This window comes from Anneissia japonica, unplaced genomic scaffold, assembly GCF_011630105.1.
Source record: "Anneissia japonica isolate Jap-2015-1 unplaced genomic scaffold, ASM1163010v1 scaffold643_len365518_cov145, whole genome shotgun sequence".
Taxonomy (NCBI): domain Eukaryota; kingdom Metazoa; phylum Echinodermata; class Crinoidea; order Comatulida; family Comatulidae; genus Anneissia; species Anneissia japonica.
Window position 1 is genome coordinate 291512 of NW_022720534.1, and position 72089 is coordinate 363600.

The 72089-nt window shown below is 33.7% G+C and overlaps 2 protein-coding genes across 2 annotated transcripts; one reads left to right on the top strand and one right to left on the bottom strand.

Moving 5' to 3' along the window:
- Positions 1 to 39608: 39608 nt before the first annotated feature.
- LOC117111376 lies at positions 39609 to 40268 on the bottom strand. The gene is made up of 2 exons (XM_033254288.1): positions 40138 to 40268; positions 39609 to 40050 (listed from the first exon to the last, which is right to left on the bottom strand). Exons 1-2 carry the CDS (start codon positions 40266 to 40268, stop codon positions 39609 to 39611), a joined length of 573 nt encoding a protein of 190 aa, XP_033110179.1.
- A 24912-nt stretch (positions 40269 to 65180) lies between these two features.
- On the top strand, positions 65181 to 65561 carry LOC117111377. Its single transcript, XM_033254290.1, has one exon. The coding sequence runs from the start codon at positions 65181 to 65183 to the stop codon at positions 65559 to 65561; it is 381 nt and encodes a 126-aa protein (XP_033110181.1).
- Positions 65562 to 72089: the final 6528 nt, after the last annotated feature.

Here is a 72089-nt window from a genome sequence, read left to right on the forward strand (position 1 = left end):
GTTAATGGACCTGTATTTTTATTTTCTGAAGTGATGGATATTTTCACTTTTATGCATTCGTATTAGTATGTGTAATTTGTACGAATTAAGTGTTGTGTTTGGGAATTATGCTCGAATCCCTTTTAGAAGTGGTGGCTCTGAAAAGAGCGGTTTGGTTTGAAAATTGGAATAAAACCTAATAGCCAGATGCTCGCCCTTCTCTTTCAATCACTACTGGTATCACCTTGTCTAAATGCCGTATGTAACGGAAACATAACTCAGGCGTTACTGTTTCTCTCCACCAAATTAAAATGCCGTCTACCAGTTCTTGTTGGAGCCTGGGTTTCACATGTCTTCTAAGATGGTGTTTAAGTTGATGCCAAACATTCTCAATCGGGTTTAGATCCGGGGATTCGGGTGGTGTTTTCCACCAGTTGATGTAGTTTTCCATCATGTAGTTAGTTGCTAATCGACTGGTATGTTTCGGATCGTTGTCCTGTTGAAATCTGTGCGAATCTGGAAATACACGGCGCACAAATGGGAGTAGTGTGCCTTCAAGAATTTTCTACGTACAAGTTTGCATCCATGTTTCTGCCGAAAATGCAAACACGCGTCGCACCCCTTTAGGCTAATACCTCCCCAAACATGGACTTTTACCGGGTGTTTAGCTTTTGGCTTTAACTTTGGCTCTTGACCCACCTTATGAAAAGAGACTTTGCCATGTTGTTCGAGGTGAATAATTGTCTCATCCATCCAAATTACATTTTCAAATTTGTCATTTTCTGCTTTAACTTGAATGCAAAACTCCATTCGTTTTACCTTGTTAACATCTCAAATCATTTGGCAATATCTTGGCCCGGTTTTCTTCCACCCAAACTTTTTTCGGGCTTTCCTTATTGCAGCTGTAGAAATAGTGAAGTTCAGAGTAGTCGAAAATATTATAACAACTGACTAACACTCTAAATAAATCGACTTAGTGATTGATATGTTTCCTTAATCATGAATGACTGCGAAATTATTTTCATTCCCATGGCGGCCATAACAAACGTGTAGTGCAAATACCACAGCAAACAAAATACTCCATTCACAAACGGTTTTTACCGCGCGCCGTAACAAACTCTTGATAAATATAAAATGTTAAAATATTCTATTTAACGGATTTGATTGCTTCTTACAAATGTTGTATGTACCGCTTGGTGCCTTATTCAATAACAAACAATGATAGGCATATCCATCCTATATATACTTTTTTATAGGAATATCTATAATGACTGCATTCATGTAAAGCCTATAGTTTTATATATTATTTTTATTCAAATTTCTACCAAATACATTCTTACAAAATATTTCAAAACAATAAAAAAAAAAACAAGGCAAGGAAAAACCAAACAGGTGATAGACATTTATACCAAGTTGGCCAGCTCATAACAGTACAGATATAAACAGAACAATTACCAGTAACAGTAAGAAAGCGACCAACTACAAACATGTTCAATTCAGTGGAAGTTATTTAAAATTACTTATTGAAATACAGTAATTTAAAAGTTTGATTTCAAAAGAACTGACAGACAAAAACTTACGAATTTAACCAGCTAATATATTCCAAGGTTTCCCTTAATGGAATAAAAGTTATCTTATAGACCCTATTGAATTTACTAAACACTCACTTTAGTAGGCCTACAGTACACTTCTATAAGAGGTTTTCTTCATTTTTTTTTGTTTGTTTCTTTGTCTATGTTGTTATTAAAGTATTTGGTCAAGTGTCATTTCTGTTTGATAATGTTAAATGTGTTCTTTCTCGTCATTCAAAACAAAAATACAGTTCTGTACCATACTAGCATAATACTAGGCCTATACATAAAAACCTGTTTGGCCAATGCTTAGTTTAAGTAGGCCGACTGTATATCAGCATAACTACAGTATGTTGATACCCGACCTTTTATTTGAACTTTGTAACGCTTAAAAAAACAGATCATGGTAGTTCGCACAGTTAATAAAAACACGTTTTACATAATGCCTTAATGCCTGACTGGGTATCGAATCTCGTTTTCTTGCTAAATGTTATTGTATTACCAATCGATGATAGCTCATTAACCGCGAGTTACTCGAGTTTCAATCGCGGTTCACTCGCGTGTAGATGGTAAAGGATTTCAGAGCACTACTGTACTTTAGTTTGAATATCCTTGTTTGCTCCTGATTGAATAAGAAGTCTACAAATATCACTATTACCGTTTTCAGCACTCATGAACAATGCTGTTGACCCAGCCTAAATATAAAACCAACATTTATTGATTGAATGTACAGGTACATACGTTTTCGTACCAATTAAATCGGTGGGGATTCCTAACAATGGGCGTGGCCCGCCCATCGGCTGAGTGCCACGCCCACCGGCTGAGTGCCACGCCCACTGGCTTCCATTTTGAACGGCCTATTTTGTTTTTCTGGCGAAACTCCTGCATGGCATCAATGATGGCTGTTGTGTTGATCCAACAACAAACCAAGTATGATCCAGTTTAATGTCCAGCAAACACAAACTTAAACACAATTTTAAAGCATGGAATATTCACATGCTGGTACAGTGACATAATGTTTCCAAACAGCTGGTCCAACTAGATGTCAAAGTGTTTCTCGGCATAAACATAGCACATGATACTAGTCAAACTCATTAACAGTATTCACTATTGAGTACAGTAGTATCACTACATGTACATACTCTCTAGTATAGTTGTTGAATAAACAATTCACAAATATTAACTCATGAGCTCTGTAGGCCCACCAATTGTACAAAATGCCAGTTACATTACGTTTCTGTTTATGAATGGACAATAAAGTATTATATGACTATGGCATACTTCAATCTTCTTATTTTGCTTTTGTTATTTTATTTTTAATTTCACATCCAACAGCAATTACACTTGAATGCTTTATAAACCTATTATTGATATCATCAGTTCTGTAAACATTTACAGTGTTGCATGTTTTAAAACTTCATATATAGGGATTTCAATATGAATGTTATTCATGGCAAAGTTTATCTGCTTGCTATAGATGAATTACATGGTTTCTTGTATCCAATTTTGGCCTCTGTTGTTTTCCTCTTCTTTGTATTGCTAATTTTCCTTCCGACGCTGGTTTTTCATGTTCGACAAGAAAAAAAAAACAAAAAAAAATCTCCCTCTCTACCATGAAATTTGATACCAAAAGGATGCTAACCAATTATTTTTTTTACGTGGCCTTACTATGTAAATTGTCTACAGTTATATACAATTGCATACATGGTACAGCTCCTGATCGTCTTGCAAATGATGTAGAATTGTTATGTGATAGGCATTACTATGGCACGCGCGGAGCATTACAATAGAGCTCTCTAAACAGGTACTACCAAAAACTAATATTGTAAAAATGAATCAATCATTCAAGATCTCTGGAGCATGATGCTGGAATAAGTTACCCCAAATTTTGTAAGAGGCTGAAACAATAAATATGTTTAAAAAAGTGTATAAAAAAAATACTTTGACTTACTAGCACATACATCAAATACACAATTTTATTACTACCTGCGTGGAGGCGTTATTAAATTTTTTGCTTGCTTTTATATTTCTTTCATTCTTTTAATACATTTTAAACTTTTAATCAAACTTCAAAAAACATTTTTAGACATTTTTTAAATGAATTACTATCCATGTTGGTATTTTAGTGTAATATTAACTTAGTATTGACTTCATTATCTTGTTTTAATAATTTAAAAAAAAAATTGCAAATTGGTGTTTTAATCAGGAACATATGGTAGATCAATTTTATATTTACTTTTATTGAATATGTATCCTGAATAAATATGTTGAATAATAATATACACCATATGTCAACATGATGTTAATCATACTTCCATTTAAATTCACAGGAGTAGAATATTCATAGAATGTGTAGGAAATTATGTTGTTTGCATTAGATTTGTCATTTAGAGGGATAGGGATTAATCAAGGAAAAATAAACGCCCCATGGCTTTTATTTGAAGGAGGCGTTTATTCAAAATGAGGATCTAGAGGGAGAGTTTATTGTAGGGGCTTATTCGAATAAATACAGTAGTTGTATTTTTGTGAAAAATGGGTACCTATGTACTCAAATAAACACCAATTATTACTAAAACCCATAATTACTGCCAAAATGTGTCATTTTGTGATCATAAATACTTATAGATTCCAACCATGTTAGAAAATATTTAATCCTACTGGGGTAGAACAATAATAGAATATATTAGAAAAAATTGTTGCTTCCATTGGATTTGTTCACACTCATTTAAGGGGGAGTTTATTCAAAGAGAAAATAAATGACTTGGGTCGTTTTCAAAAGAGGCATTATAATTCCAAGTGAGGCTCTAGAACTTAAATGGGCACAGTATGTTATTCGTCTGCTCCCCAATCCACTCATCATGTTTTCTAATTAGTAATGATGGTTGCTTCCATTGGATTTGTTTACACTCATTTGAGGGGGCGTTTATTCAAAAAAAAAATAAACGAATCGAGCGTTTCGAAAGAACCCGGTTTCGGCAAACTGGAATTCGACAAACTGCTCGAATATCTGTTGTAACGATAAAAAGGCTTCACAGCAAAAAAAAATAAGAATACATTCCGATCGCAATCAAGACATTCCAGAATCACAGCACAAATCAAAGATTACATCAAAACTCACTTAAAAGATGCAAAATCTGACAGGGTATAGTGATGAAAATGATGATAGCCATAGCACTTTAGTTGAGCAGTAGACATCATCTAGCTTTTTGTCTTCCATGCCACTTTCTGATATCATCTATTTATGCTGTTATATGCCTTCCTCTCTTGCACTTTCCCTGCGCTTCACCCTCAATAGTAGAAAGTAATAATACTATGCTCTCCTCTCAGCATTTCCAATTGTAAAATTTAGCAGCTTTTCTTCTTTATATTTATTTCAGCAAGCCATCCTCATCTCTTTCCCCCATTAATTGTCTAACACTTTCATTTGTAACCCGATAATGCCAGGTAATGCCTAATTATTTTCTCAATATCCACATTTCTAGTGCATTTATCCTTCCTCTGTCTCTGTCTTTCATTGCCCAGCTTTCGCAACCATTATTGCCACAGACCACATTTGCTAGATGTTTTTCACGGTCAGCATTAGGTTGGGTGATTTCCGTACATTGTGCTAAGATGAAGAACTGCTGTGTGCCATTGAGGTTCGTACCTTGTTATTCCTACATGATCTACTCTATAGTATTTATCATTTTTCTCATAATACTTCCTCCAACTGCATTGAAAAGAAGTGGGAATAAGAGACAACATTGTCTCGCCCCTTTTCAAAATTCAAACTCCTCCGTGTAATCATCATCGACTCCTACTCCTTTTGTTTTCTCATATCCTATAAAGCCAGACCAGATGCTGAGGAAGACCAAACCCAATCAATACTTTCCACAAGAAGCTGTGGTATACTCTATTGAATGCTTTGGGGTTAAATCAATAAATAAAATGTGAAGCTCAGGATCTTATTTTTGATCACCTTTTCAATGAGTAGCCTTAATGTTAGTATTGCATCAGCAGTTCCTTTTCCTGATGTAAAGCAAAATTGTTCTTCAGCAATCTGGGGTCCGATGTAATATTGGAGCTGTTGTCTCACAATTTCCAGATGGATTTTTGAGGCATGGCTAATCAGACAGATTGTTCTGTATTTGGTGCAATCCTGCTTGCCAGGTACCTTTGGTATTATGACGATTTCTGATTCTTTCAGCCATTCTCCTGTTTCCCATATGTTACCAATGATATCCTTCAATATACCTTTACAGTGTCACCACCTGCTTTCAGTGCCCCAGCTGGTATGCCATCACACCCTGGTGATTTTATATTCTCCAGCTTCTGGATTGCTGCATTTACCACAGATTCAAGAACATCAGGTTCTTTTTCTTCATGTCTAATCAAGTGTTGTAGCTCTGAGCTCTATATTTCTCCATCTTAAGTTAGTTTATTTTAGTGTATGTAAGTGTGGTATAAGTTTTATGTAGTCTTGGGTACGACGTTATAAACTGCATCCGGTCGAGTCATCGGCGACTAATTCTGGCAAACCCTTTTAGTGGTCTTAACGGCTGTCGGTGGGAGGGTGGATGGACACCCAGCAGCAAGAAAAAAAAACAGCTGAACAAAGGGCGAATGAACTCCTCGGAGTCAACGGCCAACCATGTTTTAGTTTCTTAGGGCTACATCAACTTTTTTTTTCTTCCAATTGCAATACCAAAAAGAGCTCAATCACCAAACGCATAGAGGTTTTTTTGTATAATGCACTATACAAATCCAACTATTTAATATTATTATTATTATTATTATTATCAGTTATCTCCTCCTCCTTATATAACTTTTTGCAATAATTGGGCCATCTTAGTTTTACTTGTATTTAACATATAAATAATCACTACAATACACATATCAATTTGCCTATCAATATCTCACATAAAAATAAATACTCACATAAAATTTAAAAATTAAAATACTTTTTGCCACCAATTGTAGGACGTAGGATAAAAAAACAACATATTAGAGAAATCACTCATAATATAAATTAAAAAAAAAAAATTGTTTATAATCACATACCGTAAACCTGGAATTGAAGCCCAATGTGCTTAATCTCGAGGTTTTAAAGTAGCATTTTTATGGTATCTGGTATAAATACATTTAATGAAGATCAAGTATAAATAATCAACATATAGAAATTATAATATAGCACTGCTAAAAAAAGGTGTGAACTCGTTTCTTACGTGTACGCACAAATCAACAAGCATTTTTTATTTAACTAAACTAAGAGATGATATTGGAGGCTTCAGGTACATATTCTAATACATATATAAAAATGTTATAGCCCTATTCCAAATTGTTGAAATATGGATAAAAATGGTTGAAAAATGAGCACTTTAGCTTTATAATCACCCATCACTCTTACTATACTGTATTTGGTATATGTACTAAGAGATCGTATGTCAACGTATAAAGTTGATAGAAAAAATATATGGAACGCACCATCCTGCAAATTCATTCCAGACGTACCATAAATAATCAACATACTATAGTAATTATCACTACAATAAATTAACTCTTTTTAACATATAATATTATAAAAACGTACCTAATTTGATTTAGACATTTCAATTGAAATTTACAAATTAAGTTTTTATATATTAAATAAGGATGAAAAAATTGGAAGAACACCACGAATGAATACATTTATAATAATAATAATAATAATAATAATAATAATAATAATAATAATAATAATAATAATAATAATTATAATAATTATAATAATAATGGGTATTTTATGTAAATTTGTATGTTTTTAAACCTTCATTTGCCCTTATGTATAGTCATCATACAAAAGAAAATGCAAGGGAAGCCACCAGAGGTCAAAGTGGCCAAAATCGAAATTGCTTATTATTTTCAAACTATAAAATACATAGCCAAAATTAATTACAAGCTTAATTCTTTTTTTGGAAGCTTGGGACAGATTTTTTGAACTTATTTGTTTAATTTGCTTTTATGTCCTTTTTTTGTTACTGTATATGTCGGTTTTTGAATAAAGTAGAGGAAAAAGAAAAAAAAATGTATGTTTTTTTAATATTATTTGTACTTGTATATTATGTGTTTCAGCTAGGCCTATTGCCTTAATTGGTTGCACCATTGTTATTCTATTATATGTAGAGTAATAAAAATATAAATACATTCAATGCAGACATAGGATAAACATTCAACATATAGAAACTTGCATACATATAAATGCTGAAAGTAATAAAATGATGATTATATTAATAAAATTAAAACAATTATTATTATTATTATTAATATTATTATTAAATAATCACTACTAAGCAAATATCAATTTGTCTATCAATATCCATATACACACATACAGATAATTGAATTTAGCTATATTATACATATTAATGTATAAATAATAACTACTGAACAAATATCAATTTTGTCTATTAATATCTATATACACACATACAAATAATTCACAAATTAAATTATTTTTGTCGCAAATATAAATACATTCAATGGGGACGTAGGATAAATAATTAACATATTATAGAATTACACAGAAATTAATTATTTCAAAAATATAATTATTAATACTACAATACTAATTCTATTTACACATTTCAATTAAAATTTACAAATTTAATTATTGTTATTATATTAAAAGAGAATGAAAGGATTGGAAGTAATAACAGAATGAATACATTAATAAAAAGATAATCTGAGCTTACAAACCCTCGCCTGTTGTGCCATATCTTTGTATATAGTCGATGCGCTCCATCCACTTGTTGTATTATAGGCGTGTACTATTGCCAGTTATACATGTGAATGTAGCCGAGAGCAGTAAAGTTGCACGTCTAAAGTGTAAAGTTAATTTGAATGTATGGGGTCCAAATCTTCCTCTTCTTCGTTTTTCTTTTTTTACTATTATTTGTTATCTTTATTATTTGTGCATCTATAGAAAACTTATTTCATATTTTATTATTTTTCATATTTTTCACAATTATTATTTTTTATTGGAACAAATAAAAAGTAATACAAGCATTAAAAAAATCAATGCAGACGTAGAACTATAAAACCGCGAATTGATATCCAATGGACTTAATCTCGAGAAAAAGCCCAATTGGAATTGAAGCCAACATCTTCAGTTTGCAAAATTAAAATCGAAAAGAAGCCCATTTTGAAAAGAAGATCATGGGCCCCTTTTTAAGATAGATAAGCTTCTTTCCGACATAGTACAGTATACCGTACTTGCATGAATAAGCGCCCCATTTGAATAAGCGCACTTCCTACAGTGAAAATTGTCTTAAGCACCCCGTTTGAATAAGCGCCCCCTTTTCAAGAAAATCAACCATACAGTAAAGTACATCACCGACTTAATTTTCATCAACAATTGGCATTTTACTCAGCACTGTCGGTTGGTCTGTCCATCTATCTGCCGGTCGGTCAGTCTCCATTAAATTCAAGATATTGTTTTTGTGCATCATTATAATCCCGTTCTTGTTTTATTGCTGCCTTGTACATCATCTTGAATTTAGAATAACATTTAAAATCCAAAAATCAAAATACTGTACGGCCATATAAGTTTTTTGTTTGTTTGTTATTTTTTTTTAATTCAACAAAAATAAACTGACCTCAAAACTTTTGCATGTAAAAATCTTGAATATTTTTATTCATTTTTTAAAGCAATGTTGTGTGATTTTATTAGCAAGGCAATAATCCATTAATCTTGGGAATGTTGTTGGCATGATTTTAGCTGCGGAGTGGATTCTCATTTTCTTCTTACGTCCAGTTCAAATTGAGGATATTTCTCCTGGATAGATGAAAGCTCCCTGGACAATATCTTTCCAACTTTTCTCTGCTTACATTTGGCAATGAATCGGCCGGGAATGACTAGTCCTACTTCTCCTTTTCTTTTCCCAACAATTTGCACCTTTAGCACGTTCTCATCTGAGTTTGCAAGAAACCCTGCAATTATCCTGCTAATCTCAATCGGCAGACGACCAACAAGCTTGCTACTACCACTAATTTCATCTGGTGTTGTGTAAATACCCACTGCATTCTTGTCATGAGCCATGCTCTCTGGACGATTGCCTTTTCTGCACCATAACCATTCATTTATCTTTGGTTTCCATATGTCCATATATATGTGGTATCCTCATTGTTGGTTAAAAACTCGTTCTCGTACAATAATTCAAAACTGAAATTGAAGGTTGTCCAAGCCATTTTTATATTTAATGAAAAATGTACAGTACAACAGGCTAGCCCTAGGCTCAATGAATTGAATGAATTTTATCCAGGGGCCTTCTATAATATTATTAATAACATGCGTAACGCGTAATATTACTAATAGTATTTATACGCTTTTGTGTCAAGAGCATAACTTTCATATAACAGTCGGCTTTTTTTGCAAGCTTGTTTTGTCATTGACAAGATGTCAGCACCACATAACGCTTCTTCCCGCAAGGGGAAAACCCACAGATCTTACAAGTCTGTCGTCGAGTATTCTATCAAGACTAGCATAACTGCTGCTCATAGGCAATATGACATTGATAGGAAGAGAATAACAGAATGGAGGAAAAAGTAAGCTGAGATAAGTCAGGCAGCATCAGGAAAGAAGCGTAAGGGATTATCCAGTGGTGGTAGGAATCCAATGAGTGTTGAGTTAGAGAATGTTCTTCTCGACTGGATCCTTTGTAGGCGAGCAAGGGGACTCCGTGTATCTCGAAAGTTAGTAAAGAGAAAGTCGAAATAAACATATGCCAACATGCGAAAAAGACGGTGAACAGGAAGATGATGTGGTTAGTCCACAGTTTGCATTCGAGGCGTCAGACGGATGGGTTACTAACTTTTTGCGGCGAAACCGTTTGTCACTGAGGCGGAAAACATCTATTTCTCAGAAGGATCCAGAAAGATTTCTCTATAAACTGATATCGTATGTTTACGAAGTACGTCGTCTTCAAAAAGAACACCATTATACACCAGACAAGATTATAGTGATGGACGAAACCGCCATATGGATGGATATGGTTGCATCAACTACAATTGATAAGTTGGCAAAAAAAACTATAAAAATTAAGTCAACTGGCCACGAAAAAGACAGAGTATTGGTTTGTTTGGCTGCCAAAGCTGATGGCACCAAACTTCACCCGTTTGTTGTTTTTAAGGGTGGAAAACGCGATGTCAAATATCTTAATGAAAAATACAAACACAAGGCCGTCGTTAAAACAAGCATAAATGGATGGATGAACATGTTAGAAATTCTTCAAGTGTTAAAATATTTAAAACACTTTTGTAAAATATTTGGTCTTTGCTTCATTTTTTGTATCTCGTATTTGTATATAATTTTATCTTTTTTTTGTGATTATGTGTTAGTTTTATTTTATACTGTTATTTTGCAACTTCAATGACAACACGGCCTTGTAGAATAACACCCTCTGGGTGAAACAAGCTTTCCGTGTAAAAATAAAGTTTTAATAATAATAAAAATAATAATAATACAGAGTTGACAAGCAAATGGGCAGATACAGTAGTAGGGTCCTTTAACTTCAGTCTCTTGAGTTGGGACTCATTCGAATGTCACTTGGAGAACACTGTGACTGCTGGACTAAAATCGAAGATACTGTGATTGTTCCTAATGGATGCACTAAATACATCCAGGCCCCAGACGTGTCATGGAATAAGCCATTCAGGCAACATTGTTCAGAAAGTTAAGAGAAATGGCTTGAAGTTGAAGGTATTGGTTTACATAATCAGACACAAGGAGGAAACCCGAAACAACCTTCAAGAGAAGTTGTCTTAAACTTGATAATTGAAGGATGGGCACTCGTTTCAGCGGAAGTAATTAAGAATTCATTCAAGATTTGTGGACTGAATCTCTCGGTTGACGGTCAGAAGACCATTTGATCCACTGCTTCAAGGAAAATCAACCGTGTTGTGATGGACGAGCATTGCTCAAAAGACATCTCGAGCTAATGGAAAGCGAGGCCAATGGATTAAACCCATTTGAAAATATTTCAGATGAGGAGGAGGAGGTACATCTTGATCCTGACATCGATGAAGATGACCATGAGGAAATTGACATTGATTAAACTACGGTACTCTCTATTAGTGGCTTCATAATTTAATACTCCACAATGTGTTTATCTGATTGGACATTTAACACATACTGTTAAATTATAAGTACTTTACCGGTTATCATTTTCCAAAACAAACTCGTAAAGAGCGATAGTTCAATAAATCAACGTTTTGATTGTTTCATTATTAGGCTAGGCAATCTAGCATTTAAAGTCAAACAAATTGCAAACAAAGGTTTTTCTTTTTTAATCAAATACATATAATGAGCGGATAAAATTCCACAAATCAAACATTGGTCACACCTCGGAAACATATGCAAATTAGCTTAAATATGCAAATTAGGTTGAAATATAGGGGTCTCATATCTTGACAACCGCTGGTCGCAGGGAGTTGGTTTCTTTTTCAAACTATTCAGAACATGCATGTTTCTATTTGCTCTAATTTAACATTTGTCTCAAAAATGAACGGAAATGCTGCAATTGACCTCTGACCTTATATTCACTGAATTTGCTATCTCTGTGGCTAATGTACATAGAAACTTACTTTAGGTCTCAAATCATTCAAATTCATGTTTCTTTGCATTATATTAATAGAAGGGATGGAACTCCATAATCACACCATGGTCACGTATACTTTCATATGCAAATTAGCTCTTAATTATGCAAATTAATAATGAAAACATAGGAATCCCATATCTTTAAAAACCGCTGGTCGCATAGAGTTGCTTTCTGTTTTAAGTTAATCAGAACATGCATGTTTCTATTTGCTTTAATGGAACATTTGCCTAAAAAATGAACGGAAATGCTACAATTGACCTCTGACCTTATATTCCCTGAATTTGCATATCTCTGTAGGTAATGTACATAGAAACTTAATTTAGGTCTCAAATTACTCAAATGCATGTTTCTTTGCATTATATTAATAGAAGGGATGAAAATCTATAATCACACCATGGTTACATATACTCTTCATATTCAAATTAGCTCTTAATTATGCAAATTAGGAACGAGAATATAGGGTCCCATATCTATGCAACCACTGGTCGCAGGAAGTTTTTCTTTTCTTTCTTTTTTAGATAATTCGGAACATGTATGTTCGCTCTAATAGAAAATTTTCCTTAAAAATGACGGAAATGCTACAACTCACCTTTAACCTTATATTCACTGAATTTGCATATTTCTGTAAATAATACCAGTAGAAACGTGATAATGTCTTAAATTATTAAAATGCAGTGTTTTTCTTTTTAAAATTCTTCAAAACATGCACCGGTATAATTCAGGTTTTGATTCACCGTACAGTATATGTGATGACATTCTAGAAAAATCACACCCTGGCCACTTGCATTCTCTATATGCAGTTTACCTAAATATTCAATTCAATTAAAATTCAAAGTAAAATTTATTTAATTCCTTTTCAGTTCGTACAAAAATATAATTACAAGATCATAACAAATTTATCAATGCAAATTAGAAGCAGAAATAGTTGCTTTCCTTTTGTTTGTTCAGAGCATGCAGAAATGGAATATTTGATCATTTTGGAATATATTTATTATCCTCAAAATAATTATCAAATAATTATTTTGCCCTCCTTTATTACCAGCTTCCCGCTCTACATTTTCGTGTAACTCTATGACTACTGGTCAAGAGACTTGAAGCAGGCAAGAGAACCAGAGAAGGTAAACATTCTACAATCCTTTCTTCATCTATGATCAGCAATAACGCCACCATTGAAGCATCTTCGGAGCATGATAACAAACTTAAGCTTGTACACAGTTTTCTGATTATGCCACTGATCAGGCTCTTGACATTGTTTCAATAACAGAATTATTCTGTTATTGCATTATGTAAACCTGAAGGTTATACTTTTAATAGTTTTCTGCGTGAGGGTAGGCGTGGCGGTGGTGTTGGAATCTTATCAAGGTTACCAATGAGAAGTAGTAAAATTGGTGGCTTTATTTCATTTGAGGCCCGTGAGACCGTGATAAGACGTCCTTTTAAATCGTTTTGTATCATTACCATATATAGGCCCCCTACAGGCAGTGGAATCAGTACCACATCACAGTTTTTTGATGAGTTTAGTACACTTCTTGAACAGTATTCATTAATAGATAACCTTCTTATAACAGGTGATTTCAATCTCCATATTGACAAATCTGATAATCCTCAAACTATTCAGTTTTTGGATATTCTAGACTCTACTAATTTTGTCCAACTCATTAATAGTCCCACACACAGACTTGGTCACATTCTGGATCTTATTGTGACAAATAATCCCAGTGTCATTCTCAGTACGTCTGTACATCAAAATAATATGTCGGATCATTTCATCTTACAGGTTGATGTTGATGTTTCCAAATCATCTGTCTTAAAAAAGGAAATAGTTTTTCGTAGCTTCAAGGACATCATACTTTTTCGTAGCTTCAAGGACATCAAATTGGATGTTCTTAAGACCTCTTTATTATCTGCATTCAGTACATTCTTTAACAATGGGTCTACTGCTGCCAATGTCAATTCTGTGGTATGCAATTACAACCTTCGTCTTCGTATGTTGAGAGACAAGTTAGCTCCTGAGAAAAAGAAGACTATTACAATCAGGTCTAAATCTCAGTGGTGCAGAGATGCAAAAAGGAGGAGACGCAGACTTGAACGTATATGGCTCAAGTCTGGTAAAAACGCAGACCACAGGAATTACAAACAGCAGTGCTCAGTATATTATGATATATTAGTCACAGCTAGGACATCTTACATCCACAGTCAAATTAAAGAGTGTGGCTCAGACCAGAGGCATCTCTTCAAGTTGACCAATAAGCTTCTCGGTAGATGTTATGATGAGGAACTTCCATCTGCAGTAAGTGATAAGGAACTTGCACAGGATTTTAATACCCTTTTCTGTGAGAAAGTTCAGAATTTAAGACAACCACTTCTGCATTCACCGTCCTCCCTGGCTACTTCACTTCAAATTGTTGTTTCTCAACATGAATATTAAACATTATTAAATATGAACTTAGTAAATTCACGGTTGTGTGTAACGAGAATATCAGTGAGATGATTCAAAGGATGCCAAGAAAAACTTGCATCTTGGACCCTTTCCCTACTAATATTCTTACTTCTTTTCATGAAATCATGACTCCCATTTTCACTGAGATAATCAACGCATCTTTATCGTCTGGAATCTTTCCGGACGATTTAAAGATAGGTGTGGTCAGACCACTTTTGAAAAAACCGTCCTTAGATCCAAATATCATGTCTAATTTTCGTCCTGTGTCGAACACTGCATTTCTTTCTAAACTTTTTGAAAAATGTGTTTCTTCTGATGTAGTTAACTATCTCGAGGACAATAGTTTATTCGATCCTCTTCAATCCACATATAGGAAGCATCATAGCACGGAGTCCGCAATCCTGAAAGTGCACAATGACATCATGCTCGCACTTGATAAAGCAACTGTGTCTTGTCAATATTTCTCGACCTGTCTGCAGCGTTCGATACTATTGACCATTCCATTCTTCTCCAGAGGCTTGCATCCTTAGGAATTTGTGATACAGTGTTGATATGGTTTGAGTCATATCTAAGATCAAGGAAACAACTGGTTCACATAAGGAACACTACCTCGGGCTATATTGATCTTACAAGCGGAATCCCCCAAGGTTCCATTCTTGGTCCCATTCTGTTCCTTATATATATTTCTCCTTTAGGTAACATAATTCAACAACATTGTCTTGAATATCATGCCTACGCTGATGACACACAGCTTTATATTAGTTTCAAACCAAGTGCAGGAAGATATGACGAGGCTAAGCTAACTATTGAAGCTTGCGTCAGAGATGTCCAAGTCTGGTTAGCGAAAAATATGCTGATAAAACGGAGATACTGTTTATTTACCCGAAGTATCTTTAAGAAATGTGCCTATCATTCAAAACATCAACATTGGAAACACCTCAGTCATTCCATCTAATGAGGTTCGTAATATTGGGGTGGTATTTGATTCCTCAATGACAATGGATAGGTACATTAAGAACATCAGTAAAGCAGTATCTTATCATATACGCAACATCAAAACCATTAGAAGATTCTTAACTGGTGATGCAGCTATCAAGATTGTCCATGCCTTAATTACATCTCGGTTGGACTATTGCAATGCTATACTTTATGGTCTTCCTCAAAGGCATATAAGGAAGCATATTCAAAAGAAGTTGCGCAACTTCTTTTGAATATGGCTGCATGTCTTGTGTCAGGAGTTTCTAGATTTGAGCATATAACACCTACTCTTCGTCGCCTGCACTGGTTACCTGTTAAGCAATGCATCTCATTTAAATTGTTACTTTTCACATATAAATCATTAAATAATAAATCACCCTCATACATATCCAACCTGATTAAACTTCACTCCACCACTTGTTCTAGAGCTTTAAGATCTACATCTAGTTTATCTACATTATTCATCCCTTTATGTCGTTCAAGAACGTATGGTGAAAGAGCATTTTCCGTTGCTGCTCCCAAGGTGTGGAATAGCTTGCCTATCTTTGTTCATGAGTCTCCTTCTGTTGAAATATTTAAAAATCGTCTCAAGACTCATCTCTTTAGTTTATTTTAATTTGCAAATTTCTAGCGCATAGAGACCTATGTATTTTGCGCTTTACAAATCCAAATTATTATTATTATTATTATTATTATTGATTGACATTGGTGTCTCAAATTATTTAGAAAGTATGCCTGTATGTTATATAATATATTTCTCATCTAGAGAAGTTATGACAAAAATGATCATAACTCAAACATATTATGACCCATGTTGCCCATAATTACCGATCATCGGAATCATCTTCTATAGTTAAGTTTAAACATCATCTGTTGAATCTTAAAATCTGCGAAAATGTTAACTTTATATTTATGTAACATTCTTTGGTCCTATATGGAACAAATATCATAAGCATAAATATGTGGCTCAATGTGAAACAATATTTATAAGTATATATGATAAGTATTGTGTTAATTAAATTATCTTTTCAAACTTAGTCTCGGAATGCTACCTTATTAATAATTTCTTAATGTTGTTATAAGAAGGCGGCAAAATATATAATTTAGGGTATCCCAATTTTAGCCCCACCTCAACATCTTATTTTCATTCCTAATTTGCATATTTTAGAGCTAATTTGCATATGAACAGTACATGTGAACATGGTGTGTTAGATTTCCATAATTTCTATTAATATATTTTAAAAAAAACAAAGAAACATGTATTTAAATAATTTAGATCTAAATCAAGATTCTACGGAAAGTAGTCAGAGATATGTAAATTCGGTGATTATAAGGTCAAAGGTCAATTTTAGCATTTCCTGTCATTTTTGTGGACAAATGTTCCATTACAGCAAATAGAAACATGCATATTCCGAAAACAACTCTCTGTGACTAGCCATTGCCAAGATATGGGAACCCTTTACTTTCTTTTCTAATTTGCATATTTTAGAGTAATTTGCATATGAACAGTACATTTGACCATGGTGTGATTATAGATTTTTATCCCTTTGATTAATATTTTGGAAATAATCGTGTATTTGAATAATTTAAAACCTAAATTAAGATTCTATATACATTAGTTGCAGAGATATGCAAATTCAGTGAATATATGGTCAGAGGTCAATTGTAGTATTTCAGTTCATTTTGTGGGCAAATGTTCCATTAGAGCAAATAGAAACATGTATGTTCTGAAATAATTTGAAAAAGAAACCAACTCCCTGCGACCAGCGGTTGCCAAGATATGAGACCCCTATATATATATATTCAACCTAATTTGCATATTTTAGCTAATTTGCATATGTTCCCAAGGTGTGACCAAGGTGTGATTTGTGGAATTTCATCCCCTCATCATATGTACTTGATTAAAAAAGAAAAAACCTTTGTTTGCAATTTGTTTGACTTTTGGCTCTTTTTTGAGCTAGATTGCCTTGTGTCTTTTTCTATGTTTGAAATATAATAATTTATTTTATTTCACATACAATAGGCATGGTTATTTAAAAAGTTAGAATTGAACTTCCACAGGCCAGGGCCTCATTTTGGTATCCTAAATTTTTGTTGTAGATCTCAAAAAATAATTTCTGGATTTAATAAAATATGATGCATCATTAACAAAAACACATGGAAAGCAGGTTAATTGGACTGGATTGGATTTATTCGGTGTAAACACCAAGGATAGCCCACGAAAGTCTAGAAGAAGACTTATTTGCAGTGGGGTCCTTCTGGTGGTGATTGGGCAGTACACTGGGAGACAATCCCCTACTCTTTTCCGAAGAGTGTACTGCGTTCTTTAACGAGCACATGGGCAGTAATGCACACTGGACCAACGGCTTAAATGTCTCATCCGAAAGACGGTGCACTATTATAACTTGTATTTCAGCCATCTAGCTGAAACACAAGGAGAGGCAGCGAACTTTGAACTTTTTGTTCCAAAAAGCTGTATAACCTTAGCTTTTATGGTTATGAGTTGAGTGTTGCTTACACTTGAAAGCAAAGAAAAGTTTTGGGTTGATAAATTCCTAAATTTGGAATGGTATCTCTTCCAACTGCTTTATTTTAACTTTTGAGTTTATAAGAATATTGGTACCGAAATCGCTCAGCTTCACTACTCTTTGGTTTTTAATAGTGGTTTGTAATTGCATTTTGAAGTACTGATTTGTGTTTGTTTTTTTAACTGGATATACATTATGAATGTAGGCTTGCCATGTTTTTTTTTTTTTAATTTTTTCATATTTTTCAGTTCATTAACCTGAAATAATAAAGTATAAAATGCAAAATTAATTATTGATGGTGTAAAATTAGTGAAATATGAAAATGACTATAGATTTTTTTTAATGAAGATTTACATACCTTAAGGGCACCCTTGCAGTATTATTGGTTTACAATTTTGCTGCCTGTTTCATAATGCAAATGAATTTAATATATATTATATATTCTAATGTTTAAATATGTTAAGTTATTGTAATATATATATCTTTTTTAATATATTTATATTGTTGCGATATATTTCTTATTTCTCTATATGTATGTATATAAGTATTTGTCTATATTTTATTTATATTATTTATTATTTTAATTTGTATAGAATGCTTTAATATTATTTAATATGGTTAATGGAATAAAAATTACATATATAAAAATTTAATAATTTATTCATATATATTTTGTTATATACTTATATTGTTGCCGTATATTTATTATATATTTATATTTATTATTACCGATATTAACAATAATAATTTTTAACATGTATAACGACTCACAAAAAATGCATATTTATTACACTAGACCTCATCAAAAGTCCAGCTGCAGGCCAATTCAAGAGTCCCCACTTGCTAGACATTTTATTAACTGAACTGTAAAATGTAGTAGTAGTAGTAGCGGTACACTAGGCCTAGTCCAAGCAAAGGCCCGAGTCGACGACGTATGAGTAAAATTGTCGCTCCACCGGGGGGCCAATGATAAATCAGCATACTAGGCCTAGCTATAAAACGGAAACTCACGGAAAAGGACTTGAAATGAAACGTCAAAACAAATTTTCATTTAGCGTAACAATAACAATAATTAATAATACTATCTATATAGTAACACATGGAAATCAGTATCTCACCTAGGCCTTAAATTTTCAAATTTCGAGAAATCAAACATGATCTAAATACACAGAACTTACTTTGTTTGGCATCGCACATAAAAAACGTGGAGGCAGGTACCTAAAATAACATAAAACTAAAAGGATCCACTGAGTGTCGAGAAATTTGCGTAAAATTCGGTACCTCCCGCATTTTATCGGAAATATTCGCCACACTAATTATGAGCCTTGATTGGTATTCAGCTTGTGATCAAAGGTGTCGACGTATACCGAGATTCTCTGTCACTTACCTCGGAAAACCATTCAATGCCATAGTAGCTACTTTCAGTAGTCACAAAAACACAGACATTACAAAAACTTCATATAGAAAAATTATAACACAACCATATCAAAAATATTAAAAAGCTATAAGTGCAAAATACAAAAGTTACGATTATTATGACTTTTAAATTTTTACATTGAGATAAATATTTAAATTGGTAATAATTAATTTTTTTACACATTTTAATTCCATTATTTAAAAAAAATTAAAAATGTCATTTATTGAGTAATATACAGATCGATGGGAAAGAGGATTTTTTAAATCATTCTGTATGGCAAAAATATTCGTCAATCTTCCCCCTATTTCTCAGGGTTTTTTAACTTATTTCACCTCTCCGTTTTCTAATAGCATTAAGAACAATATTATTAATAGACCTTTACCAAATTTCATTAAAAGTTTATCTCTTCTCTCATCTAATTGTGTTAAGTTTAAGGCTTGTAATGTAATAGGATATGAAACATGATCTTGGACAAAAATTATTTTTAAAGCTCTTTTTTGTATCATCTCATTGGTTTGTAGTCAAAGATGTGTGCCACACTGGGCTAGCATATTCTGTGATAGGCCTAATAAACAATAAATAAATTTGTCTGAGTTGGTTGATATGCATACCAAACTTTTTTAAGCACTTTTTTTTCATGTATAAACGCCTGAGTGACTTACACAACACTTCATTTATGTGGGCATCCCACTTTAGATTATTACCCAAAAACTCCTAATAATTTTATTTTATTTATCAGGTACAATTTTAGTAAAAGAAATATTCATACATTATTCACTTTATTCTGGATGGAGTGTCATTTTGTTTTCAGTTGACCAACGCGAGAGTTCATTTAACTGTTCTTGTAAAGTAGACAACTAATTTTTTTCTATACCTCACACAAAGTTAAATCGTCTATGTACTTCCAGCGGTTATCATAATTACTAAGAGAATCATTAACTAAAACTTGAAAAAACATTGGTCTCAGTTTCGTACCTTGTGGAACACCACAAGTTAATCCTTGCCATTCAGAGAAACCACCGTCATATGAAACACGTTGTTTCCTTTCCGAAAAAATCACATATCCATGGGATTAATTCATGTTGTGCTCTGATGTCAATCAGTTTGTTTACAGCAATTGTGTGGTTTATTAGATCGAACGCTTTCCTGCAATCAATTGCAACAAGGGTAGCAATGTTATTTGGCAAATCCAAACCACTGTGAATGAAATGCATTAGCTAGTAACGTAATGGCTAGTAGAAGATTTTTTGCGATTACCAAATTGTCTTTCATCAAGATATGGGGCTATCTGTGGACGTAACCATTCATAATAAAGTCTTCAAGTACCAGAACATAAATGGGTGTAATGGAAATAGGACGAATTTGATTAAGACCTATGGTACCATTCTTATTGGGAATGGGTGTGATAGTGGCCTCTTTCCATATTATTAAAAATATTCACTAATATACAGTCAATTGGAACGCGAAAGTTTTTATTAATCGTGTTAGAAGATCGCCGGGAGATGTGGCTTTATTGCGATTGTGTTTCTTTAAACGGTTGTACACATCCCAAAATGTTAACGTAGGTGGGGGGGGGGGGGATTTATTTGGTAGGTACGTCGCTAACTTGTTTTTTTATAATGGCTCAAACTGTTGACAGATCTCAGATAATTTATCATTTTGCGAATTTCCTCAGGATGTATGTTTATATTTAATGTATTTTACATTTACCCTGTAGCAAAACATAAACATTCTATCTTATGTCGGACTTCATTGAAATCACCGCAAATAATAAAACCAGCTCTTGGTGATCTAGATCTTTAATATCAACTGATTCGCATAGGTATTGCATAAGGACAAAATGGAAATTTAGAGCACCATAAACAGATGATAATAAACGTTCATCATTACATTACAGACTCTCCAACACGTTTGAACGCACTCATCAAAGGATGGGACAAAAGTAGATCCTACTTTTCAATTCAAAAGAAAGCAGGGAAATATGCATCCGAATTAACCTTAATGTAAACGATCTTATAATACCCAGATATCAAATTATTCATGTAAGACTAATATAAAACAAGCCGTTTTCACTCTCAACAAACAAAAAGTTCTCCAGATGCCGCTTCATGGACAATTCATCAGACATCTTAATGAACCTTTCGTCAATAGGAAATCTTCAATGCAGTAGTTCGAACATTCAAAACTCAAGGGACCAACTGAAGGCACCATCCTATCAATCCAAGAACAGGCAATGAAAAAAAGAGCAATTGAAAAATCAATCTACAAGACCACTCAAAATGATTCCTGTCGCCTATGTAACGTCCACCAAGGACACGATACACCACATAATTTCTGGATGTCCTAAGTTATCACCATCACAATACCTGACACACCAAAATAATTTAGCTAGATTCATACACTATAAAATAGGACGAAGGATTCAATATCTGTGCACAACACTACCAACATCATCCTAGCCCTGTGAAAGAAAACGCTAACGCAAAGTTATTATGGGACTTCACTATCCACACAGACAACACAGTCCGGCACAATCACCCTGACATTGTATATTTGGACAAGTCAAATAGTAGAGCGGTTTTAATAGACGTAGCATTTCCATCATCTGAATACAACATAACCACAAGAAGAGCAGAAAAAATGGACAAGTACATCGACCTAATTATCAAAATGAAGAGACTATGGAAATTAAAACAAATCAAAATTGTGCCAGTGATAATAGGAGCTGCAGGATCAGTAAAATAACAAAAGAGACTTAAATAATTTACCCACAACCATCAATAGCTTTGAGCTTCAAAAAATCATGTTACTGGGAACTGCATATACACCAAGAAGAAGGCCTAAGTGGTGAAAGACTGAAACGGACTGCATTCTTTTTTTTCCCTTTTCTCTCAAGTTGAGAGATGAAATCAAATGATGTTGAAAATGAAATTCTTATAATAATAATAATAATAATAATAATAATAATAATAATAATAATAATAATACTTTATTCCAACACGGTAAACCTTGGTTCACCCAAGGGTGTTTATCATCAAAGCTGTGCAAAGCCGTATAAATATAAGTAGTATAAAAACTAAAAAATAAATGCAAACACAGTGTAATAATAAATTTCAGATAAGAAAGTACAATACACACTCCAAGTAAAGAAATGCACACCAGCACGCCGGGACCCAACATAAACAAATAGTTAATCTTTGTAGCTACAATACCATCTTTAACTAGTACTGCTATTCTGCCACCATTTTTAGCTGCCTTCATAAAATAATGTAAAGCCGTCAAAACATACTGTATGCTCATTTTCCTCAATTATCCAAGACTTGCTGAAAATGCCAATATCCATTTTTTTTTCTTTAGGAAAACACCGATTTCATCCACCTTAATATTTAAAGTAGACCAAGGGTTAGTAAGCATGATAATAGGAAGTTGCGACGCTGATTGTTGTTCGGATTCCCGATTAGTCCTAGTAAGCCTGGATGATGTAGACTTACTTTTGTAAATTACTCATATTGATTAAACATCTTTGTCTAAATGTTAGATCCATGGGATTTTTAAATATGATTTTGTTTCGACTAAAAATTAAAACAGGAATTCTACACTTTGTTCCACCTCCATTTACCCTCTTTCTCCAATGTTTTTTGTTTCAAGTTTTAGTTGTAGTGAAACACCACCTGTATGCGACCGCACTGCTGTGTAAAAATTGTATGCCAATGGCACAATGCGTCTTAGGATCTTTAAGAAATGATGCTGATTCACATATCTACTTGTAATAGAAGAAGATCCGAAATAGACTACAGACATCCAAAGATGCCTTAGCCACCTTGATGGTATAATTCTAGTTAATGTGGATGAGTTAACACAAGATTTGTGTAAACACTCTATAATTTATTTAGAAATAAGTGATGATTAGTACTCCTTAAGCCTTGTCACATAGGATTAATTTTGACCAGGATAAATGCTAGCTTTGTACTTAAATTTAAATGTACAATAGATATTTCTGAGCAGCTACAGATAGTAGGCTAGATTACGCTGATGGTGGGCACACTGTGCTGCGCACAGAAATATCTATGCTGTTTGCATTGTACTTTCCTGCTCGGAATACAGCCATTACATAGCCAGTATTAATTATAAGCTTAATTTTTTTGCAGACTTGGACAGATTTTTTTTATCTTATTTAATTTGCTTTATGTGCTTTGTATACTTTTTTTGTTAATGTATATGTCGGTTTTTTTTAATAAAGTGGAGGAAAAATAAAAAAACAAAATTGTATGTTTTATTATTTGTACTTGTATCTTATGTGTTTCAGCTAGGCCCATTGCCTTAATTGGTTCCATTACTGTTATCCTATCCTAGGTAGAATAATCAAAATACAAATACATTCAATCCGGACATAGGACAAACGTTCAACATATAGAAACTTACATATGATAAAAGTAATAAAATAACGATTATATTGAAAAAATTTAAAATAATACAATTATTATTATATTATTATACTAATATATCGTATGTCAACATCATAGATTAGATATAATTATGGAATGCACCACTTGCATATTCCTTGAAGACGTAGGATAAATAAACAATATTATAGTAATTTAATATATTAATACAATAAATCAACTATTTCAAAAATATAATTATTAATACCGTACTACATTACTAGTTCTATTTACACATTTCAATAAAAATTTACAAATTTAATTATTGATATTACATATTAAAACAATGAAAGGATTGGAAGTAATAAAAGAATGAATACATTAATAACAAGATAATGTGAGCTTACAAACCCTCGCCCTATTGCGCCATATCTTTGTAAATAATTGATGCGCTCCATCCGCTGTTTGTTGTATAATAGGTGTGTATTATTGCCAGTTATACATATCAGGTGAAATGTAGCCGGGAGCAGTAAAGGTGCACGTCTTAAGTGTAAACTTAATCAAATGTATGGGGTTCTCATCTCCCTCTTTTTTATATTTTTTAATTTTAATTATTTGTTATTTTTATTATTTGTTCATCTAAATAATACTTTTTTTATATTTTATTATTTTTCACAATTATTTTTTATTAGGAAAGATGAGAAATAATACAAGTATTAAAAAAAAAAATGCCTATTCTAAACAACAGAGCTGTGGTGTTGTCTGGGCCTCTTGAGACAAACTAAAACCATGTGCGCTGCACTGGGCGAGCCAACTAATTAGTGTTCTTGTACGTGAAAAAGCAACCATGCAATGCACTGGGCGAGCCAACCAATTAGCGTTCGTGTACGAAAAAATGTCTACTCAGCTTCGTCTAGAAGATTCGAGGAAAGCAATTATTTTGAGCACCATCAGTTGTTCATCTCACTAAGTTTACATGGTTTTAGATTATAACAACCCGATATTAGACTCAATCAACATTGCTGTTTAATAAAAAATATGTTGCATTATGGTCTGTTTATTGTTATAGTCTTTTTACTTATGGTTTGCTCTGAAAAGGGCCGTTTGTTTTCAGAGTTTTTGATGACGTCATTGTCGAAATGAGGCTTATGTAAAACCGAGGGTTCGTATAACTGGGGTACTTAAAACGAGGTTCTACTGCATATATATATATATACAATGTCATTGCCCCACACTACAAGTTATACTAATACTGTATAGATTAAATGAGCACTTCTTATAGAAGTATACATAAAACAATCACCTTTGCTTCATAATCACACAATACCAAGTAGCTCATTTATCAATAGTATATAGGTGATTAGCCTGGGTTCCAGGCCCTAATTTTGGGTTATTCACTTTATATTGCACTTAATGCGGGCCATAAAAAATTTAATTGGCGACATTTTTTGTGAACATGTTATGGATGGATGTGCCACCAGGTGGAATATTTAGATGATTAATTTTCATGGCCTAAAGTTTCACCGACAGACATTTGGCCTATAGTCTATCGACCGAAATAGCATTCGCCGACACGAGATTTTGCCTACACCACATTTCGCCGAATGCCAGTTTGCCGACAGGGTGGTTCACCGACAGCGAATTTGCTGACAGACCATTTTCCGACAGCGAATTTGCCAATATTTTTTTTAACATGTTAATGGATGGATGTGTCACATAGTGGCATATTTAGATGATTCTTTACTGACAGGAGGATTCGCCGACATTTTTGAGAATATATTAATAGATGGATGTGTCACAAGTGGCATATTTAGATGATTTATTTTCGGTTACGTGTCCAAAACCTTTCTAGTACCGAATATTGTGCACAGCTTACAGATATTAAATGTTAAATTATGTTTTGAGCATTGAATTTGAAACTTCCATACTGTGATAGAGCTAAAAGTTCATAAGAAGAATTAGTAGACCACTGTTTAAATCGTGAAAGAATTATTCTATTCTGGTATCGTATTACTATTCTTTATAATAATGGAAGGGCCCTAATCATCTGGGGCGGATGCAGGGGCTGCAACGATGCGATCGTACCCCCCTTCACTCTAATTGTGTTAAGAAACATTTTTTCTATTGTATTGTTGATATGTAGATAGTACCTGTACAATTTTTAAGGTATGAGATTGCAATTTCCGGGCACATAGAGGTCAATATTCTCAAAATGTTCACACCTCAGCCCCCATCCATGGTGGGCCTAAGGTCGTGTGGACTCTCGCGCACCCCTACCACCAAATCCTGCATTTGCCCAAGCTGATAAAGTTCTACCTGTTAAAGCAATGTTTAATATTACTTGTAGGCCTACGTACGATACGTTAATACTGTAAAACCTTGAATTGAAGTTCTGGCTTCTATTTTTTGCGAACTTGGATGGGCTTCTTTTTTCGATAGGGACCTCTTCTCGAGGCTACTTTTGCACAGTAACGAGGTGGGTTTCTTTTCAAAATGAATGCTGTAAATTTTGTGAATTCGTACTATGAAACAATAAATAAGGTCATTGTAACATCAATCTGTATCATGGAGTGTATTAAGTAGCATTAAATCACCAAAACTACTTTATAAACCAAGCTCGTTTTCAATTTATTTTGTTTTTTGAAATTCATGTACAGTGTATATACTGTGTCGAAAAAAGCCTATGCTATCTTGAAAAGAAGCCCATGGGTTTTTTCGAGGCTAGTTTTACAAACTAAAGAGGGGGCTTTAATTCAAGATGGGCTTCATCTCATGATTAAGTCCATTTAAATTCAAATCGAGGTTTTACGGTATTCATGAAATCCCATGGTGACAAATTATAGTAATGATAAAGCATGAATGGTTAATTGATATTTAGTACAAGTATGACCAGGGAACAGTTAAATTACAAGTAATTTAACTGTACTCTGGTATGACTGAGTGGTATAATAGAATAGTGTGTGTTTCGAACTGCAAACACAAAACTGTGATAAACAGAATTGAGGCAGTGAAAAGTGAAAAATTTGTGGTTAAATTATAGATATACTCTCGATATATTTTGTACTTGAACCAATGAAACATGACACACTTTTTTTATAGGAAATTTTTTTTAATTATATGCATAGTCTTTTCAGAAATAAATCGCTAAATGGTTTGATAATTTGTTGTATTGTGATCTATTGTGTCTCTTGTAAATGATCTTCCGACACTGTCAAACAGCCTCTCTGAAGCTATCTGACAGGATGTTCGTAGACGGACAGCTTGCTGACAGGTTTCATCGGCAGTGTCCGTTTTTAATTGAAATATGTTCGTCAACAGCTGAATTCACATATTATATCTTCTCTGGACAAATTCAACAATAAAATTAATTCTTCCGACAAACTAAATTTGCCTACCTTGGAAGTGTTGATCAAGACATTTAATTAGTTAATGTGACATGGATGATTGCGAATGGTATCGGTGGTATAATATAAATACATTAATATTTCGTCTACACCTATCTAATGCATCCCTGGTTGATATAACTCAGCCCAAAGTTGGCCTACCTAAACAGAAACAGTATCCACAAAATGAATAAGCAAACTATTATGTTAAACCAGAACTTAATAACTTTAGTTTCTTTCGCAAGGCTTTGTTGTATACATTAAAGATTAATTTCAGTGAATTTGGTATTGTATTAAATCATTAAAGCAGGCCTAACTAGGCTTTAAAACTTATGAGCACTTTAAAATATCTATTCCTCGCACAAATAGGCTTGTATAATCCAATTTAAACACTATCATCAATTGAAGTATTTCAAACCATTACTGCTTCTATGATATGATTGTGAACTAATCAGATTTATGTAGATAACGACAAACAAAATTAGCATAATTATAAACTATGAAATCATATCATATCATGACTGGTATTAAGATATAGGCCCAATTATTATTAGCCGAATATTATTTGGGAAAATCATTTACAGATTATAGGCAACGGCACCCAAAAACACAATATTGTCATACAAGGCCGGATTTCGGACACAGTCCTTGCGACGTGAATTCGTATTGCACCTCGTGGGTGACTATGTTCAGAAGGCTGATTTTTCAGATGGTCATACTCTGTTGTTAAACTAGCCTTACATTCACATCTGCATTCCCTCCAGTGGCCCCTAGGCAGCTGGTCCCCCAGCCAAGTGAGGCTCACTTCGCTCGCCTAGCACCCCCCCCCCCTCGTCGGGGCTTTTAGCCACATCCCACTGAGAACAAATAGAATTAGGTATTTCTGTTACTAAATTTCTATGAATAAAGAAAGATCGTTAATAAATAAAACCTACTTGTAAAATAATAAGTCATGTTATAGACTGATACACTATATTTAGCAGTTTATATTGTTCGTCAAATAAGTAGTAGTAATCCCTTGCTGAACAAGAAATATAAGAAGAATAGGGAGAAGATGGAAAATGAGACGAAGGAGAAGAAAAACTTTATGATAATTTATTTATGTTTGCAGATACTTTCGTTATCTAGCTTCAATGCTCAGTCACTATTAAAAAAAAAAAAAAAAAAACTCTTCATCAAAATATTTGAAATCCTGTTCTGTCGTTTATTAGGGAATGCTTTTGTCAGTATACTTGTCGCTTTATTTTTGTTTTATTTTACATAATAAATGCTTTTAACTACAACCTCCCAAATCCTAGACAGTTCATTACTTAAAGTCAGAATACCCACCCCCGCCAAGTAATAACGTTTCAGACAGTATTTATATGACGTATATGGTTTCGCGTACTGTCCATATTTTATTTTGACTTATTAAATAGTTATTGTATTACGATATTGTGCAATTTTGTTACATAATTATTATTTGTTAATGAATATTTATTTTTTTATTGTATGATTATCTATTTTTATGTACAGATAATTGAATGTAGCTATACTACTAAACAAATATCAATTTTGTCTATTAACATCTATACACACATACAAATAATTTACAAATTAAATTAAATTATTTTTGTCAAAAATATAAATACATTCAATGTAGACGTAGAATAAATAATTAATATATTATAGAATTAAATAGAAATAACTACCATATAATAACCATTTAAAATGTTTTACTAACTACATAACTAAGTGAGCATTTTTGCTTTGCTTATGGTATGGTACAGATAGGGTATATATACTAATATATCGTATGTCAACATATAAAGATCATAGAATAGATATAATTATGGAATGCGCCACCTGCATATTTCTTGCAGACGTAGAATAAATAAACAACATATTATAGTAATTATCAATACAATAAATTAACTATTTCAAAAATATAATTATTAATACTACATTACTAGTTCTATTTACACATTTCAATAAAAATTTACAAATTTAATTATTGATATTATATATTAAAACAGAATGAAAGGATTGGAAGTAATAAAAGAATGAATACATTAATAACAAGATAATGTGAGCTTACAAACCCTCGCCATATTGTGCTATATCATTGTATATAGTCGATGCGCTCGATCTGCTGGTTGTTGTATAATAGGTGAGTATTATTGCCAGTTATACATATCAGGTGAAATGACGCCAAAAGCAGTAAAGGTGCACGTCTTAAGTGTAAAGTTAATCAAATGTATGGGGTCCAAATCTCCATCTTTTTTGTTTTTATATTATTTTATTATTTGTTATTTTTATTATTTGTTCATCTATAGAATACTTTTTTCATATTTTATTATTTTTCACAATTATATTTTTATTAGGACAGATGGGAAGTAATACAAATATTTAAAAGAAAATCAAAAGGACGTAGGACTATAAAACCTCAAATTGAAATCCAATGGACTTAAACTAAAAAATATGCCCAATTTCGAAATCAAGCCCACCTCTTCAGTTTGCAAAATTACAATCGAAAAGCTACCGGGATCGTATCGACGGTGGTACTCATAGTTCCATTGCCTTGCGATAAGTGTCCAGTACAGTAATTGGTTTCTTTCCACGAAACCCAAAATAATGGAATAGTCCAAGTAATTAATCCTATCGCGCCGGCAACGCGATAGTTCAAAGCGATAATACCATCGTGTTGTCTTCGCGATTTTGCGTTGTTTTGTTTTGAGATGCTCCCTAATACTGTATAGATTAAAATGTTGGATAAGTGAGCACTTTTGTTTTATATACCATGGGGTGTATATATAAAAATATATTGTATGTCAACATATAAAGTAAATTAGAATATGGATACTAAAAATATATGACTTAATCAATTAGCATATAAGATACATCATACAAAACTCACTTTAGAAGATGCACAAAATCAAACAGGGTATAGTATAATGTATTAAACTGCAAGGCGGGTGGCTTTTGATATGGAACCGCATCTAATGGTGGGAAGATTGAAAGATACTTCTCAGCACACCTTCACGATAAAACCCTGGGCTTAGTAGGAGGGTTAGTAAAACACGTCTGTTCTCGACGACAGCAACAGACAGAATGCCTGTGAATATGGCTTCTGCATATGAAAGTCTGTATGTATGAATGTGTGTATGTATATGTGTATGCATATATGGGTGTACGTGTGTATGTGTGTCGCTGCGCCATTCTCCATATTATACTAATAATAGATAAAAATGTTGAATAGGTGAGCACTTTTGTTTTATAATCACATATCACTCTTATGGTATCTGGTACAGATGGGGTGGTTATATAAAAATATATTGTGTCAACTTATTACATTACTGACTACCGAACATTCGACATTACTCGCGTGTATTGTGCGTGTGTTTCACGAGTGAAAAGCGAGTGTCATTATTCTGCGAGTGCTCCAATGAACGTGTGAATGATTTAATACCCAGCATACACTTTCTGGTAAAAATCTGAACTTGCGGTCTACGAACGGTCATGTGGGCTTGTAAAGTTGTTTATTCACGATGTTTTACTAGAGTTCTGCTACGACTTTTCCTTGAGCACTGTCACGTAATCTAATACACTCTTTTGTCTCTATTGTTAATAGGATGGAGGGTGTTTCAGGCGTGGTTGACTAGTAGAGTTTTGAATAGAAGTGCAGTACAGTAATTCAATACATAGTTAATTTTTAGGAAATGAAAATCGTCTAAACTCATCTTAAGTTCAGTTAAGACGATTGCCAAATAATACAATCGTTTCATTATTATTTATGTAACTGTTTGTGTTTCAGACGTAGCAGGCCGACACATTCATGTTTAGAATATTTAAAATATGTCACTCTCCGATATTCTAAATAATATTATTCATTATTCATATAAATAATATTTGTATGTAAATAAAACGACCGTCTCATTATTATTTTCATGTTTCATCCATGCGTGGTAGGGTACCAGATTTTTAAAAATACATCTACATATACAGGTACTGTAATTGTAACGATGTTTTAAATATAATTTTCGTAAATAACATTCCGTAAGGTTCAAAATTATAACGACCGTCTTATCATTATCTTAATCATAAATGAACGCTTTTTGTAATTTTTTAGTGTTTTGAGTCCTGGTACTGTACTACCAGAGTCGGTTTGGGATATTTGATAGGCCTATGTCCAAATAGAAGTAATTTTGATAGTATTAAGGGATAATATAATGATTAAAATAACTAAAGTCAGTTAAAACGACCGTCTCATCATTATTTAAGTAATATGAATAATCGTTTTTTTTTTCCTTGTGTTTCAGACGCGGTATTTTAAGTACGTCTCAAATATAATTTCCTTAATAATGTATTTAAATTAATTGTTTTCTTTTTTTTTCTCTACAGAAACAATCTACAGTGCTCATGACATCAGTGATTATGATTCTAAATATGCCCATGAAGCAATTTGCATTTTTTGATAATGAATAAATGTATTTTATTGAGCAATAATTATTTTTTATGCGTCAGCATTTTTTGTTTAAACAATAAGTAAACCATATTAGATAAGCCTATTATCTGAATGAAGTAGAATTTAAATGAATTTGATTTCAGACTGATATAAGTATTAAAAAATACAAATGACCATCAAAATATAAAATTAAACTATACAAAAATATACAACCTAATCAATTAGCATATAAAATACATCAGATTTAATTCATAAAATTTAATAGACCAGGAACAAAAATGTAACATCACACTTACTTCCTTCTGAATATCCTTGTTGGCTCCTGATTCAATGAGAAGCCTACAAATATCGGTATGACCATTTTGAGCACTTGCGTACAATGCTGTTGCCCCATTCTACATATTATAGAAATATGAATAAAAATGTTTAAGAAGTGAGCAATTTTTCTTTGTAATAACATATCACTCTTATGGTATCTGGTACAGGTTGGGTATATCATTTATTTTCTAATTATCGTGCATTCCAAAGACCAATCGTTCATCATAGGCTAAGTATCCTTAGAACTGTGTATAAATGACATAAACTAAGAGAGATGATCTTTTATCCTCTCTTCATCCTATTCTATATAAAACATGTCGTTGCCCTATTCTACAAATCTTATGGTTAATTGGTACAAGTGGGGTACATACATAATAATAAAAAGTATGTCAACATATAAAGTTTATTAGAATAGAACAATTTTTAAAAATATACGACTTCATCAATTAGCATTAATGATACTGAAATGATCGAATAAACGCAGCGGCGCTTATTATTTTTTCGAGGTTTCAGCAGAGCCGCTGTTAGTGGCCATTAGCCGGTGCAGCTTTACTGTCCAGGCCCATTGGTTCAGGGTGGCGCGCCGCCCTTTAATCTGCCAATAGTTTAATAATTAATTTAGTATTTATTTTGACAATCAAATCTCCATCAAGTCTATTCGTATTTTTTAACCTACATGTATTGACGATGTCCAGGGTCCAAGCCTTTGATACTTATTAATTAAAATGATCCAAAGAATAATACTGTACTGTTATATATACAGTAAACATAAACTCTAGAGTAGTAGAATTTTATAAGTCATAAAAATATTCATGAAAATAAAATTAATAACGAGCATTCATCAGTAAATGATCAGCTTTATTTACAAGTCTTGTGGGGGAAAACACATGAATGATACTTGTATACGTTTAATGGTTTTCATTTATTTATTTTATTTTATTAAGTAGCATCCCTATGGGCCAAGGGATATTTTCCTCGTAAGCATCAGCCTCTCGTCGCTACTTGGCTTCAGTGTGGTGCTTATTCGAGAGCAGCGCTTATATCTCAATGTGTTGTTGAATATATTTTATTAAAATAGCATGTTGTTTGGAGTCTGTCCATTGTATTCTCAGTCCACAAGATCGTAAAATACACTGGGTGGAGAGAAAGGAGGGGTTTACACTGTTTGAACATATGCTCTTTTTGCTAAGGGACAATACCATTATTTAATTACATGTTCTTTCTGGGGAGGGGTAAGGTAATCATTGATATGAGTGTGTTTTGCATTTATTACAGATCTTAATTAAAACAATGGATGGCCACAAAGGTTCTTGGTTTAATTGTTGTTGTTTGCTTCTCTTTTTTTTTTTTTTTTTACTTTTGTACATGGATAACAGATTTCTCTGTGGGAACGGCGTGGGGGTGGGAGGAGTGCTGTTTGAGCCACGTATCGTACGCTTCTATCATAGATGTTTATGAGCTGCATTCTTGTTATATGTTGCAATCAGGTATGTGGCTGATAGGTATCTCTGGGACAGGTTTGGGTATTCTGAGTGGGTGTTCCTGATAGTAGTTTCAGGAGGGAGAGAGAGAGAGTGAGAGAGGGATAATACAGTAGTTACCAACCGTCTCACATTGTGCAGGATGGTCCCGCATTTCAAAGCCATGTTTTGTTTGAAACACGCATTTTGCAGAACTCATGCGTGAGCATAAATTTGTCATGCATTTGACAACCACAGATTTTTTTCAAACAGCTGGTGGGGAGGGGGGGTGGGGTAGCAAAACAGTTTCAGAATAGGTAAGTGAGTTAAATTTAGTGACAAAACGGCCCCTACTAGATCCTCTGATTATTTCAAATGAGGAGCACAGTGTTTCAAATGGGTAGTGTTTCAAATGGTGGGTAGTGCACTGTCTTAAATTAGTAGCACACTTTTCAAATAGTAGCATACTCTTTCAGATGGATAGCACTCTGTTTTGAATGGGTAGCACAACGTTTCAGATGGATAGCACACATCGTTTCAAATGGGTAGCACAATGTTCCAAATGGTTAGCACACAGCGTTTTAAATGGATAACATTCGTTTCAAATGGTTAGCACAATGCTTTAAAAAGGATAGCACAATGATTCAAATGGATAGCACACTGTTTAAATGGAGAGCACAATGTTTCAAATGTATAGCATAGTGTTTTAAATAGATAACACTATGTTTCAAATGGGTAGCTTGTTATTTTAAATGGGTAGCACTGTGTTTCGAATGGGTAACACAAAAATAGGTAACAAATTTTTCAAATGGGTAGCACAGTGTTTCAATTTGATTGCACAGTGTTTTAATTGTAGCATAACTACTTCATTACTTCAACTTGAGATCACACTCTTTCTATTGGGACGTTATTTCAATTAAAGAGCATGCAGTACTGTATTTGAATTGCAGCATGCTACAGGTCTCCCTCTAATGAAAGATCACTTTTTGAAGAAAGAATTTAGTGGTATTTAGCAGCTTTGGTCTCTTATTAGAATCCCTCTAATTAAAGACCGGCACTAAAAGTGGTCTTTAAATACTCTATTTAGCGGGAAATTTGTATTTAACACATTTAATATAAGATTGTTTTATTCCAAATAAGAAAGTATAATACATACTCTAAGTATTGAAATACACGCTATCGTGTTGGGATTCAATATTTCGACATTAATTATGAACACGATGGCGTGTATTTCAATACGTGTAGTGTGTATTATACTTTCTTATCGGAGATTAATCAGTGGACCTTTTGGTTTTATTCCAAATGATTTAGAATGAATTTACAGTTACTGTAAGCTCCTGTTCATTCTTAATAAAACATTTTAAATATTTCTCACACATGAATTATTCAAAATAAAATCAAATAAACAACTGTTTTAAAGGTTCATTAACTTTTAATTAATAGACAAATTATCTACTAAACAATACTAAACTTCAAAAAGACTTATTAACTCATTAACCATAAGTTGAAGGTACAGAGCTACTCAGCATAATCTGTTGTAAAAAAAAAGGTTATATTAGGTTAAAGATTTCCCACCCAAATAAAATAGATGAGCAATTTTGGGTAAAGACAACTTAATTTCTTGCTTCAAACAATGCATCCATTCGTAGAAGCCTTATGAAGATAAGCCTATACAAGTGAACATAAAAGGGTCGGGGACCAAGACATACCTTCGACTTTAAATTTAACAAAGATAGAAAAATGTTAAATTACAGACACAATAAATACATAATTAGGCATTAAAACATAAAAAAGTAAATTAATCTTAATGAATGTACTATGAATAGTAATCTCTTATTTATGAACAAGGGTGGCGCCAGCGGGAGTGCCAGGGGTGGCCAGGGCACTCCCCTCAGGGAGAGCTTCTCCTTCCCCGTTGGGGAGAAAAAGCATAATTTGTCAGGGAGAAAAAAATTATCCTACATATTAGTAAACTATAAAATTGATTAAATATGCCTTTGAAACCCCTAAATTGTCAAACTTTTGGGGGGCTTCGCTCCCTTGACCACTTTTGAAACCTTTTAATCGAAGACCAATTTGCTTTCGTTAGGAAAATTTGATCACATAAGTTAGCCACCCATAAGTGACCTCACACCCCCTCACCCCGTCTCGCAAATCCTGGTGCCACCCCTGCTTATGAATAAACATAAGGTAAAATATAAAAGAAAGGAAGAATAGGAAAGAAACTCGGAAAGGCTGAAATATTTACCAAAAATAAACACTTCATCATTTTGTCATTATTGCTTCATACTTTTGTAGCAATTTTGAACACTAATTATCAGAGGTCAAAGTGTCAAGATTACATGTTTCGTAATTCAATATTATTATGTTATTGTTAATTTTTGGTAAATATTTCAGCTGCTCCCATTTTCTTTCCTATCCTCCTTCGTTAATTCTTTTATATTTACGTTATTTTTAATTAACAAATTACTTACATCATACATTCATATTTATTAAATTATTTTAAAATTGCACTTTTTTTATGTTTTAAGGATTATTATAAATACATTTTGTCAGTATTTAACATTTTCCAATCTCTATCAACTTAAAAGCGAATGTTAAGTTCCCACCCATGCCAAAGGAGTTATGAGTTACCGAGAGCGCCCCCATGATATGGATGAAACAACTTGTGGTAACTATCTCACATACCTGTGGTTAGATAAGAAGGATCAGAGAGATGAATAAATTAGAGAAAAGAGTGTCTTTTGCTGCTTAGAGGTAGTAGTATTGTATGTTACAATTACTGGTAGCCATATTTAGGAAGATTAAAAAGGCATTATTTTTTTTTGGATCGAGATAGGTCTGAAGCTATGTAGTCTATGGAGTGAGGGAGCAAAAATTCATGTTAGAAAACATACCTCACTTACAACAGTAGTTATTAGTAGATAATTTATAAAGTATTAGGTATAGGGCTAAAGTATATGGCTATATGTTAACGTACTGATGTTATGCTATGCACACATGTAACCATGTAGGAATACTACAAATCGTTAGTTATATTACACTATATTGCGGTAGTGGTTGATTGTAGGTTGTGGCCTACAATGCTTGTTAATTCGTAATGTCTACCGTTTAATGCATATAGGAATGCATAAGAATGATTAACTTATATATTAATACAAAGAAAGTATAGGATACAATACATCAAAAGACTGTACCTCTTTTGCTATACCTCTTGATTAGGGTGCATGATTTTAGGCAGCATATCGAGTGCTGACGTAAACATTATAACCTAGCACTGTGTTTATTACTAATAGTAACGTATTTCGTATAAAGGCAAAGTATCATAATATACTGTGGAATATTGGAATTAGATTCAATTATTCAAAACTCTGTAATACAACTATGTACTAATCTTTTTAGTATAATTCATCACAATATATACGTTTTAAGTCTACGTATGGATATAGGCGTGATTGTTTAACTTACAAGCAATACAAGCTTGGCTTACATTGATAATAAGCCTGGATTAGACTGGATAGAAGTTGCATTGCTATGTTATGTTTGCATCTTTGAATTATAGCAACAACATTCAATAAATGTTTATGGAAATTTGAACTTGTTTTTGTGACTCGTATCTCCGTCCACTACAGCGAAGGTTGTCCTGGTCCTCAACCCTTTTATGTTCACTTGGATATGTTTATCTTCATTAAACCTACGAATGGATACCTTGTGTGAAGCAAGAAAACAAGTTGTATTTACCCACTACCGCTCGTATATTTTATTCGTGTGGGAAAATTTTAACCTGTGTGAGAGGATACCAGGTGTATAAGGATATGACCTCATGGACTCCTGCAGAAAGTTAGGAATTATTACTAGGAAGGGAGCCAGGCAACATTGAAGATGCTAGTGCAGCTGTGAGGAGCAAACTACAAGCTATGCCTAGGCCAGATGAAATGCATCCTAGTACTTTTTGCTAAAAAACAGGAGAAGTTCTAGGACACATTTTAAAACAAATCTGCAAATAATAATGTCGGATTGTTTCTAAAGCAATGTTCAAACGGAGGTATAGCTGTCATCACTGGGAAGCCAATAAATAGAAGAGCAGGATATGGGATGGAAGTGCCATGTACTTTTATCTTCAGTGGAGACAGAGAATCACTGATAAAAACTAGAAAATTTCTAGCAGGGATTGCAGAATTGAAATGGAAGTACGATTAATAATCAACCGAATAGAGCACTTCTATACATTTAAAATGGAGCAAGTATACACAAAATATCATCTTAGTTGAGCATAAATGCATGGTATTATGATGTATGTAGAAATGTACACATTCAATCGGGACCAGTGGTCTTCATTGGTGGTCTCTGATTGGAGAGGTCTTTAATTGGAGGTAGACCTGTATTTTCAAAAAAAAAATGATCAATTACCTCAGTGTTTTTGAGAGGTTTAGTGTATTTTGTGTTGATAAGATGAATATGTCAAATTAAGAAGAAATACGCCCATTGTCTTTTATAAATAGAAACTGAGCCTGCCTACCACATTAATGATAGAATCCATTACAAAATTTATTTACGTGTGGCTTTATTTATGCAAATTTTGTGTTTAAAATTGTATAGGCCTGTCAACGTTAGCTAGCATACTGTATTTCTGTTTTCTGGCCCATATCCCGAGAAACTGAAAAGATCTTTTCGAGTTATATATTGTATTCTCTTTCAATACACGGTATCGTGTACTGGCTATCAATGTTGACCCAAGTGTCATACTTCAATAGCATTACAGTATTTTTGTTTAGATTATTGGTAAAATCATAGAAAAACTTGAATAAAAGTAAAGCCTCATATCAATATTATTGTCATTTCCTAGCAGTAGCAATAAAAAAAAACCCCCATTGTTTGTGTTTTTTCACGTCCATACAGTTTTTCCTATCTTTTTTCATTGTTTTGTCGCCCGACACTGTCACTTTCCAAGGTTGAATCTGTTTGAAATTTTGTCCATTTGTAACTATTTCGGAATGGGCTGTGGATATACGACTATGGGAAACACCCCACACTAAATGTCGCAAGAACGAATTAACTGATCTGAATGAAACTTTCTGATAAGTTAACCAAGTTACAAGGACGAAGTTATTTAACTTTGGTGATGATCCAGATTGGGGCATGGATTTGTGGGTCATTTAAAATGCTAACATCCCAGACCTAAATATCTCAAAAAATAACAAAGGTTTGAAACGAAACTTTCAAGAATAGTTTGTCATTGGTTCAGTGAAGAATTTATTGAATTTTGGTGACGATCCAGGTTAGGATGGGGACTATTGAAAGGAAAATGGCCACTGACGAGATATGCCAAAACTAGTAAGCAACTCTAGTAACAGGAATGTATCCAGGGGATGTCATGGGAGCCGCGGCTCTCCACCTTTGTAAACAGTGTTAGAATTTAAAAGCTTGTAGTTGCTATCCAATAGGCCTGTAAATAAGGCACTATTAAACATGTCTTGTTCAACACATGTGGTACCTTTATTAATTACAATCCCAGCGCCATGTCTTCTGGCTCGAGCGCCCTCTATATGTTCTAGTATACATTTACATCCTCCCCTTCATAATTGAAATAGTATGTTTGGGGTTTTATAAATTATTAATACTTTATATTATTTTGACTCTATAGTAGAACTTTTCCTTTCTGTTATTGTGATTATCTTTACATTACTTATAGTCTTGATGATTATATTTATGGAGTATCTCATAGATAATTAGGCAACTTTAAACATGAATAACTTCAACATAAAACTAAACAATTCAATAATAACTTTAAACTTCAAATATTTCCGTTAACTGGTTATCCAACAATCATTAAGCACTTGAACTTACTTCTTTTTGTTGTATCATTTGAATTATTAAATTTGGATTATCAATTACCATAACTGTGTCAATTGAGTCAGTTATTTCCAAAATGTTACTGATTAAGAGCAATGTCTTTGTATTGTATAATCACTGATTAAGTCTCTTGATTCACAACAGTTCACTGCTTAATAACAGTCTCTGTATCGTCGTGGTGGCACAACTACTCTACCTCCTCTTGTTCGTGTCTGAACTGTAGTATCTGCTGAATGTGTATGTTATATTCCTCTTTCTGTGTTACCAATCCTTGTATCTGTTAACTGTATTGGTTTTGATGTCTGTGATTTGTTCTGCATATTTGGCCTGTTCCTGGAATTTGGTACTTTCAGTAGATATCGACGGTTTCTATGATATTCATAGCCATCCTCTGACGTTTTCACAAAATAAGATCTAGGTTCTTTGGCTAATTTAACTACTACCGCTGACCTGTCATAACCTTTCTTTGTCTGCATACGAACCATGTCACCAGGTGATAGTGTTGGAAGTCGTTTACATGATTTATCCACACTATTTTTCTGTGACTGCCTCAACTCTCTAAGACGACGTTGAACCAATATAGGATCTAGCACTTTAGGCTTGAGAAGTGCTTCTGTTGTAGGTATTGCATTTTTGGTGCGACGAGAAAGGTTTCTCTGTTCTTGAGATCCAAGTACTGTATCTCTTGGAATATTTCTCCAATTTAGCAAATTATGATGGAAATCTGAACCATCTCTAAATGATTTCTCCAACAGCCTCTTTGCTGACTACACAGCTTTCTCAGCAAGTCCATTACTGCTATGAAAATATGGGCTGCTTGTTATATGATTGAATCCCCAATTCCGAGTAAACTCTCTGAACTCTGCTGATCGATACTGAGGTCCTGTATCTGATATGAGCATGCCTGGCACACCAAATCTGGCAAATCACTTAATCACTGTTGTCGATGACAATTCCGATAATTTGTCAACTTCAAACCAACCTGAGTATGAGTCAACTGTCACCAAATATGTCTCTGAATGCCACTCAAACATGTCAGTTCCTAGTATTGCCCAAGGTCTACTTGGTACTGGGTATGGCAAATCGTTTGATTTCTTCCAGTCTAGTACTTGATATTGGAAAAACTGATAACACATTATAGTCAATATCCTCATCACCTATATCTTTCACATCTTTAGATGGAAGATATGCTTGAGATAATGTATCTGCAACATATAACTCCTTTCCTCTCTTGTATTTCAGAATGTACTGATATTTCTGTATTCTCAGTAAGAACCGCTGGAGCCTTGCTGGTGCTGTTGATAATGGTTTCTTTACTATTGAGATTAGCGGTTGATGATCCGTTTCAATTGCATTGTTACTTCCTTTCCATATATATAGTCATGGAATTTAGTACATCTGAAAACAACTGAAAGCAACTCTTTCTCAATTTGAGCGTAGTTTATTTCAGCTTCAGTTAATGCACAAGATGCAAAAGCCACCGGTTTGCCTTGTTGTAAGCATGCTACTCCAAGTCCACTCTTGGATGCATCACATGTCAATGTAACTTCTTTTTGCACATCAAAATATGCTAATGTTGTTGCAGTGCTATGCTGTTCTTTATTTCTTCAAATGCAGTCTGTTGGTGTTTGTACCAATGCCATTCATGATTTTTCCTCAACAAATTGAGAGGTTTTGCTTTCTCACTCAAGTTTGGGACAAACTTTGTCAGGTACTTTACCATCCCCAAAAATCTAAGCAGGTCAATTGTATTGGATGGTGTCTGCATTTCAGTGATTGCCTCCACTTTTGCAGGGTCTGGTTGCAATCCACCATTTGATAGTATGTGTCCTGAGTACACAACACTTGATCTCTTATACTGCAATTTGTGTAATGCTAGTTTCAGGTTTATCTCTCTAATTCTTTCAAGAACTTTCTTAAGATTTACATCGTGCAATTCCTCTGTACTACCAGCTACTAGGATATCATCCATGAATACTTCACGAGGTGCTTGTGAAAGTAAATGCTTGATAGCTTGTTGATAAACCTCGGGAGCTGAGCTTATTCCCATCAGCATAGGCAAATATCTGTACCTGCCAAACGGTGTTCCGAAAGTGGTAAGGTAAGATGATTCATCATCCAACTGGATATGATAAAAAGCACTCTTGGCATCCAATACTGTAAAATATCTTGCTTCAGGCATATTCTGTACAATTTGTTCAATTGTATGCATTGGGTAATGTGGTCGCTTTATCGCAGTGTTTAGGTCTCCAGGATCCAAACATATTCTCAGTTCTCTGGTACTTTTCTTTGTAGTAATAACCATAGCTGAGACAAAATCTGTTGGCTCGGAGCAATTATTTCTTCTGATACCATTTCATCTAACTTTGATCTACAGTAAGTTTTTCTTTGATTGCTACTGGTACCGTTCTAATACTGGTCTGACTACAGGTTGTATTTCCGGATCAATTGTTATTTTATATTTTTTGTTTTATTTTATATTGGCAATTTGCCAATCTTGTCGTCAAATAAGTCGTCATATTCTTTCAGGATACCATCAGGCACCTTTTCAGTAGATGCTAGTTCAAATACCTCTGTGTTGAATGAAATCAAGTCTAAACGCAGACTATCTTTCAAGCCCATTAACGTCGATACTTCCTTGTCTACAACTTGGAATTCCATATCAAATTTTCTATCTGACTGCTCATAAATTAATATTGCACTTCCCAAAAAACTAATAGCTTGGCCTCCAAATCCAACAAGCTTAACTTGTTTTGATGAATCAAGGTATTCTTCTTTATTCAGGTATTCCAATGTTGTTTTGCTCATCACATTGCACTTAGCACCTGTGTCAACTTTTAATCTTAATTTTTTCTTATCAATCATCATATTAGTGTGGATGTCTTCTTTCCCTTCTGTATGTACCGATTCAATGTAGAATGTTTCTAATTCTTCCTCCACCTTGTCAATTTCATTCACTGATTTTGAACATGGACGATGTACACAAGGGATGCCAACACCTTTATGTTTGTAACCACACTTCTTACACTTTTGATCAGTTTCTTGCTTTTTAGCCATGTAAGCATTTGGTTTTCTACTGACAGCATTTTTGTGGCCTTGTTTTATAATTTCCTTTTTTGAAGTTTGGTTTTCTTGCTACATAATCTATTGTTTCTTCCTTTTCTGGCTTAATTACCTTAGCATCAACCTCAGACAGCTCATGAATTTGACAAATCTGTATTGCCTTGGCCATGTTAATTCACTTTCTCTTAACATTATTTTGCGTACATTTTCTTTCCTGATCCCTATTACTAGCCTGTCTCTGAGTAATTGATCTTCTAAATCTCGATACTCACAAAGTTTTACCTTGTTTCTGAGATCTGACAAGAATGTCTGGAATGGCTCTCCCTCTAGTTGTACCCTTGAGTTAAATCTGTATCTTTCCAGAATAACGTTTGTGCGAGGATTACACAACTCTCTAATTTTCCGCTTCAAGCATTCTGGGTCGTTTCTGCTCGGAGCTCACCTTATCCATCAGGGTTTGGTCTCGCAGCTAGGTATGAGAATGATCGTTCCCGTTCAATAGCCTCTGATCCTGCTAAATTAAGAAGCACTGCTGCCTTAGTTTGCTTGCTTTTATTATTATATGCTGCTTCAACAAATATATCATATTCTCTCTCGAAGACACGCCAATATTCGGCTACATTCCCGTCAAACCGCAATGGTGCGGGCTTTCGCAATCCAGTGTCGGTCATCTTACATGCGACATTCGGCCTAGATTTGTAATGTTTATTCCTCGTAAAATATTTATGTTTATGAATTCAGGTATGTTTCTTTACTTTACCTGGCTCTTCCTCTATTATCGACAGCTGAAGACTACTTCTGACACCATGTAAATAAGGCACTATTAAACATGTCTTGTTCAACACATGCGGTAACTTTATTCATTACAATCCCAGTGCCATGTCTTCTGGCTCGAGCGCCCTCTATATGTTCTAGTATACATTTACAAGGCCTATGCATTCTTTCCTGAGATCACTCAAAATGAATACCAATTCTTCTCTAAAAGTACGTAAATATGTATCATCACATGTTATACATAGGCCTATAATTTGGTGTTGATTTATAAGTGCTAATTTCTAATTGACTAATTATTTAATTAATTGTGCTCTGATAGAAACAAACCATAAAAGTCACCCGCTAACCTGATAGTAACCCAGTGGAATATTCGTTATCCATATTGATCAATTTTTCACTAAACACGATAATGAAAAAAATAAAATTTTGGGGTTCATAACGGCTACCGCTCAAGGGGTGGATCTATCAAACCATGTCTTTTAAGATACAGAAATATGATATGGATTAGTATGGTTCAGTTTTGCAAGCGTTTATAAAGTTTTGTTTCATACTACTATTATTACTACTACTACTACCAGTAGTACTACTACTACTACTACTACTGCTGTATTAGTAATAACTATAAATTAATGATGACGATGATCATGATAACGATGGTGATGATAAGATAATGGTAATGATATTAATTATATTAAAAATTGGGCTAAATGTGAAAAAAAAGTTGTGATTTGTGGATCATAATGATTAGAATAGTTAGGGCTAAGTAACTTTGTAACTCGCTTGCTCATCTTTATTTTCTTCAACTTTCCCTTCTTCAACTTTCCCTTCTGAGTGGAAGAAAGCAAAAGTAACACCTATTTTTAAAGATGGTGATAAAAATGATCCAAGCAGTTACAGGCCAATTTCTGTGTTACCTACTCTCTCTCAAAAAATAACTGAACGAGCAGTTCATGATCAATTGTATGATTTTCAAACTTATAACAAGATTATAAATGCATCTCAATCTGGTTTAAAAAAGAACCATTCTACAAATACTACTCTAATAGATGTATCTGATCACATACTTAATAATTTTAATGATGGTAAAGCAACAGCTGCCATATATTATTTATGGATCTTAAAAAAGCATTTGATACAGTTGATCATGAACTACTCATTACCAAACTTAAATCATATGGTGTTAACAATGATGAATTCCACTGGTTTATTTCTTATTTAAAGCCTCATTCCCGGTAAAATCTAATTTTTGTATAAATGTTATAAAAATTTGTAAATATAATACGGAATTGCTAGTTTAACTGAATTTAGACATTCCTAAGCATGACAAAAATGTAAAAGAAGACTGAAATTTGATTTTTTTGTGTTCTACACAAAAAATAAATGCGGATGAATTTTTCATGAGGAAGATAACATAATGACCAGACACACAACACCCTGCAACCCCTTCTCCACTTCAAAAACTGTCCATAGCTCCTTTGATCTAAGCCGCCAGATATTCTCCGCAGTGGCGTAAACACTGGGGGACAAGGGGAAATATCCATCTGTGGAAAATCTTTCCCCACCCCTTAAATATGCCCTTTTCACCCCCTGAAAGTGCCTAAAAATCTCAAAGTGCTTGTCCTTCTTGGCTTTCTAAGTTAATTGAAAAATTAATAATCACATTAATCTCTGCATTATTTTTGTTTCTAAATGTATGTATAACATATTTTATGTCAATGCTTTTAAATATATATCTGTTAATAGTAGGCACTTGGATCATCTTAAGTTATGCAACCATTTTATTGCACGAACTGACTGTTTTCATAATTCTGTCTTTAATATTTTTTTCAGACTTTTTGGGAACCTGCCAGTGGATCTTGGTGACTAATTACTTACCAATTTTACTCTTTTTCAAAAAGCATCAAGAAACATTTTATTGATTAATCTTGAAGTTTGTTTTTTTGTTGTTTTTACCTTTTAATATTTTAAATTCTATATAATATAATTTTAATTATTTAAAATCACTTATTAGAAAATGGCAATAAGAATTTTGAAATAAATTTTAAATATTTCAAACAATTTTTATATATTTTAAATTGAATCTTCTTTTGCCATCTATTTGATTTCTAACAGTAAATGTTAATTGAATTTTATATATATGAATATGCTATCTTTTTTCTTGTAGTTTTTCAGTGTTGAGAGCCACTTTGACTGTTATTTTTTTTATAACAGTTTGGCAATCCTGCCTTGCTGAATTACTACCTGTGTTTTTGTATTGTTTTTTTAAATGTTATAAGGCAAAAAACACATAATAGTCTCAACTCAAATAGAAAGAACATTTTAGATATATCGTGGGTATGATAAATTACTAACCGGGAAAATTATTACCTTTGCCGCCCCTTCCCCCGACCCATGACCCCTGTTACGTGTCTGAACAGGTCTCAGGTTGTAAATATAAACTCAACACAATCTGATGTTATGAATATACATATACTGTATTGGAATTCCACAAGGCTCAATACGGGATCCACTATTATTTATTATTCACGTCAATTCGCTACCCGACATCGTGCCTTGTAAATGTGTTATGTATGCAGATGACACTACTATTCTTTGCGACTCTTCTGACCCCTTCTTGCTACAATATGAACTTGATTCTAACCTATATAAAATTGCAATCTGGTTCACTGAAAATAAACTCACTTTAAATATTAAAAAGACAAAATTAATGGTATTTAGAACTAGCCAGATTCTTTCTAAATGTAAAAACATTTCTATTTCCTACAATGGTGATACAATTGAAAGAGTTAATACTTTTAAATACCTTGACATCACCTTGACCCACAGTTAACTTGGAACGAAATTATAAACAATATTTCATTCAATGTTTCAAAGCGTGTTGGTGTCATCCGACGTACTAAATATTTTCTGCCTTCTTATACGCTTAAAATGTTAGCAAATGCTTTAAATTTCCTCTTTTCGATTATTGTTGTTGTGTCTGGTCTAATTGTAATGTTCAAAATTCTAACTGTTTACAAGTTCTTCTGAATAGATTAGGTAGAATTTTACTTTCTGTTGATACTAAGACTCCTGTTGATTATATTTTAAGTACTCTTTGATGGAGTAGACTTATTGTGATTTAAAATGAAAAATTACTTCTTATGACTTTCAAATGCTTAAAAGGATATGTCCCTCAATATTTGTCTTCAAAATTTACCTTTAACAATATTCCCCATTCTAAAGGCACACATAGCCAAACCCATAACAACCTGGTTCTTCCAATGTATAATATTGGACAGGGAAAAAGAAATTTTTTATATCGATCATCCAAAAGCTGGAATGAACTAACATACAAATTAATAAATAATTTTAAAGAGATGTCGACTTTTTCATTCCAAAATCATTAAAAATAATATTTTCAAATTTTATTTTGTTTTCTTTGTTTTTATTTCTACTGTACTGTTCTTCATCACTGTACCACTTTGAAAATCAGTGCTATAGTACTGAAAGTGCCTACAGTATAAAGAAAAATTAAATAAATAAATGATTTTTTTTATGCCCAACGTCACAAAGGTCATTGTGGTCATAATTTGGGGAAAAGCCTCACACACCCTCTCCCCCGATAGAGAGTAAGCTTAGCTAGGCCTACACATGCTTATTTCTAACTAGGGTGGACTACTGGACCTAGGATATATTTCACTAAAACTAGTAAACTTGATGAAATAATAATAATAATATTAATAATAATAGAGAAGATGGGGGTAGAGGTATTGAAATATGAGATGGGGTCCATGATTGAAATGTTATGGGCATGCGATGATGGTGTGATTTTTGTGACTATTGTTATTAGTATTATTTTATGTTTATTATTAATTTATAATAATAGTCCACCGTTGACAGTTGACGAGAGCAGGCAGCAATTGGCAGTCTGGACTCCTAGCAAGAATAGATATGTGCCTATTATATTTGGAACCAATGTTGTGAATGTTACTAAATACTCAACAGAAGGAGACAGTATGAATGTCATAGGTTGCATTTATAACCGGTATGATGAGTGTTAGCCTGGTATGATAATTTTTTTAAATATGGATTACTGATAATGAATATCATAGTTCTGATATACTGTAGGTTATATAATATTTGTTCTCTTGTATGACTAGTATTTAACTTTGGTTATATTGTTAGATTAACGTTAGTTGCATTATTCTATGACCATATCATAATACTAGGAGTTACTCTTATATCCTAGAACCTTATTGATAATCGTATGTTATATATGTGGCAAACGTGGAAACATTATTCATGATAATGATAATATAGTAAGCTCTGGGAACCAGTTGAAATTATTGGTTTATATTGTGTATAGTAACCAGGAGTGAATGTTAATCCATAACAATGTAATTTTGAAGGACTAGTTATATGAATTTAACATTCTTAAAGTTGTCATTCATTGGTTCATATTAAATTATTGGTTATGATATTATGCACAGTAACCAGGAGTGAATTAACCACATAAGTATGTGTTATATTGATTCATATCAAATTATTGTTGTGATATTTAAATGATGGTCTGCATGCATTTAATTCTAGCGTTTCGTTGTTGAGTGAATAGACTATAGGCGTGAGTATTAGTTGGTCCTGACAATAGATAAATAAATAGATAAATAAATAAATAAAAAAGATAAATAAGTAAAAATAAAATTAACAAATTGTGTTAAAGAAAACATAATCAATTTAGACAAAGCTTAAAAAAAGTATCAATGAAAACAAACTTAGAATTAAAAGGCTAAAATTAGGCCTATTATAATATCGTAGAACAAAGAAAAGTAACTTAAAGCAACAATGTAAAATCAAACCAGTATCAAATATGAACGTTTCTCCAATGCAAGTTTTAAATAATTTTTGCAGTACTTGTCAAATACGGTAAAAACCTCATCACTAAGATCAGTGGTTTCTCCCCCCCCCCCAGTATAAGTTGCATTTTGTTGTTAATATTTGATTCGGTAAATTTTTCCCATATTGCAGACTTAGAACAAAATTCAAGATCTTTTTTCAAATTTAATAATACAGACTCCCTAATAACATCAAATGATTTGCAAATAAATAAAAAGTGTCTGACATCTTTGATCTCACCATTTTCACACAAGGTACAATGGCCGGATATCTCTTTTGACCACTTACAGGTCTTGCCATCTAGGGGTAGAGTATTTGATTTTACTTTAAATTTAAAACTTGCTCCTAAAAAAATTGTTTTATCTAGAGGACAGTTTTCAAGGCTTGGGATGGATTTTAATTTTGAATAACCTTCTAGAGATGTCTTTTGTTGTATTTTGTTTATCCATTCTTCTTTGTAAAAATCTGCAATATAGGTGTCAATAGGTCTAGAAATTATTAAAAGTAAAATTATTAAAATCAAAAATTTGTTCGAACAAGTTCAAATCATGACTTATCTAATGTATTACATAAATTTAAAAAAGGATATTTCAACATATCAAAATCACGGTCGAGTTGACACATGCAGAGGAGTAAAATATTAGGCCACCGGTTTACATTCATTTTTACGATTCGGTTAAGAAATTTAAATTTATTTACTTCATGTGTTTGAGATATTGGGGTCCAACCCAAATCACCATAAAGTGCTTCCTGAGGTGTACACCAAGGAGCTTTAAGTAGGAATCTGGCCATTTGCAGTTGTAATTTCTTTTAGTCATAATTATCTTTTTTGGAGTTATTATGACAAATTCCACATGCATAATTTAATGACATAAGAGCTATTGTCTTCCATAATATATTATAAATTAACACAGAATGAAATGATTGGAAGTAATACAAGAATGAATACATTAATAACAAGATAATCTGAGCTTACAAACCCTCGCCCTATTGTGCCATATCTTTGTATATAGTCGATGCGCTCAATCTGCTGGTTGTTGTATAGGCGTGTATTATTGCCAGTTATACATATCAGGTGAAATGACGCCGAGAGCAGTAAAGGTGCACGTCTTATGTGTAAAATTAATTGAATGTATGGGGTCCAAATCTCCCTCTTATGTTTTTATATTATTTTATCATTTGTTATTTTTATTATTTGTTCATCTATAGAATACTTTTTTCATATTTTATTATTTTTCACAATTATTATTTTCTATTAGGACAGATGGGAAGTAATACAATTATTTAAAAAAATCAATGAGGACGTAGGACTGTAAAACCTTGAATTGAAATCCAATGGACTTATCCTCAAGCAGACGCCCAATTTCAAATTCAAGCCCACCTCTTCATTGCAAAATTACAATTAAAAAGAATCTAATCTTATAAAAGAAGATTATGGGCTTCTTTTGAAGATAGCATAATCATCTTTCCGAAATAGTACAGTATACATATGATACTGTACATGAATTTTAAAAAATATATAAATTCTATGCTTGATTTATAAAGTAGTGTAGTTAATACACTACATGATACAGATTGATGTTACAGTGGCCCTATTTATTGTTTATAGTACATATTCCCAAACAGCATTCATTTCGAAAAGAAGCCCATCCAAAGTTCACAAAAAAAAGAAGAAAAGGCTAGTGCTTAAATACGAGATTTTACGGTAGCACTCTTCAATATCTGCTATAAATACTGGAGATCAAGTACAGTATATTAATAATATATAAAAAGGGACTTAGCAGGAGCGTTATTAAAGCATGTCTGTTCTCAACGACAGAGATGTGTATAAGAGACAGACATAAGTATGAAAACACCTTGTGTTGTTGTTAAGGTATCCCAGAACTATCCTACTGTCTGAATAGGAAGTGATACTGTGGTGGGGGGGGGGGGCACTTCTTATAGAAATATACATAAAACAATCACCTTTGCTTCATAATCACACAATACCAAGTAGCTAATTTACCAATAGTATACAGGTGATTAGCCTGGGTTCTAGGCCCTAATTTTGGGATATTCACTTTTTATTGCACTTAATGCACGCCATACAAAATTTAATTTGTGTCCCATACTCAATTTCTTTTTTTTTTCAACTCAACCGAAGATCAAATTATAACTCAACTTTATTCGCTCATTGGCAACGCTGTCTGGAATAAAGAAAAAATTTAAAAAGGGACTTGTGGCAAGTCTAATATGTGATGCAATTATATTTTTTGCCCTTTTCTTATACGTGGCCAGACGTTTCACTGACAGACATTTGACCGACGGACATTTGGCCTACATGACTATCGACCGAAATACCATTTTGCCGAATGCCAGTTTGCGGACAGGACAATTCGCTGACAGCCAATTTGCCGACAAACAATTCGCCGACATTTTTTGTGAACATGTTAATGGATGGATGTGCCATCACCAGGTGGCATATTTAGATGACTAATTTTCATGGCCTGATGTCTCACCGACAGAAATTTGGCCTTTAGACTATCGACTGAAATAGCATTCGCCGACAAAAGATTTTTCCCACACCACATTTTGCTGAATGCCAGTTTGCCGACAGGGCAGTTCGCAGACAGCCAATTTCCCGACAGACAATTTCCCGACAGCGAATTCGCCAATATTTTTTTTAACATGTTAATAGATGGATGTGTCATATAGTGGCATATTTAGATGATTCTTTACTGACAGGATGATTCGCCGACATTTTTGTGAACATGTTAATAGATGGATGTGTATCACAAGTGGCATATTTAGATGATTTATTTTTCGGTTACGTGTCTAAAACCTTTCTAGTACCGAATATTGTGCACAGCTTACAGATGTCAAATGTTAAATTATGTTTTGAGCATTGAATTTGAAACTTCCATACTGTGATAGAGTTAAAAGTTCATGATAAGAAGAATTGGTAGACCACTGTTTAAATCGAGAAAGAATTATTCTATTCTGGTATCGTATTACTATTCTTTATAATAATGGAAGGGCCGTAATAATCTGGGGCGGATGCAGGGGCTGCAACGATGCAATCGCACCCACCCCCTTCCATCCTAATTGTGAAAATTAAGAAACATTTTTTCTATTGTATTGTTGATGTGTAGATAGTACCTGTACAATTTTGAAGATATGAGAGTGCAATTTCCTTGCACATAGAGGTCAATATTCTCAAAATGTTCGCACCTCAGCCCCCATCCATGGTGGGCCTGAGGTCATGTGGACTCTCACGCACCCCTACCACCAAATCCTGCATTCGCCCCAGCTGATAAAGTTCTACCTGTTAAAGCAATGTTTAATATTACTTGTAGGCCTACATACGGTAAGTTAATACCGTAAAATCTTGAATTGAAGCCATGGCTTCTATTTTTTTTGGAACTTGGATGGGCTTCTTTTTTCGATATGGACTTCTTCTCGAGGCTACGTTTGCAAAGTAACGAGGTGGGTTTCTTTTCAAAATGAATGCTGTAAATTTTGTGAATTCGTATTATGAAACAATGAAAAAGTCATTGTAACATCAATCTGTATCATGGAGTGTAGTATTAAATCACTAGAACTACTTTATAACCCAAGTTTGTTTTCAATTTTTTTTTTTTTTTGAAATTCACGTAGTGTGTATACTGTGTCGAAAAAAGCCTATGCTATCTTGAAAAGAAGCCTATGGGTTTTTTCGAGGCTAGTTTTACAAACTAAAGAGGGGGCTTCAATTCAAGATGGGCTTCATCTCATGATTAAGTCTATTTAACTTCAAATCAAGGTTTTACGGTATTTATGAAATCCTATGGTGACAATTATAGTAATGATAAAGCATGAATGGTTAATTGATAGTTAGTACAAGTATAAACAGTTAAATTACAAGTAATTTAACTGTTCCCTGGTATGACTGAGTGGTATAATAGAATAGTGTGTGTTTCGAACTGAATTGAGGCAGTGACAAGTGGAAAATTTGTGGTTAAATTATAGATACACTCTCGACGCAGGGTTCCCGGAATGCCGCCCTCAGCGGCGTGTGCGAAGCAACTCGGACTCAGAAGTGGAACGTGAATTTCGATTTGGTTTTGTAGTCAGATTTTCGAGAAAAACTTCAGCTACCCGTATTTCTCGATTGAGACGTCAATGGGAGCTGTAATTTGTATGGCAAGTAGATGGTGCTACCCTTAATTTGTATTAAGGGAATTTACGCCCACAAACCTTGTAGTTATAAATATTTTGGTTATAATAGAAAATTTTTATTTTTTGGTGACGTCACACTCACGCTAAAGTTAGCATGTATACGTCATAAGCTAGATTACGTCACCTTTTCCTGGTAAAGCAAACTTTCCCGGCGTGCTTTTTTCATGGATAAACAAACACCACTGCTTTGCACATGAGTACCTTGTCTAGCTATGGCTACACGAGCCGCATAGTTAGCATATAATACTTTTTAATTAAGGTACGTCTGCAACTGAATTATTCTTAGGCCCTAGTTAATTTTTTTTTTAATTTTAATTTATTTCTTTCGAAAGTGTACTTTCTATCACATAAAATTGCACTGTCTACTTAGGCCTAGGCCTAGTCATATTATGCTTCATCGTCCCCTGCTATACACAGTACATCAGTAGGCTAGCCCCCCACCCCCCACGCTACAGTACAGACGTTTGCTAGGCTACAGAACGTGATTGCACCTTTCTTACCAGGTGTTCATGTAAATTTGCATAGGCCTATTGTTAGCTAACCAGCTGAGTGTATTCCTTTGTGAAAATGAGTACTGCGGGCCGCCGCGTACTCATTTTCACAAAGCATTTGCATCCCCTCTTGAAAAGAGGGAACTTTGTAATAGTTGTCACCATATCTTCGCTCATTATTCACCGTAATTTAGCTTACATTTATGCATGGAGGGAGCACTTAAAATGTACAATAATCATTTTACTACCCGACAAACCCCGAACTTTATTTATGCATTACATAAATAGTTTCATCTTGCTGTACTCCAACATCACTGGCGCATGGTAACAACCAACTGGCAAACATTTCCAGTCACACATTACTCTCCATAACACAACACCCCTTGTTCCGTGTCATCTGGATATATTTTGTACTTGAAGCAATGAAACATGACACATTTTTTTTATAGGTAATTTTCTTTTTTAATTATATGCATGTAAATCTTCCAAGTCTTCTCAGAAATAAATCGCTAAATGGTTTGATAATTTTTTGTATTTTGATCTATTGTGTCTACTTGTAAATAATGTTCGGACCTGTCAGACAGCCTCCCTCAAGCTATCTGACAGGATGTTCGTAGACGGACAGCTTGCTGACAAAGGTTTCATCGACAGTGTCCCTTTTTAATTGAAATATGCTCGTCAACAGCTGAACCCACACATTATATCTCCTCTGGACAAATTCAACAATAAAATTAATTATTCCGACAAACTAAATTTGCCTACCTTGAAAGTGTTGGTCAAGACATTTAATTAGTTAATGTGACATGGATGATTGTGAATGGTATCGGTGGTATAATATAAATACATTAATATTTTGTCTACACCTATCTAATGCATCCCTGGTTGATATAACTCAGCCCGAAGTTGGCCTACCTAAACAGAAACAGTATCCACAAAATGAATAAGCAAACTATTATGTTAAACCAGAACTCAATAACTTTAATTTCTTTCGCGAGGCTTAGTTGTATACATTATAGATTGATATCAGTGAATTTGGTATTGTATTAAATCATTATAAGCAGGCCTAACTAGGCTTTAAAACTTATGAGCATGTTAAAATATCTATTCCTCGCACAAATAGGCCTGTATAATCCAATTTAAACACTATCATCAATTGAAGTATTTCAAACCATTACTGCTTCTATGATATGATTGTGAACTAATCAGATTTATGTAGATAACGACAAACAAAATTAGTATAATTATAAACTATGAAATCATATCATATCATGACTGGTATTAAGACATAGGCCCAATTATTATTAGCCTAATTTTATTTGGGAAAATCATTTACAGATTATAGGCAACGGCACCCAAAAACACAATATTGTCATACAAGGACAGATTTCGGACACAGTCCTTGCGACATGCATTCCTATTGCACCCCGTGGGTGACTATGTTCAGAAGGCTGATTTTTCAGATGGTCATACTCTGTTGTTAACCTAGCCTTACATTCAAATCTGTATCCCCCCCAGTGGCACCTAGGTGGCTGGACCCACCTGAATAACACTCCTCTGCTGAAAGAAGTGCCAAAACTATTAAAAAAAAAAAAAAAAATCACCATACCATATAAACTCAAATTGATTTATCTTATTGTGGATAAGATAAGTTTCTTGTGCAGAAAAAAAAATCTAATCTTCGGTCGGTTGCCATTTGAATAATTACTTTGCTTAGTAAGCTCATTGGAGTCATTATAGATGAAAATATATCTTGGAATGCCAATGTTGAAAATATTCGGAAAAAAGCTTTGAAAGGTTTATATATGTTAAAAAGATGCAAACCATACCTTTCACAATCTATATTAAAAATGGTTACAGCTATGACTTTCGTAAAAGTAAAACAAATGTATAAATTCCCAAACCAAAGACTAATTACAAAAAAAGAAGTATCTCATATCGTGGTGTTATCGAATGGAATAAATTAAGCCCTGATGTTCAGTCTTCTACCAATTTAAGTATTTTCAAAAACCACATTTGTATTAATAATTAATGAAAAAAAAGTATAATAGTATGAACATTGTATAAATCACTAATTTGATGTTTTCTTGCCATGTTTTATTTAAATTTTATATTCCTTTTCGCAATTTACAGTTTTTGTAAATTTATGGAATGGATTTTCTTCTTTTCCATAGTTTATTTTGCCTTTGCTAGGTATAGATTTTACTTTATTTTACTAAATTGTTGACTTTTTCATACAGTACTGTTTAATAATTATATTTTGTATCTATATTATTAAATTTCTGCATTTAACTTTTGCTTTTTATGATGTACCCTTATGTGTAATTTTGTTAATTGTAAATAAGTTATCTCACGGCCATAATAAAAAACAGCATTGTATTTGTTGATTTGTGCTTCGTGAATAATTAAAGCTTTATTTACAAATGCAGTGCAACAATTTAAGTTAAATAAATTATAATCTAAGAGAATAATATAGTAACAAACAATGCAGCAACTAATACAAAGAGTGAACTTACTACTATCATTAATATCATTTAAATTATATAACATTATTATTATTATTATTATTTATTTATTTATTACCTTTTTAGATGATCCAAATAATATTTATTAAAAATATTAAGAAAAATGTACATATTGGATCCAGATTAATTTTTCAAATGATATATTTTATTATAGTTATCATGTTCAATTCTTTTATGTTTACTATGTCAAATAGGTCACAAACTTCCAAGAAAAAAATTTTTTTGTTATATAATATTATGCAAGTAAAAAACTAAGTTCTAAGACAACATCTGACTTTCTAACATAGTAACATAACGTAATATAGTTCCAAAGACTGGAATCTGTGCAAATCATTAGGAAAACGAACCCTGTTTAGTGTTAGCATTAATCCGTGTTCAGACGTAAACTGAAATACATGTGTAATCTAATAATAGCTTTGGGGCTAATTCTGATGGCCTTTCGGACGAGTAGAATAAGAACCGGTAAAACCAGTAACTTCTTGTATGTCTTTCCTTCAACCAAGGTCAGACAAGTTTTTTAGCAATATTTTTGTTGTTACTGTTTAAAACTGTACATAATCTAGCATTTCTGACTTCTTTTGGAGCTTAGTGATTTCTTCACTGTGATAACAAAACTTTATTACATTCGGCACATGTCCACTGCTAGACGACGCCATGTTGTTGTTTGACTGTAAAACAAAACTAATTTAAAAGTAGGTATAAAATTATTTTTCTGTTATTGAAATACAAGTTATTTTCATAAGGAGTTAAAGTATTATGAGAAAATGGGAACAGGATTAACCGATAGGAATTTTACTCTGGCCTGGTTGTATACAAATCTAAAGGTCAACTTTAGTGACATGGGCCTTGTTACATGTGATAAATTACGTCTGGAGGCAATGTGAAATGGAAATATCCACTAAAAAAGATGGGTTTCTGGGACAGATGTTTTTCGATTTTTTCATGGCTAGAGGAAAAATTTAAAGCCACACGTGGCCTCTCAGTTAGCAGTACCCAGTAAAACTTTACTCATCCAAACTGGCAATTAGGATTTTCTGCCTTAGGGCCTGTTTCTACTGGAAAGAAATAATCGATTAAAAATCGCTTTTTCGAAAAAAATCGCTTTTATTCTCGCAGTAGAAATGGGACCAGTTTGAAAAAAGCGATTAAAAAAAATCAATTAAAAACACGCAATGGATAGCGTGTTTGAACGGCAAATAACCGATTTTGGCTGTGCAGTACTTTTTAGCTGCAACACAAAAAAAGCAATTATCAGGTGAAATGTGACCTCCAGGTCAATCACTGCAAAGACTAGATCATATTAGGTGCAAACTTTCAAAAAATTTGTCCTCTTGTTCATGTCCTAGGCCTACAAGCTAAAAACGTCAAAAAACATGTGCAGCGACGAATTCGTTTTGTAATTATTTTGTGGGGATGTATTGGGCCTAGGCCTCTCCGCTCTTTTGGGCCTACCGTTGTCCTCATTTGGTCGCTCGTTCATTGTGCCGATGAGCACATCCGAAAACATTTGCCTTCTCGCCCTACACCGTATCTTACTCCTCATCATCATGACAGGAATGAGAAAGATACTATTCTATACATTTAGGAAAACAACGTGTTGTATAAACAAAATGGTGACGTAATTCCCTTCACAAAAACCAATTTTCGTAAAATCAAAAATGCAGTTGCAACACGAGCAGGCTGTCTGGTACTCATTAAAAAAGTGGTTTAATAAAATCGATTATTTTGTGTTTATCAGTAGAAACACACCCTTAAGCATCTCACGTAATTGTTATTGCTTCAAGTCAGTGGTTAATGTAAACATCATCTCATAAATCTCCAACACAGCTAAGCTAAGTGGAGTCTCATTTTAATGAATGTGCCAATTGGTCAAGATCTTGGTCACCATAGCTTAAGTGACTTAAAAACTTCCATTATATTAAAGGTATTGTGGCCTGAGCAATCAACGCCTGTAATAGTAACAGGTACTATGCATGAATATTTACACTACCCTTTGGCAAACTTAATTTTTTTCTTTATGCAGATGATACCACTGCGTTTTGTTTTGATCATAATATCCAATCATTATTTGATACTGTCAACTCCAACCTGATTCCCTTATCCCAATTCTTAGCTGCTAACAAACTTTCAATTAACCATAAGAAATGTAACTTCATCCTGTTTGGGACCCCACAGAAGTTAAAATGTATTGATACCACCCCTTTTAAAATCTTTATTGACAGCTATGACATACACTCTGATACACTCTGTTCAAACTCCACATTCTCTAAAAAAAAGGTATTAGACTCATATCTGGCGCTCCACCACTGTCTCATTCCTCTCCCTTATTTTCCAATTTAAACCTTCCTCACTGACATATCCATATGCAACAAGGTACTTTTTTATACTCAGCCATTATTAATAAATTCTATTCTCCTTAATCATCTTAGTAACATGTTTACCCTAAATTACTCCATTCATGATTATCATACTCGATCTAGAAATGACATTCACATACCTAATCATAACACTAACTATTTTCAACACAATATTAGATACACTGGTCCTATACTCTGGAATAATTTACCACTCTCAATATTAAACTCAGTATCCGTTACATCCTTTACCAAAAAACTGAGGATTTACCTTGTTTCTCAATACTGAATTTTTTCTCTTAACAATCAGACTCGACTTGCTGCTCCTTGAAACTGCCTGTTCTGTTGTCTTGTTTGTGTGTGTTTGTGCCGTGTGTTTGTGTGTTGTTTGTTTGTCTGGGTCTCTGTGTGTTCTTGTAAGTCTGTGTCTAGGCCTGCCCATCACAAGATTTTTTTTTCAAATCTTCTCGGGCTTGTGCCTACTTCCTTTTGAATTTTTCCTCATAAACCGATTTTTTGTGTTTTTCTGTATGATTGCAATTGGAAGTCAATAAATTTCTTTTGAATTGGAACTTAATTGAAATTGAATAATGGCAAAATAAGAGATTTATAAAGTTGATTAAGTGAATTTATATCAATGCAACGACGAATTCTCCCGAGCATACCAATCCTACTACTTACTTTTTTACTAAGCTTATCAACATGGCCATTCCAGGAGAGGGAAGGGTCAAACCAAATTCCCAAATATTTAAAACTATCAGAAGCTTGAATGGCGGAGTTGCCAACCGTGATGTTAAGATCAGCTGCACCACGTAATTTTCTACTGGATCCGAACAGGACCGACTTAGTTTTATTCACATTTAAGGTTAGTTTATTGGCTTTTAACCAATCACTCACATAATCCATGTCAAGTTGAAGGTTGTTTTGAATATCAATTAAAGATTTAGATGAAAAAAATATCGCTGTATCATCAGCATACATGGAGATTTTACAAGAATGAACATGATTGGAGAAATCATTAATAAAGATAATAAATAATAAGGGTACTAAAATAGACCTTTGGGGACCCCACATCGGGGAAGCTGGGGAAGAGTTAACACCATTGACGCAAGTAATTTGCCTTCTAACCGAAAGGTAGGATTCAAACCACTGAACAGCTCAATCTCACCAAGTTCAAGTTTTGGAAGTTTTTTATGTAAAGTGGAATGATGAACCGTGTCGAACGCCTTTTTGAGTTCAAGAAAAATTGCACCAATCAACATTTCCTTGTCGATATTATCGAGAATATAGTCAGTAACATCAACAAGTGTTGTCGTGGTGCTATGAAGGCGGCGGAAACCAGATTGATGGAAAGACAAAAGATTTTTTGAACAAAGATATGAGTACAATTGGGTGTGTATATGGCGTTCAAGAATCTTCATTAGCGTAGGCAGGAAACTTCAGATTACCATAATTAACATTATCATTATCATTAATAATATCATTATCATTATTATTATCATTAACCTTAAGATTATCACTATCATTCGAAACATCATAAAAAGCAATTTGGTCAACATCAAAATTAACATTAACACAACAATCATTAGTTAAATTTTCACCAATAGTACAAAAGTAGTTATTAAAATGTTCAGCTATTTCATTTGCATCTGTTATTTTTTCATTAATATCACCAGTTAAAAACTCTAAAATATTATTGCACTTAGTATTGGGTATCAACTGTTTAAGTGTCTTCCAAAGTTTTTTTGGATCCTTTCTATTGTCTGAAATTGACATCTTAAAATAATTTCTCTTAAGGCTTGTTCTCGAATTATTCAATTTGTTTCTAATATTCTTGTACAACTCCCAATTAATTAAGTCATTGGAACGTCGGGCTCTTTGTTTAGCTACATTGGCCTCTTTGCAGAGCGAGAGATAATCTTGATTAATCCAGGGAGGGAGATTTGTCAAAACTTATATTTATAACAGGGCATGGTTGTTACAAATATCGCTAAAAATAGACTCGAAATAAAAAAGAGCTTCATCCACATCCTCAGCCGATTCTAATATATTCCAAGAGCAGTGTTCAACTCGTTTTGAAAATGTTGAATATTGAAATTTTTGAAAGACCTTCCTTGAATTATTTTAGGTTCACCTCGTATCTTGCAAGATTTGCGCAATGTAAGGACACATTCATGATCACTGATTGTTGTTGGGATAATCCATGATTTACGATATAATTCCTTCTTATTAACAAGGATCTGATCAATACAGGTTGCAGAATCGGGCATAATACGTTTTGGCTCATTAATTAAATGGAGAAAATTGTACCGGTTGATTAATTGTGATAATTTAGTCCACAAGTGATCAGATTTGACTAAAGCGTCACAATTAAAATCACCCATGCAAATTATCTTATTTAATTGAGCAGACATGTCAGCTAGACTTGCTTCCATTGCATCAAAAAAAGCAACCGAATTACTGGGGGGCCTTTAAAACACACCAATAGCAATAGGACTAGTGCAAGAGAGTTTTAAATAAATCCAACAGGCCTCCAGACCAGGCACTGCATTATTACAAATCAGATCAGTTTGGTATTTTGACTTAATATAAATTCCAACGCCACCCTCCTTGGCAATTACGATCATGCCAATAAAAATCAGCTATTTCATCGTTCATCCAGGTTTCACTAACTGTAAGAATATTAATCCCATTCTGCGACATTAGAACTGCAAGTTCATCCATTTTATAATAAAGAGGTCTTACATTAAGGTGTGCAAAGCAAATACCTTTGTGTTGCATACGTACGCTTTCTGTGGATCCAGGTGCAGGGCCTGGATTTAACTCAACGTCACCGGCAACGGTCAGTGAAATAATGCAAAATAATAATGCTAAAATATAACTCTTAGTACTTGAATTCATCATTGAATGGTAACTCCAGTTTATAAGAATCCAGTTGAAAGAATCATCTGAAGTTACACAGCTAGGCCCTGGCTGTAGTTTTACAGAATGGGTCATTTGAGCATTAACCGGATTAAACTAGTCAGCACAGTGACGAACCATTCAGCCTAGAGAGCTCACTCAGAATACGTCTTCACTCGACAGAGGATAATGCAAAAATGCAAAAAAAAAATGAAAATATATATATATATACACATATATTCTAATGTTTAAATATGTTAAGTTACTGTAATATATATTTCTTTTTATATATTTATATTGTTGCAATATATTTTTTATTTCTTCATATGTATGTATATAAGTATTTACATTTGTCTATATTATATTTATTTATTTTAATTTGTATAGAATGCATTAATATTATTTAATATAGTTAATGGCATAAATATTACATATATAAAAATTTAATAATCTATTCATATATATTTTGTTGTTATATACTTATATTGTTGCCATATATTTATTATATATTTATATTCATTATTACCAGTATTAACAATATTAATTTTGAACATAACATGTATAACAACTCATGAAAAATGCATATTTATTACACTAGACCTCATCATAGGTAACTATCACAAGTTCAGCTGCAGGCCCATTCAAGAGTCCCACTTGCTAGACATTTTATTAACTGAACTGTAAAATGTAGTAGTAGTTGCTGCGAGTAGCCAATTCATATTCTTGACAGCAATTTGACCTCTGAAAGGTCATTGTTTGTCAAAAACAAGTGCCTAAGATGACTGAAAAGCGGAGTTTCCTCCTTTCGTTCTGGCGGGTAAAATCAATTACTTTAAGCGACGTTTGTAGACTAACCTACTCGTACCAACGCATGTCGCGCTAGCACTCTAGGCCTAGACTAGCTAGGATGGTATAGGCCTGGCCTTGAAGGGACGAAGGTCCCAATGAAAAACGTCGCTCTTTGATAGCTAACATTGTCTATTTAACATCACAATAATTCATTATTAGACCTATAGTTGTTTTTTGAATTGTACTCCACAAAACTTGTTAAGGTCTCTATCTATTGTCGTGACGTCATGGCTCGCTGGCTCACACTTGCGATGTCTCGCACTTGTGATCAAATAACACGCTGGCTCGCACGTTGGCAACACTCTTTGGCAGTCAACTCGCCCCTAGAAAACCCGCCCTTTGAGGTTTTTGAGGATAATTATTAATACTGTACTACATTACCAGTTCTATTCATACATTTCAATTAAAATTTACAATTTTAATTATTAATATTATATATTAAAACAATGAAAGGATTGGAAGTAATAAAAGAATGAATACATTAATAACAAGATAATGTGAGCTTACAAACCCTCGCCCTATTGCGCCATATCTTTGTATATAGTTGATGCGCTCCATCCGCTGTTTGTTGTATAATAGGTGTGTATTATTGCCAGTTATACATATCAGGTGAAATGTAGCCGAGAGCAGTAAAGGTGCACGTCTTAAGTGTAAAGTTAATCAAATGTATGGGGTCCTCATCTCCCTCTTTTTTGTATTTTTTAAATTTTCATTATTTGTTCATCTAAATAATAATTTTTTTATATTTTATTATTTTTCACAATTATTATTTTTTATTAGGAATTTTTATTGGGAAGTAATACAAGTATTAAAAAAAATCAATGAGGACGTAGGACTATAAAACCTCGAATTGAAATCCAATAGACTTAACCTCAAGAAGACGCCCAATTTTGAATTCAAGCCCACCTCTTCAGTTTGCAAAATTATAATCAAAAAGAATCGCATCTTATAAAAGAAGCTTATGGGCTTCTTTTTAAGATAGCATAAGCTTCTTTCCAATATAGTACAATATACATACTCTACATGAATTTTTTAAAAAATAAATAAATTTAAATAAATAAATATGCTTCGTTTATACAGTAGTGTAGTTAATACACTCCATGATACAGATTGATGTTAGAGTGGCCCTATTTATTGTTTATAGTACATACTCCCAAACAGTATTCATTTTGAAAAGAAGCCCACTCTTTGCTTTACAGAATTGGACTCGAAAAGAAGCCCATCCAAAGCTTCAATTCGAGATTTTACAGTAGCACTCTAATGGTATCTGCTATAAATACTGGAGATCAAGTACAGTATATTAATAATATAGAACTTCTAATATAGCCCTGGTAAAAAAAGGTGATTTAGAATCACCTTCACAATTAAAAAAAAAACAGGGACTTAGCAGGAGCGTTAGTAAAGCATGTCTGTTCTCGACGACAGCAGCAGCAGCAGACAGATGTCTATGCATATAGCTTCTGCATATGAAAGTCTGTATATATGAATATATATATATACACATATATATGAATATATATATATATATACACACATATACATATATATATTTTCAACCCGGATCATTCGAGCATACCAACTCCCAGAGATATATTACACCCACCACTATGTATTACAAAACTTCAAAGCAAATATACAGAAATCAACAATGCAATGCCTTCAATGGAAGAAATTGACCAAGCAGTAAAACATCTGAAATCAGGTAAGTCTTCCCTCGATATCGAAGCAGAGCTCTTAAAGGTAGGTATTTTGGTTCCTACATTTAAGGAGAAAATAAAAACCTATTTTGGATTGATCTGGATCAACAAGAAAACACCTCAGGAGTGGAACAAAAACAAAATCACTGCAATCTGGAAGAAAAAGGGATCCCAACAAGATGCAACACAATACCGAGGTATCTCAATTGGGCCACTTTTTGCCAAGGTAGCCATGAGCATCATACTGTCTAGGCTAGAACTATATACTAACTGTTTTTATTCAAGTATAGGTTGCCAAAAGGGAGCTGGTTAGCTTGTTCTAGTCGAGACATCCGCATCTTCAATTTTGAAAATTTACCAAGATTGATTAATATGCATGAAGTCAATCACGTGATTTACAAAATCAGTCATGCATACGATATCCCACATCAAATTTGATGTGGGAAATTGCACGCATGAATCGTTTGCCCAGGCCCTAATTCGAAAAAAAAGAAATCGAGTATGGGACGCCAATTAAATTAGGTATGGCGCGCACTAAGTGCAATAAAGAGTGAGTAACCTAAAATTAGGGCCTGGAACCCAGGCTATTGGCCGACAGACATTTGGCCTACATGACTATCGACCGAAATACCATTTCGCCGAATACCAGTTTGCTGACAGGACAATTCGCCAATAGCCAATTTGCCGACAGACAATTCGCCGACATTTTTGGTGAACATGTTAATGGATGGATGTGCCACCAGGTGGCATATTTAAATGATTAATTTTCATGGCCTGAAGTTTCACCGACAGACATTTGGCCTATAGTCTATCGACTGAAATAGCATTCGCCGACACGAGATTTTGCCTACACCACATTTCGCCAAATGCCAGTTTGCCGACAGGGTGGTTCGCCGACAGCGAATTTCCCGACAGACCATTTCCCGACAGCGAATTCGCCAATATTTTTTTAAACATGTTGATGGATGGATGTGTCACAAAGTGGCATATTTAGATGATTCTTTACTGACAGGAGGATTCGCCGACATTTTTGTGAATATATTAATAGATGGATGTGTCACAAGTGGCATATTTAGATGATTTATTTTTCGGTTACGTGTACAAAACCTTTCTAATACCGAATATTGTGCACAGCTTACAGATATTAAATGTTAAATTATGTTTTGAGCATTGAATTTGAAACTTCCATACTGTGATAGAGCTAAAAGTTCATAAGTTCATGGTTAGCAGACAACATGCTTAGTTTTAATCCCAATAAAACCGAGGTATTGTTCATCTACTCTAAGCACCTTAAAAGACTGCCTGTTATCGAAAACATTAACATCTGCGACTCCTCATGCTGTTACTATCCCATTTACCAGCAAACCCTTTAAAAGGGCATTCAGGCGGGTTGGTGAACCAGGTTTTGCCAGAATCTTATCTCAATAATCCAATTAAACATCAAAGAAGAATACCTCTACTTAAGAGTCATTATCACAGCATATATTGCTGTTTCTCATTAAATTACCAGTACAGTATTTAAAAACCATCCTGGAGAATTTTAAAAACCTGTTGTTCAAAAAAATTTGGCATTTTTATTACCTTAGCTATAATTTCAGATAAAAATCATAATAGATATGCTTTTGAATTTTAAAAATCAATGACTTATGTTAGAAGTTACAACATGGTTTTTGATTTAATTGTGCTAGTTTTCTTATGAACTATTCACAACTAATGAGCTTCACTGTTAATCTTGTTACAAAATTGCCTGAAGCAGTAATTAAAAGAGATAAGAAAAGGTCGGCAAAACCTGGTTCAAAAATTGAAAATTTGGTAAATGGTGAAGTTTCCTCATGTCGATTGTTCCATCTTCAGCGGTTCGAAATATTGGTGTAGTTTTCGACTCTAATATGACAATGTGTAGTCATATTAACAACATCTGCAAATCTGTTTCCTACCACTTGCGCAATATTAGATTTATTAAGAAATTCTTAACCAACAAGGCTTTAATTAAAATTGTTCATGCATTAATAACATCTCGACTCGATTACTGCAACAGTATACTATATGGTATTCCACATAAGCATCTTGTAAAACTTCCAACTTCTTTTAAATATGGCAGCCCGTCTTGTAACCGGCACCTCAAGATTTGACCACATTTCTCCAACTCTCCGTCAATTACACTGGCTTCCGGTCAAGAAACGCATTGTGTTTAAGCTAATGCTTATTACATATAAATCATTGAACAACCAGTCACCAGCATACATCCGTGAGATGATTGTGACAAGATCCACGACTTGTACAAGGTCCCTTAGGTCAACAACAGATAAATCTGTGCTATTCGTTCCCCAAAGTCGTCTCAGAACTTATGGTGATCGAGCATTTGCAGTTGCTGGCCCTAAGCTTTGGAACAGCCTGCCCGATTATGTACGCCAGGCACCTTCAACTGGGATTTTCAAAAGCCGATTGAAAACTCATCTTTATAACTCACTATAGACCACTCACATTCGTTCATTTTCGTTGCTCGATAGGCCAATATTTAGTTACACACATCATTATGACACCTGTGAAATCAATAGCTGATCGGCCTTGGTCGGTCAGTGAAACGGTGTGATGATGTGTGATTCTATTTTTTATCTGTTTTGTCGGTTATTCTGTTTGGTTAATTTAGGTTATTTCCGGTCAAATTTATTTCCATACATTTTCACATATATTTTTCAAGCGCCTTGAGACGGTTTCGATCGTGGAAGGCGCTATATAAATATAAAACCATAAACCATAACCATAAGAAGAATTGGTAGACCACTGTTTAAATCGTGAAAGAATTATTCTATTCTGGTATCGTACTTCTTCTCGAGGCTACTTTTTACAAACTAAAGAGGGGGCTTTAATTCAAGATGGGCTTAATCTGATTAAAGGGGAAGTGTGGGGATGAGACAAGTGGCCATATATTGCTTATTGAACCTTTCCTGAGTTCGGGAAAAATACTTAAAAAATTCAAAACGTTGAGATGTAACGATAATTAGAGAAACAAAACATGATGTGATGAGACGGGAAAATCAGGTGAAAACATGTCTCTTATACACATCTAGATGTGTATAAGAGACAGCTCAGTAGCTTGGTAGCATTTTCTAACCAACTCATTAATATTCAAGACCAGTCTGTCAATTTTGGCGAGCAGCTGATCGAAAAATCGTCCCGACGATCGAGCAACTAGGGCCTCCTAGACATACATAACAGTAGTATGAAGTTACAGAGAGACGGTTTAGTCAACGTCAATTCAATCATGGAGGAATAATTCAATTGAATTAATAAACGTATATCAGTCCGATGACTTGTTTGTTTATAATTAGGCTTATCCCTAGGATTAGCAAAGTCAGTGTCTACCCAGCAGCAGTAGCGCACTCCTGACCAGGACACTGCTCCAGTCCCGCAGCAGGTGAGTTCGCACGCAGCCTTATCCAGCTGACGATAAAGTTAGTAGGTTTCTACTACTAGCCTAGAATTGTCATGCCACGGCGACTTTGTCACATTAATACATTTTTTTCATAATAGGCCTAGGCCCCTAGTAGGCCTACTAATAATACTATAAGGCCTAGTTATAGGCCTGGTCCTATGAAAAACTGTCTAGGCCTAGGCCTAAATGTCTAAAAACTGCACTGTCTAAATAAAGGTGATGTGCTATAACACTACATTATATCATCAGAGCCAACACCAATTCCTGTAACAATAAGATTATTATTGATATACTGTAGGCCTAGAAGCTAGGCTACACAACAGTAACGCCCCATTAAATAATAACATGGTGCATATGTTACTCCAAACCTAACTTTCAGCTGTTGTTGAAATGTGGAATTCAAATAAAATATATACAGTACAGTATATATATTTTTTTGTAGGACAAGATATGCGATATGCCGAAACATAACACTCTGGCCACATAGGTATTTGCCAGTCGCCTGATGAGACAAACATACCACAACATTTGCCATGAGTACAACCACCCAACATTGGCATCTACGAAAGAAGGTGGTACAAAGCATACAAGCACCCAGCAAGACTTATTTCTCAATAGGAGCAAATGACAGGCTCAAATGGATGTGACGCAAACAGTTTCATCTGTGTGGACATGATGAAATGGACATGTCCAATCCATGGTTAGCAGAAGGTGGTGATGCCCAGAGCTCTGCAGCAAGTGATTGAGCCCAAGATATTTCAAAAGAATTAAATTAAAATGATTTATCTAGTGATTTTTTTTTCTGCAGATATACTGAAATGCCACACACTTAAGTTTTTGTATTTTGTGCATCTGGTTTATATTGCATGCCAAATTTATAATAAATAAATAAATACTGTACCAGTATTACTGTACCTGTTTCATTTGCAAAATATCTTTAATATTATTAAATAATAATAATGTAGTTTTATATAGCGCACATATCCATCTAATGTAAGATGCTCAGGGCGCTTGAAATGTGGACTAGGAACTCGATCAATGACTTTCTTTGCCCCTAAGGGTCCCCTTGTGTCTGTGCTACCCGGTAACCCGGTACAAGCAACTATCGTCGTCCACCACCAAAATGGTATAATCCCATTCAATAGTAATCCTTTTGAAGCAAATATGTGACCCAGATTTAGAAAACAAATTATGAGGATTAATTTTGAAATATGTAATGTGCGAAGTTGATAGTACAGTATGAAAATGTGGCTCAATATATACAGGAACAACTATTTTAATGTATGGCTTTGTACAGTCTTGTGTAATGTTATTCTATGAAACTGCTTATTTTTTAATGCCTGGACTTATGCCTATGTATGCATGCTGATCAATTTGGTATTGGAATTTAAGAGAAAGCTTCAATTTTTTTGCTGCACACCATTTTTTGTTTAGTATTTTAAAATATATAGTTGAACTTGCCTATGTCATATCCAAAATGCCATTGAGAAATTGTTCGACCCTAACAAAATTTGACTTGCACAATTCGGCATGGTGATATTCAACATCCATATTTTTGGTGCTTCACTTAGTTGTTGTTGTACATACAGTAAATTCAAGACTACTGGTGTTACTAAATAAATATTTTGAAACACAATTTATCATCCTTGTACATGGCAAATAATTTATTACAAGTGTATTTTCTCACAGTTAATATAAAATTGTTTTACTGTACACAGAATAAAGCAACATTGAAGCAGTCCGGTATTACAATATATATCACTGCATTTTACACACTATTTATTATCAAAATATTAAATATATGGATTTATAGTTACTGTAGTATACCAATGTAAAGAATAGGGAAGAACAAGTTACATTTATATACTGTAATAGCTTAAAATTTTAAAATATGAGAAGAGCGTGGGGAAGATACAAAAAACATTGTACTGTACTTAACAACAAAATGTTCTTGAAATCAACTTTGCTGGCCTATCCGCATCAATAACAACAATTTCAATTACAGACTAGGTCTGGAAGGTTACACACAATTGACTGGTCCAGATATACAAAAGCTCTAGGCCTATGCTGACAAAATTTCCTTTCATGAGTGATGAGATTGTCAAAAAAAACAGAGCACAGTTGTCACATGAATTGTCAAGAATGAATCTATTACATAAGATCTGTTGCATCAATGAGGATGGACTTATCAGGTATCTTCCATAACAATTTATAAATAATTCTTCCAACACTAAGTTTCATCATCTTCTATAGCATCAAAAAACCCAGGGCAGTCTTCAAAGCTTCTGGGAATCGCCAACACAGTGCAAGATGGGATGACCCTTCTGTCAGATTTCTTTAGCCTGTTAAACACCTACCAAAATGAAAGCCATCGATATCCAACATGTCGGCATTTCCTGTAAGAAGAGAAGTACAATAAAAAGTTTGAACAGACTAGTTAAAAAAAATCAGAGTGACATTTCTTACACCATTCAAAAGCAATTAGTATTGATATTACAATATCTTTATAAGGAATTAATCATTCTGCACTAATCATCAATGATAATTTTTGTTGAAAATATATATTAACCATCACTGTGAAAAGCCCATATTCAAATGCATTGCAAAGTGGTGTAACATAGCCGCGACCTAATTATTTTGAATAGAATTTATTACTTCATTAATATAATACTTTTTTGTAATATAAAAATAAAAATTAGTTTAAAAATTACAAATGAAGACAAATAATAGACTAACTTGTTTCTCAATCTTTTCTAATGTACAGTAATAATAATGCCCCTGTATTTTGACCATCAAAAAGGCTGGACATTTGACCCTCTACTAGTTTTTGATCCAGCATGGAACCAACAGGGCCACGCCTAAGGCAGGTGGTTGTATTTCCGAGCAGAATGCCGAAAATTAGTCTTTGAACTAATCTGGATACTGTATATAACCATTGTCAATGTATCATGCAGAAGTTAAGTTCTGTGCACATTTTTCCAAGCCATTTTCCGCGCAAATTTGAGCTAGTTTTTAAGGTATCATCCACATTCCACGACGAATAAACTGGCATTTTAGTAATGCTGTATAGTAGTAGTAGGTCCTAGATAGTTCCATGGACCTAATAATTAACATGTAAATGAATGTACTTTATTTAAAATAGTGTTGTTTGTATGTCTAATGTTTGAAATATTATTATTATTATATAGTTTGTATGCCTAGGCCTAAACTAGGGCAGTAGAGTAGTATTCCGTATTCCGCTCTACATACATACAGTAGTACAGGTACTGCACTAAATGCTAGGCTATGCCTACACAGGTAAGACAAGTTGGTATTAAACAAACCTATTTAACGCCACTATTAAGATTACCACTTCCAAGACTTCCTTATCCAAACCAGCAAACATATCTTTTTGAAAGACTGATTCTTCAAAAATGCCTTCGACTTATTATATTATTATTATTGAATAATATTTTTGCCAGTCCTAATTTCTTAATTTTCCGCTCACGACAACCATTTTCATCAGTTAGCTAGTTACCAGCTCGTTACGGTTGAATGAATCAGCTGACTCCCTGTCTAGTGCAAATTTCCGAAATAAAAACTGGGGCAAAATGCAAGCCTTTGAAAGTCGGTACATTTTAGGAAATTCCCTATCTTATAACACTAGCTCAAAATCCTAGCACCAGTTTTTTTTTGGGACCCAGTTCACGAGCCTCGTTTTCGAATACCGGGCTCCAAAATCGAGTGCCGTCACCATCACCGTCACTGTGGTTGCCCATTCCTCTATTTTAAATTAAAAATTAATCGTTTCATCCCCGCACTTCCCCTTTAAGTCTATTTAACTTGAAATCGAGGTTTTACGGTATTCATGAAATCCCATGGTGACAAATTATAGTAATGATAAAGCATGAATGGTTAATTGATATTTAGTACAAGTATGACCAGGGAACAGTTAAATTACAAGTAATTAAACTGTACTCTGGTATGACTGAGTGGTATAATAGAATAGTGTGTGTTTTGAACTGCAAACACAAAACTGTGATAAACAGAATTGAGGCAGTGACAAGGCAGTGACAAGTGAAAAATTTGTGGTTAAATTATAGATACACTCTCGATATATTTTGTACTTGAAGCAATGAAACATGACACACTTTTTTTATAGGAAATTTTCCTTTTTAATTATATGCATGTAAATCTTCCAAGTCTTCTCGGAAATAAATCGCTAAATGGTTTGATAATTTGTTGTATTGTGATCTATTGTGTCTCTTGTAAATAATCTTCCGACCCTGTCAGACAGCCTCTCTGAAGCTATCTGACAGGATGTTCGTAGATGGACAGCTTGCTGACAAAGGTTTCACCAGGAGTGTCCCTTTTTAATTGAAATATGCCCGTCAACAGCTGAATTCACATATTATATCTTCTCTGGACAAATTCAACAATAAAATTAATTCTTCCGACAAACTAAATTTGCCTACCTTGGAAGTGTCAGCCCAAAGTTGGCCTACCTAAACAGAAACAGTATCCACAAAATGAATAAGCAAACTATTATGTTAAACCAGAACTTAATAACTTTAATTTCTTTCGGAAGGCTTCGTTGTATACATTAAAGATTAATTTCAGTGAATTTGGTATTGTATTAAATCATTAAAGCAGGCCTAACTAGGCTTTAAAACTTATGAGCACGTTAAAATATTTATTCCTCGCACAAATAGGCTTGTATAATCCAATTTAAACACTATCATCAATTGAAGTATTTCAAACCATTACTGCTTCTATGATATGATTGAGAACTAATCAGATTTATGTAGATAACGACAAACAAAATTAGCAAATTATAAACTATGAAATCATATCATATCATGACTGTTATTAAAATATAGGCCCAATTATTATTAACCTAATATTATTTGGGAAAATCATTTACAAATTATAGGCAACGGCACCCAAAAACACAATATTGTCATACAAGGACGGATTTCGGACACAGTCCTTGCGACGTGCATTCGTATTGCACCTCGTGGGTGACTATGTTCAGAAGGCTGATTTTTCAGATGGTCATACTCTGTTGTTAACCTAGCCTTACATTCACATCTGTATTTCCTCCAGTGGCCCCTAGGCGGCTGGTCCCCCAGCCTAGTGAGGCTCACTTCGCTCGCCTAGCGCCCCCCGTCGGGGCCTTTAGCCCCATCCCACTGAGAACAAATAAAATTAGGTATTTATGTTACTAAATTTCTAAGAATAAAGAATTAAGATCGTTAATAAATAAAACCTACTTGTAAAATAATAAGTGATGTTATAGACTGATACACTATATTTAGCAGTTTATATTGTTCGTCAAATAAGTAGTAGTAATCCCTTGCTGAACAAGAAGAATAAGAAGAATAGGAAGAAGATGGAAAACGAGACGAAGGAGAAGAAAAACTTTATGATAATTTATTTATGTTTGCAGATACTTTCTTTATCTAGCTTCAATGCTCAATCACTATTAAAAAAAAAATCTTCATCAAAATATTTGAAATCCTGTTCTGTCGTTTATTAGAGAATACTTTTGTCAGTATACATGTCGCTTTATTTTTATTTTATTTTAC

Bases quoted from the DNA above. Each gene is read 5' to 3' on its own strand.
- LOC117111376 (XM_033254288.1), bottom strand. From the start codon at position 40,268: ATGCTCATATCAGATACAGGACCTCAGTATCGATCAGCAGAGTTCAGA. The intron at 40,051-40,137 runs GTAGTCAGCAAA...AAATATTCCAAG, and splicing joins GGACTTGCTGAGAAAGCTGT to AGATACAGTACTTGGATCTC.
- LOC117111377 (XM_033254290.1), top strand. From the start codon at position 65,181: ATGGCAGCCCGTCTTGTAACCGGCACCTCAAGATTTGACCACATTTCT.